The 66,925-nt window shown below is 33.7% G+C and overlaps 1 protein-coding gene and 1 long non-coding RNA gene across 4 annotated transcripts; both read left to right on the top strand.

Moving 5' to 3' along the window:
- The first annotated feature begins 9,069 nt into the window (after positions 1-9,069).
- Positions 9,070-18,294, top strand: LOC128552737 (uncharacterized). The gene is made up of 4 exons (XR_008369153.1): positions 9,070-9,319; positions 12,611-12,838; positions 15,784-15,915; positions 16,398-18,294. It is a non-coding gene; the product is annotated as an uncharacterized LOC128552737 (long non-coding RNA).
- A 10,609-nt stretch (positions 18,295-28,903) lies between these two features.
- Positions 28,904-49,354, top strand: LOC123548687 (neuroendocrine convertase 2-like). 3 transcript variants are annotated; one of them, XM_045336164.2, is made up of 13 exons: positions 28,907-29,240; positions 33,086-33,184; positions 34,204-34,308; positions 34,431-34,565; positions 36,483-36,577; positions 37,123-37,211; positions 38,205-38,395; positions 39,022-39,222; positions 39,568-39,668; positions 45,283-45,389; positions 46,673-46,841; positions 47,240-47,529; positions 47,973-49,354. In XM_045336164.2, the coding sequence occupies exons 1-13, from the start codon at positions 29,088-29,090 to the stop codon at positions 48,257-48,259; spliced, it is 2,022 nt and encodes a 673-aa protein (XP_045192099.2). In that variant the 5' UTR covers positions 28,907-29,087; the 3' UTR covers positions 48,260-49,354. The 3 variants fall into 3 exon arrangements, 2 of the variants coding, with proteins under 2 accessions (XP_045192100.2, XP_045192099.2); XR_006685941.2 differs by lacking the exons at positions 47,240-47,529; positions 47,973-49,354 and having other exon boundaries at positions 28,904-29,240; positions 45,283-46,052; positions 46,673-46,807; XM_045336165.2 differs by lacking the exons at positions 47,240-47,529; positions 47,973-49,354 and having other exon boundaries at positions 28,904-29,240; positions 45,737-46,816.
- Positions 49,355-66,925: the final 17,571 nt, after the last annotated feature.

Here is a 66,925-nt window from a genome sequence, read left to right as displayed (position 1 = left end):
GATCGGTAACAGATTAAGGAGATCGGACAGTGAAAAACTATACTAAATGGATATCTCTAACCATGAATAAGGAGACATACATATTTCAGTAAGGAAATCTGAGGTAAAAGAACAAACATATATTTTATTCCTTGAAATAAACATGGCGGCGAAATATTTTAGAAAAACTGTGCACGTGTTTTGTGCATTAGAATGTTTAACTACATTTTCTTGAAAAAGTAACGCTCGTGTGCACTATTTTGGCATTTCTTTGATTTGAAAATAAATATTTTATAGCAATTTAGGTTGCATACGATACCAAAATTTTGCACCAAAAATGTTCACTCATTTTCTTCCAAAGCACTGTGGAGATAGGGTTCGGCGTAGCTTTCATGCTCTCAAGTTTACCTACAGATATATCTTTTCAACTTTTGTCATATATATTTTATGTCTTTGCATTTCGAAAGCTGTTTCGAGGATTGTGATTTTTCACATGGATTTCTAATTTCAATTTGCGCAAATACCTTAACAGTATACTAAGTCGTGTAAGTTTCGGAATGAGACTATCCTAGAAAGTGTAACTTGTTATAGTTTAGTTTAAGGTCTGCGATAAACAAAAAGTGTACAAATGTATATACCATTTCTATAAAACATCTATTTTACTTCCGTATCAAATATACCAGAACCTGTAATATTTCTATATTCTCTCACAAGGCCATCTGAATTATATGCAAGATACCAAAAAGGGTATGGGTATTGTAGTATATGCCTGGGCAAGGGAAAATAAAGGATACATATAAAGAAGGGGGAGCTAAACTCCAAATACCGCCGCCTCCCAGGATCACAATAAACAGCGGTGCGGGAGTATTGGACGCAACACCAACACCAACACACACGCGCACATACACGTACACGTGCCAATATATTGTGGGTATTAAATCTCATTCATAGTTAAAAGAAAAGGGGCGTTAAGTTGTGGGGTTGTTAAATACCGGTATAAAAATTAAGACAATATATGTAACATAACATGTAATCAATTCCTGTACGAAGGAAGGGGTTTATTCAGAGATATCCGCAGATGTGTTCATATGACGGTGCACATGGAACCGTTAGTGATACACTAGTGTGTAATTCCATGAAAAGCGGCGTAATAATATAAGTTTGAGATAATTATAAAACCTGGCTCAGAATGGTAGGTTCAAGTCATTCAATACAAAAGTTCTGCCAAAACTTTTATGTAAATGGGGCATAATTTCAATCAAATAAAAGCTAAAGTTATGTAATTTACTCTTTGCGGCTACTTCATAAGGCAAAAGACATATATGAAGTTTGAAAGCATTTGGCTTGGTAATGTTTGGAAAACCTGCATGTATGCAAAATGTCAACCAAACATTCATAGCTAAAATAAGTTACAAGTGGGCATAATCTTGCCCAAATACCAGATATAACTAGAACATATATGTCAAATGCTAAATAATTCTATTTTGTAGTTATTGGAAGGAAAAAAAGATATTGTGAAATTATATTTTAAATGATCAAATTACTGTACCACAATAATTATTTCATAAACTAAAATGCCAAAACTCACGACGTCCAAATTTCACAGCAGCAATTTTATAATCTCAACCCCATATATCGTCCTGTTACTTAAATGCTAGATCTACATGTATCAATTGTTTACATAAAACTATATTATATAATAACACGTTATTGATGGTGTCTGGTCTGTAACTTTGTCGTTTATGGGGCACCAATGATCAGGGCATAACTCTAAAACTACTACAGGGAAGCAATCTGCACACAATGATAGAGAAAGAGCAGTGTAAATGGACCATAATCTACCTGTCTTAGTTTTTAAACTATATCCCTTTATTAAATGTCCATCTCGATTTCTTGTCCGGTCAATAAATGATTTGACATGATGATGTGTCAAATGTAAGAATCTTGTATCAATCCCTCTTATATTTTGCATTATCTCCCTTTACTGAATGCCTATTTGGACTTTCTGTCCGATCTGTTAATTTGTCATACATGGATTTAATTAAAAAAGTGATACCAATGATCAGCATGACATGTTGATGTGTAATGAGCATTAACCATATCTCTATCCTTACTCCTTTTTTGAATTACCTCCCTTAAAGGGAATTCCTATAGTTTTTTATGCGCATCTTTCTGCGCAGCCGACACTTTCTATGGAAAACTGAACTGAAGTCAACATTTGTCGAAACATGTTACAGACAATCTTAGACATGAGGTTTCTTGAATGAAATAACATTTTTTGATAAGTTTTATCAGTAATCAAATTTTGATACTGGTTTATGTAGTATTGACAAGTATCATGCCTGACAGATATCTTGCTATTTTTGTGGTTGTGTTTCACATCGCATTTTAGTACAAAGACAGTGTTGTTCATATAATGTAAGATAATTGACTAAGTACTGATAAGTCAATATCACCTTTCAGATTATTTAGTATCCAATTATAGAAAGAATTAAGAATTTTTAAAACTTTTTTTAACTTCTAGCGCACATACATGTAATCAATTTGGCCAGGTTCGCGCCACTTTCCGTCCTAACATGTGTTGTATTCTAGCGGTCTTAACATAAAATTTAGCCTGGTGATCCATACATTTTTAGCAATTTTTATGTTCACAATACAATTATCTATACACAAGAAAAACTGGAAAAAATTCTATGAAAGAGTTTTTTCAAAATTTGAAAATTATTCTTCACTATGGGTATTTTTCATTGAAAAAAAGTTCACAAAAGTAAATATGAAACAATTTTTTTTGTTTCATTTGTACCAATTACTGTAAGGATAGAGTATTACAAATATGACTATAATATCAAATAAGTATATAATAAAATTTGTAAAAAGAAAAAAACCTTATTGTGCTGTCTTGATGTATATTTTGGTTGGTATTTATAAAAAAGCAGAAAATTATGAAAATGTTGAAAAATTGCTGGCAGTTTCAGCAACAGTGGGTGTGTTCAAAACAATTTTCCACAAAAACGAGCCTGGTGACCTATTGTTTTTATTTGTTCATTGTTTTCAGCACAAAATTTCATATCATATATGTGAATTTAAAAGAATTCTATGAAAGGAAAAAAACTATAGGAATTCTCTTTAATTGAATATTATTGTCCAGGACATAACTCTAAAACTACTGTAGATAATGTATGTAAATTATACACAATGATAGAAGACATTTAGAAGAAGTACAATTTGCATGGACCGTAATTCACCTGTCTAATTGTTTGAACTATCTTGCTTTATTAAATGTCAACCCCGATTTCGTGTCCGGTCTCAGATGGAGATGGCCAGACATTTACCAGGATATTACATATCAGCATAGAGCTATAAAGTAAGTAGATCGGCAACTTGAACGGCATATAGAGCAAATCTCGCAAACATTACGTGGGAACTAAATGAGATCTCGTTTTAACGGTGTATGAAACAGACAGCAGGATAGAAATTTATGTCATGAAAACCTTTCTATCAGATCGTTTGTTTATAACAGTAATGCTGATATTTAATGTTATTAGTATTTTCTATACGGGGAAGGAATGAATTTATGATTGGAAGTCTGTCATATTTTAATAAGCGTCTGTTGATTTGATCACAAGTCATCAAATCAGCAAACGCTTCGATAAGATAACGCGGTGATACGAGCGTACGCGATGCCATTCGGTGTACTTTATACTTCTTTGATATCAATTACCACTTTCATTCAAATGAAGCAGTATTGAGCGCATGTACTTTTTCAAAATTTGTTATATTCTGCTATTTGTTAATCAATGTCAATGGCTTAATTTAATGCATTTTAGTTACATGTTATCATGTATGGTCAATAGTGATTAGATATATAATTTATTTTATCTAGTAGTTTTATACGATGACAATATGTAAATAAGATTGCACAATCAACCCTATTAATTTTGATTTCATTGTATGAATACGTTAAAAATCTAGTCTTAAGCGTAACACTATTATGCAGACACATATGTCGCAGTGTTATTTGTCTGTATATATCCTATATGAATTACCATCACGCATTTTTCCAAATTTTTCTATATATCATTCCTATAATTCCATTTCATATTCATTTTACATCCGTATAAATATCATTTTCTGATAACATTTAGTTTAACCATGGTGACGGTTGAATGAACTGACACAACTGCCAACATCCGTCACGCATGTGCACACCCAGAATAGATTTTGCAGTGGAAACTTGAAATCTTCGTTGTCTCTTGTAAAATTATTACTTTTCAGGTAAACCATTTGCATTTTGTGTTGAAATATGATCATTCCTCATTTGATCATTTCTTTGTAATTATTGAATTGTAATGAAATGAATGCGCAAAGGCATAATAGATTTTGAAGTGAAAATTTGAAATCTTCGTTGTCTCTTGTAAAATTGTTACATTTGCTGTCTGCGTGTGTCTTTCAAACCCCAGAAGAGAACACAAGGTTCCCCGTATCATTTTATACACAATGGTGCCAAAGGCAATATAAGGGATAGTCCCATATCTATGGAACGCCATAGCTGTATATACGGTGCTTCCGTCTGTATTCGCGGTGATTTTAACTGTGTATACGGTTGTTTCAGCTGTATTTGTGGTGCATTTAATTGTATATGCGGTGATTCCATCTGCATTTGTGGTCTTTTTAACTTTACAGCAGTTCCTTCTACTGTATATGCGGTGCATTCAATTGTATATGCGGTGTTTTCAACTGCATATGCTGTGTTTATAACTCTATATCGAAATTTCTGTATATGTGGTAATTATATATTTATATTCAGTGCTTTCAGCTTTATATGCGGTGCAAATGACATTATGTGTAAACTAAATTATGAGATCTGTTACACTGATCTGTCTTAGTGAATACCATAACCAACCGCGCGATTGCTAATCTAAAAATAGCCAGGTTTCCCAAAGAGAAATGTAGCCAGTTTAAACCTTGGTATTGAATGCATATAGTAAATTGTCTTATTAATCCTGAAAGGATCGTTCAATCAACTAGTTAACACAAGTTAAAGCATGGCAAAAGTTCCTTCTAGTGCACATCTATATAAATATATATTGATCATCTTGTAAAATTTTGGTTGCAATATCTGTTTTAAATATTGGTCATCAGTGTGTGGAACCCAAGGGTCGGACACAAGGACAAGACCATTCTACCTTATTGGTATTCCGTATCCCCCACCCCCTTTTAATCAGATAGTCGGTTGCGCAGTTGTTTGCAGGTTGGACTACAACGTCAGCGATCCGGGTTCGACTCCCGGATCAATCCGAGTTCGATTCCCGAACCCGGATTGATTCCCAGTTGCATCTGATATCCCGACTAGTGTTCAGTGCTTGGTGATTTACTTTAATTGATACGCTTTCCAACAGTATCGGTCTAGACTAGATGCTGGAGAGGTAAATACACCTGCAGTGGGCTCGGCTGGAAACAAGTTGTCGACTACCCACGTTAAACAAGAAACTTTACTTATTTTAAGCGCCCCTGAGGGGCGTTACATTTTGCACCAAGGGTGCTTTAGATACAAAAAGCTAAAATTCTGGAAAAGAACTATGTTGTTTTATACTGCCTAACAATGTCAAGTATGTATTTACGCTAACATAAATTGTTAAATCCAACAACAAAGTAAATCCGTTACCACTTTCAGTTGAGTAAATACAGTAATAAGGATACACTGGCTATACACGTTGACCCGGTCAGTAGTGAACCATTCGTTGCGTAAATTTGTTGCGCATAATTAGAGGGTCGCAGTGGGGTTTATTTTCACAAATTGACCATGCATTTGAAGGTAACGATAATATTCAGTTATTTACATGTAAATTTGCTGATATATGTCTACCTGTTTGTACACATGTTATGCTCTTCAAGAATAAAGGAAATAAAAGAATCAGTCAATCATCCTCAAGTTTAGTAATATGTAATCCACGGAGCGCGTTCAGTCAGAAAGTCGCCTCAATTAGGAAAGAATAATTCTAACGTCAGAGGTTTTTTCTAAGGTCACTGAGTTTGATTGCCAGCTTGTAACGACAACATCTTTCGAGGTCATTGCTCAGTCAAGTGTGACTTACCAACCCTAAGTGTTCCTTCTCAAGAGAAGGAACAATAACATGTTAAACCTACAACTATGAAGGTTTAAACAATACACAACTGATAAGCGCTTCCAGTCAGCTATATTGTCCATGTTATAGAATACGTACAGAAATCTAGATCTACTGGTAACTTACTATAAATCATCCTCTTTCTACGCAGGTATCTAGTATTGTAATTAAGTATAACTAAATGAAATCGTCTGCAAAACTTCATAAATTAATGACTTCCTATATCCATCGGGTAAAATTACTAGATCTAATGTATCTCCATCAATTATTTTTTCTAGCACATTCAACTTGTTTGGGTTTAAGAATACTGAATTGTGTGTTACTTTCTATATTAATGCAAAACAATGCATATATTTTTTTTACAGAAATGTCTAATATTTTGTAAATTCCATCTAGCAGCCGACAATAAAAGGGGATCTAAAATAAAAGGAAGCTCTGCGTGACGTTTACGTCGATATATACACTCAGCCAATCAGCGATTGCTATCTTTCACTAATTTTATACATGGTGCGTCATAGTTCTTGGGTTATAACAGTCGTTAATATGTAGTGGAAGAGTCTACATTATGAGATTGGAATAACACGAAAGTGAACGAATATTGCCGAAAACATCCAACATAGGATATTATTATATTATCTCTAAGGCCTAAAACTTCAAAGTCATGCAATGACAGTTCACAAACAATATCTATGCTTTTTCGCTTACAAATTTTGAATAATACTGTTCCAAACCATTTTTTTCCAAAATACACCTTATGTCCATTTTTGATATTTATCGGTGTACCGTTATGAAAAATACCCTTGTATGAAATCCTATGTCGGATGTTTTCGCCGATGCTTTTTAATTTTTTTCGTAATAAACTGGATCTCTTTATGAGTGTCTACTGATCGTATCTGTGTAATGATATAAAATAAATTTAAATTCTAGATATAAAACAAAAAGTATGGCTTATTTTCGCGAAAAAAACTCAGTCGGATGTTTTCGGAAATATTCGTTAACTTTCGTATAAATATTCTGATCTCATAATGTACTTTGCACATAATATTATTTGCACCGCACATAAAGTTGAAAGCACCGGATATAGATATAAAGGTACAGCATATACAGTTAAACTAACCGTATATACAGTTGAAAGCACCACATATACAATTGAATGCACCACATATACAGTAAAAAGAACTGCATATAATGTTAAAAAGACCACAAATACAGATGGAATGACCGCATATACTATTAAAAGCACCGCATACACAGTTAAAACAACAGTATACACAGTTAAAATCACCGCAAATACAGATTGAAGCACCGTCTATACAGTGTGAAGCACATCATATACATATATAAGCACTATACATACAAGTAGAGGCACTTCATATATTGATGTATGTACAGCATAAAGTGCTAAATCAACATCAGAAGACAGTCATGGCGTTCCATAACTCCGTATACAGTTAAATCCGCATATAGTTAAATGCACAGCATATAACGATAAAGGCCAAGCATATAAAGATGAAAGCACCACATAAACAGATGAAACGATGGCATACAAAGTTAAATATAGCGCACAATCAGATGAAAGCATTGCATATACATCTGAAAGGACCGCATATAAAGCTAAAAACACCGCACATACTGATGAAAGTACACATACACAGTGATAAGCACATCATATACATGTATAAGCACTGCACATACAAGTAGAAGCACGTCATATACAGATGTATGCACATTATAAAGTGCTAAATCAACATCATAAGACTGCTATGGCGTTCCATACATATCAAATCTGAACCCTTTTAGATACATAAACAAAGAGCATGATAAATACACATACTTCTTACTTAATAAATGCGTAATATAAATTCACTAACTATTTGCAGTCATTTAATTCTTACAAGATTGATCAGGAATTTGATGATGAAAAAAGGTTTGAAACAGGTTAGTTGAATTCCTTCTAGTTTTATTACTGTCCGTGAATTTTGTTTGTTGAACTCGTAACTCAATAGGTAGCTTTGTATCACTCATATAACGGATAGTTTATCATTCCTATCATTTATGGTTTGTTTACTTGATAGATGAATGACTGCAGCTTTAGTTCATATTTATTATAATTTAAAGAGTTTGCTTACTTAAGCTATCTTTATAAGAAAATCGTTTTTACAACTTTAAATTGATAACATTTCGAGTTGTAAATATTAAGTTAAATTGCCAAAAGTAGATTTACTTCCGTGTTTAAAATATGCTACATCAGAACTATAACATATTCTTATATCATACAAACTTTAATGTGAGTATTAAAGTTTTATCTTCTTTGTAACTGTACTGTTACGTTGCATCTCTCTCCACTATCTACTAATCATCTTAAAATAACTGATGAGTGTGCAGATGGTTTCTAATATCTCATTTGACGTCACTGCAAACTGAAATATTACGCTACATATTTATAAGCTTGACAATATCCTTTATAGTGTTTCACAACAAACATACATTATTACATATGACCTTTAAAGTTGCTTACAACGAAATGCACGTCCTTTTTCCGTGTAGGCTTAAAGATCCAATGGAAAAACACCAATGTCTGAAATGTAGTCCAGACCGGCAATTAGCACTTCTTAGAGCTTTTCAAGTCGTTTTATGTACTAAGATTCGGCTTAGTAGTTGTTGTGAAACCAGCCTACATAAAAACTTTAACCAATATTTTTATGTCAAAAATTATATTACTTTTCCTTTGGGGTTATCGGACGATGCATAAAACTTATGTTAAGATTGAAAGCATTTGTCTTTATAGTTTTGAAGAAAAGAATGAATCAAATAGTCGAGCTAAAATGTGTGCATCTATACCTTTTTCTCATAAGTTCACTTTAATCATTTGACCTTCGGTTGCAAAGTACATGATGAAAACGCAGTATTATTCTGTTTATCTAGTGCAAGAAACTGTCACTTCGAACTAGCTGTGAACAGAAGTCATATGTTATTTTGTCTAACGGTATAACAGCTGGTGAGTCACTGGTTTGTGTAATTATATCTTATCTTGTGAATACAAAGTGGATTTAACTAAACTTACAGAAACATATAATTTCAATATGGAGGAATATGAATATTCTAAGGATAAAATGACACAAGAAGAAAGTAAAGAAACAGATAGAACAAGTGTCAAACATGATGAACATTTAGGTGAAATGTCTAAAGCAGTAATATTAAAAAATGTACTTCTTGTAAGTGTAGCAATTATGTTACAATTCAGTGCTTTCTATTCATTTGCTAATTTACAAAGTTCAGTAAATAAAGCAGAAGGACTTGGCACAACAGGCCTTGCATTGTTGTATGCTGTGATGATGCTTACAAGTTTGTTCATAACACCAATCACAGTGCAAAGAATTTCAGCAAAGTAGATCATGATTTTTTTTAATGTGTACATATATAATTTACATGGCAATAGGATTCTATTCATCTTGGTACACGGTCATTCCAGCGTCTGTAATTATTGGCATTGGTAAGCATGTAAGAATGTTAAGATCAATAGAGGCAGAAAATTTGACCTCCAAAGAAAGTTTTATATTTCGATCTTCTCAAATCGTTCAGCACGGCTTTTATGTTGTGTTATTGATACTGTTTAGTTTCTCAACATGACCATTTCGGCCTGGGTGGTTCCAATACTCCCGCTTTTATAGCCTTGGGTATTGTTTAATCACCCCTTGGATATGGTGCCTGCTTTTTAATTTTGTCTTTTGACAGTTCCTGTGATACGCAGGCTCCATAACCTCAGATCCCCTTCCTAAATTCCAGTTTGTTTAGTTCTGCCCATTGTTTTCTCGTTTAGGGCAAACCCTTTACTTTATCTGGGGACCAAATGCCGCTTTTCATGGAATTACACGCCTCAACACGTGTATCATTGAAGGTTCCATGTTCACCGCCGTTTGAATACATCTTCGGATGTCTCTAAATTGCTTTTTGTACTTCGAGTTGAGTTCTGCTCAACCCGGGGCTAGAGGGCGTGGACGGTAGCATGCATTTTCACTACCGTCCATGAACAGGCTTAATCAAACCGAGCCTGCAACATTTACGTTTGTGTCTTGTTGAGCGGCCTGTGAAGTTCCTACTTTTCTCTATTTTATGCATATATTTCGTAATCGAAATACATTCTAAAATCTTTCGTTGAGAATAACATTAATTTACTTAACATTGCTGACGGTGATTAAGCTTGGATAATGTTTTGTAGAAATGAAGTTACTTGTGTGTTTTATATTGCATTTTGAAGCCTTTGACAGAAATATTGAGGTCTATATGATTGTTATCAAAGTAATATTATATATCAGTTACATGTTATGTTGAAGATGCTAAATCTGTGTATAAACATACATATTCCTTAGATGGATGTAGGGGTTGTTTTGTTTTGCTCGCCTGAATTAAATGTCTTTAGAATCGTTTGCCATCACAACCGTGGTTGGTAGATGTAAAGGTTCAACTCGTACTTGGACGTAATTTCATTTTATTTGTGGTCTTTTTGAGTCATTTTGTAAAAATAGGTGCGCTTAAGCTGGTGCTATGGTAAAGTTGTACGTTTCAGTAACTGCCATGAACAAAGTCATTCAAAATGGGTCTGCTATCAGTTTGTTTGATTGCGTGCTATTCAAGCCAACGGAATTTCATATATATATCCAGTCTATTCATTCCATTCCCCCTAGTAATGATAAATTATTTTCTCATGATGCTAGTTGATATTCTGATTGATCATGGGTAAATACAGTAACAGTCAATGTTAAGAGAAATGCCGTGGGTATTAAATTTCTATTATCAAAAGACCATACACACATTTTTATTAATTTTACATAGATGGTTAAGACGTCCTTCTAACTTACACTGGTAGACTTCTCCCTCTATGCATGCTTTACAAACTGACTTGTCGCACGTGAAATGTACATTGTGCTTTCACAACTAAATGGGAATGGATGAGTTTATTATGATATCTACTGCTATTACTGAAGCCCAGTACTGTACTTCTCTTTCTTAGAAGCCGCCCATTTTTGGCTTGCAATGTCAGCGTATGCTTACATCACTGACACAGTAATTCAAGATAGAGTAACATTATTCTTAGGCATTGTTTATGCGTTTATATTTTCTAGTAAGTATACGATAGTACTTGATTAATTGGGGCAAGGTCTTTACTGAAGTATCAGTGACTGTTGTTTCAATTCGATGGGATTCATTTATGAAATAAGTTGCGGTGTAGTAGTTTACATTTAAGTATAAAAAATAGATGGACATGCTTAATGTACGAGGAGGTCGAACTTTAAACACTACCATGCATTTCATACCTAAATGGAAATTACGCAACCGCGATAATATATATATATATATATATATATATATATATATATATATATATATATATATATATATATAATATTATTATTTGCTTTCTGCTTCTTTCGTGTTGTTTTACTTCATACAATTTTGCATACATACGTTTGAAGATGAAACACACACAAAGTTATCAACTAACATGACAGCCCGCCCGCTTAGCTCAGTAGGTAGAGCGTTGGTCTACGGACCGCGGGGTCGCGAGTTCGATCCTTGGGCGGGGCGTATGTTCTCCGTGAATATTTGATAAACGACATTGTGTCTGAAATCATTAGTCCTACACCTCTGATTCATGTGGGGAAGTTGGCAGTTACTTGCGGAGAACAGGCTTGTACTGGTCCAGGAACACTGGTTAGATTAACTGCCCGCCGTTACATGACTGAAATACTGTTGAAAAACGGCGTTAAACCCATAAAAAACAAACAAACTAACTAACATGACGTCGCAAAAAACAAACGGTCTAGCATCGTAGCACTAGCCACGCTGTCCGCGGGAAATATTCGGTAAACTGCAAAGCAAACGTCTTTATTTGAAAATGTATGATTAAATAAATTGTTTTGTTTTATTCACGGATCTAGAACACGCATTTCTTTTTGTGTGTGATACGTTTCTTTTTTTGAGCTAAGATCTAGACTGTTTTGTGTTTTGTGCTATATGCAATACGACACGTTATCGCTTCTACATATAGGTAATATATGGGGAAACCTATTTTCGTCGATTGTGTTTTGACATAAAGATTCAAATAATACCACGGAGGACTTGGAAACATTTTGTGGACCAAATTACTGTCCTCATAGAGATCTCAACATGTCTTTGATTCTACCGCCAACGCCAAAACAGGTGCTGTATTTATGTATTTGTGTAATGTTTTAGATTATGCTTAGTGATAAAACTTATTCTTATTCAGAATTTCATGTAGCCAAGCTTTGACGATGTAGACTTGAGCTGGTTTCATTCAGTGCGTCTTCTGATCTTACCTTTAATGATTTTTAAATCATTTATTGTATTATATACATATCATAAAACATCAGCAGTATAATTTATTCTTGTTTGCAGCATAGATACTCTCTAATTTCATGTATTATCTTAAATCAAAAAACGTACATGGTAATTGATGGTTTGATGTTGAATATTATTTATTGTAGGTTTACGTATTTACCGGATTCTGTTCAGGAGTAACAGTCGTTGCGATACTTTTGATGATCTCCTTTGTAACAAACATACGCTCTGGGATCAATACATCTTCTTCCATCTGTAAGCAATTCCGGAAAGTGGCTGTTCACTTGATTACCTCAAAGGAACAACAGCTTCTAGTTGTATCATCAGTATTTAGTGACCTGACAAATGGTTTTGTCGTGGGAGACTTTACCAGTGTATGTATGATATTTGCAAAGGTTTTGCAAGTTGTTGCATGTTGTGTACACGAGTTTCAAAGCGTTTTACAATCACAACAAAAATGATAACAGGTTGTTTATGATCTTTCCAAACAGTATTATCTTTGCTAAAACGAATTGCTCACTAAATATTACGTATATATCATAATTAAATCAATTTGTCTAATTACGTTTATTGATATGAACTCCGCATTTAAACTGGCTATTTTAACTTGATAATGCGCCACCTTGCATACGACTTTGATTATTTTTTAAAGAATAGCAATGAAATGATTAACTGGTATATACTTATTGGAAAACATAACTTATCAGTCTTATTCAGAAAACTTAAAACATCCTCGGTATCAAGAAACTAATAAATTTACCATGGACACTTTCCTACATTTTACGCTGTAAAGGTTCTTTTCAATATTCCATCATTCCATTTTGATAAGATAGTTTAGAATATGTACATTTTGTTTTGTTTGAGCAATTGACTAGCTTTGATTTTCCGTGAGCATTTCATTTGATAATTCGCCATATGATATATCTTTCTTAAGAAATGATATGTTTTGCAGTTCATGCAAAATGAACGACAGAGTAGGATCGGCAGATCAAACATGAATCGCGCTACATAAACTTCGAAAAAAATAATTCATTTCTTATATTGACATTATATTTCCTTTCGATCTCTACACAAGGTTATATTAAAAAATGCAGACATTTTGTTCCGTTTAACATTACAATCAGCTTCCCGGCCATTCTGCTCATCAGACGGAACAACTGCGACATCAGGAAAAGAGCATTCTCCCTGACTACACGCGGACGTCATCAAAACAGCGGTCCGTTATCACTAAGCAGCGTTGTCGTAACTTTGGCGCCTTTTCTTTTGCTGTTCATACAAAACGAACATCTTAATTTTCAATGGATATAATTGGGCGATTGTAACTGTTACCTGACACATTAACGCTGCTTACATTTTCAATGTTACCCAGGAAAACATCTACTGATCTCCGTTTTTGCAGGATGTAATAAATAAATTAAAACAAAGAGATGAATATTTTGAGAAGACTGAGACATGACGTATCAGATACAACTTAATTCGGTGAGAACGAATAAATATCACATGCCAGTGATGGTGATATGAGTAATGGAAAATGTTAAAATCAGTTTCGCCTCAGGTTATATTCCGTTACTTAGCTTTACAATATTTATATCATTTTCGCTTATATTTACATACGAAAACTGCACGTATCGTACTTGATTAATAGTAAAACAGACATTCATTTCTTAGCAACGTGACGCTCTTATGGATTTATACCTATCACAACAGCAGTCCCAAAATGCGAGGTTTCCACGTACAAGGACTTAGGGTCGTTATGTTTCCCAATCTGTTGGGATCATGGAGTCCATTAGTTGTATTTGTATAACAAAGATACGCTTAAACCTGTGTAAGGCGTGTGAGGGGTGATGAACATTTTATTTAGCAACAGGAACAAACTCAATTAGTTCAAGTTTTTTTTATTGTTTTGCTTGGTTGCTTGTTATGCTTCAAAGGGGTCTTCATTTCTGTTTTATCTTTAATGTTTCAATCAACCGAGTCTGATATTATTGTGTTTGCTTGCATTCTATGTTTCCAAAGGATCTTTTAACAGATTTTATTAACTATCAAACAGCAATCTTTAAGTGCCGTGTGGCCGCTTTAAAACGTCTCCCCTACTTGGATTCAGTGTTGTTATATTTTCTGATCCTTTGGAGTCGGTGCGAGGGGGCGTGAAAGTTGTTGCACATTTTATTACCTCACATGAACAGACACGATCAAACCAAAACTGCTATAATTCTGTTTGGTTGCATTCTATGCTTCCAAAGGGTCTTTTAACAGATTTTTTTTTCAATTCAGGCATATACCAGTTGCCCTTATGGGATACATAATGTTGGACTTGTAATGATAAGCTATGGAGTTAGTCAGTCTTTGCGTAGCGCGGTCTATGGGAAGCTTAATCAATACACAGGACATATTGCAATTTATACTTTCGGCTAGAATTGACCTACACATAATCGTAGAAAGTATGTAATGCTATGTATGTATGTATGTATGCATGAATGCATGTATGTACGTGCGTATGTATGTATGTATGCATGCATATATATATATATATATATATATATATATATATATATATATATATATATATATATATATATATATATATATGTACGTACGCACGTACGTAAGTATATCAACACAGCAAATCATCTACATAAACAACCATGAAAATGAATACTTTTAGGTAAATTCTCCCTCATTAAGACAGTAGATAAGTAATTTTACAAAGGAACAAAAACAATTAAAGAAAGAAGTATAATTCACGTTTCTGTGAAAAAATAAAACACGCATTACCAATGTTAACCAAAAATGGTGCAGTGCGAAAAGAAATACAGAGGTAAAGAAAAACATGTTTTGCACAACAGCTATTTCAACAAATACATTAATAAGAAATAAAGGCTAAGGGTAGATTCAGACATCAGACGTCATCGTTAAAAATGTCTCCCGGTACCTGGCTGTACATATAGAATATTTCCAAGTAATGTTGCACAGGATATAGCTATGGAAGGATTTTCAAACGGTGTTCCCGGAACACTAAAACGGAAATCTCCCAAAAACATATAAAAACCATCACTTCCTCGACAGTAAATATATTGGGGAAAACAAATATAAGGCCCCCTAATTTCCGTGTTTATATATATTGTCAGATTTTTGTGTCACTTATGAGATTAATTTGCCTAACATAAAATAAAATATAAATAGTATATGTTCCATATTATACGGTAGATTAAAGTTCATATAATGCTTTTATTGTTTAACTGCATGCTGCTATAAAACCCTGTGAGCTTTAATCATGAATATTAAGAATATCGTTAAAGTGATAGTATTTCTATTGAAGGATCAGCCATACAGCTGTCTTGTTATATAACCTTACTGCTATGGAATCCACTTCCAACTCAGTATGCAGTAGTGTTTGTACTAGCTGCCATGTCTGGCTTGGCGGGAGCAGCAAATGAACCGGTTATTTCAGGTAAGTACACCGTTTGTATTTAAAATAATCTTTTTGGGGAAAGTAATTTAGATGATATTCAAAATGCTTATATTTTCTTGTACTCACTGAATAGTAACCAGTTTAATCCTAAGTAATACTTAAACAACCAGCAACAAGGCGTGTATTTTGATAGCGTGAGGACTATTAAATCGGTTAATTATAGCGTCTTCGTAAATACGTATTCTACCGTATTTGCAGTAATACTCAGTACCAACTAGAGCTAGACTTCTAACTTTGGGTTTAAGGATCTAGAGAAACCACCTTTTGTTAAAATACATCTTCTATTTAAATTTGTGGGAGAAAATAGTGAATAGTTATTTGTTTCTTGTTTTTCTGTTACATTAAAGTTGGGTAGAAATTTATGTTCGAAACAAAGTACCTAACAACATCCATTGGTCAGTAGAATCCTTCGAATATTTGATAGGTATTTCTGTATGTATCTAAATTTACATATATTTCAGCCCTGCATAATCTTTATTTTGATAAGACAAGAGATATCGCATTGTCAAGTTACAGACTTCTAACCTCATTAGGATGGGCGCTATCGTTTGGATACAGTAGCTGGCTGTGTTCGCAATTCAAGATTTATATACTCATTGGTGTATTAGTGCTCTCCGTTTTAACTTTGATATCACTATATAAAACATAAAAGAGACCTTAAACAACATACAAAGGAAAAGGATAAGGTTGGAGAAAATTTGATTGCACTTACGACATAAGTGTGAAATACTTCTTTTTACAACAGTACCGTTTGTGCTATGTGTCGTATTATGCTTAAATTCAGTGTTATTATAAATAAACTCCGGTCCTAGCGTGTTGTACAGCTGATCTAAGAAAAGAATATACTCGATCGGGAATAATATCCAAGACATTTCTTGACTTTCTTAGAGAGACATCTTCATTTTTGGTAACTTTGCTCCATCTGATATCATGATACAGTTTACATGTTGTAGCCGCTACACAATTAAACTGTCAAATTATGAAATTTAAATGTGTTTTACTTATATTTCTAATTTGTCTGATTGTAATTTTGTAATGATATTTGCCATTGATGGATACTTGAAATATCGTCAGTGTATGCAGGCCGATTATCGTTTAAAACAATTCAAGTTTTTTTTCTAATTTACATAGTATGCTTTTATTTCTGTTTCATTCTGGGTTTGTCACCGTTTTAGAACAGTTAACTAACCCATATTCCTTGATTCTAGAGAACATTGGTACATATGTTTAGTTTGTAAATTTGTAGCGAATCAAGTGTTGTTTATAAACATTTTCCCAGCAATAAGAAACTGTGTAATTAGCTTTTTTATTATTTTATAAATGTGACAGCTGTGCATAAGAAATTTAACAGATTATGTTATAAGTTTGAGAAATAGTGTCAGCTGTTTCTTTTGTTGCTAATTAGAATATGCTTCTAAAATAACCTATATATTGCCTCAAAGTATAATGTTTGTTTTTGTTTTTAGGTCTGTCGATTTGCTCTTCACAATTTAATAATAATGCATATTTTAATCCTACTTTCGTTTATTGTTCAAGCCCCTTTCAGATATTATCAACAGTTGCACATTAAGGGCAAAACTTTTTTCAGCAGTATTGACTTAAAGACGTCAAAGTGAGAAGCAATTAAAATTATTCATTATATATATAATAGTTATAACGCCCTGTTAACATACTGCTTGGTTTTTGGTATACTGTCTGATTGCAAATTAACGCGCATCGCTGATTCAACTCGATACATAAGATCGTTATATAAAATAAATTAAAAAGTATTGATATTAAATCTTGTGAATAATAAAATAACAGTCATTGATTTAAGATTAATAACCTGGTGTGACCCAACACTTTCCAATGGGACACCTTTTGTTGTCATCCTAAGTACACATTAACTGAGTTCAGCTCTGCGTCTAGTTTTACCTCTAGTAATGACTTATCCTAACTTCTTAATAGAAGAGCGGATCTCTACTACAGGGATGACTGGTTACCAGCTTGCAATGGTTGTGCATAATGAAAATAGCAAAAGAGTTTTACTTATTGTCAGGGCCGACAGTGATTGAAAGGTTTCTTTATTATGAGTGTAATTACATTTATAATAAGTGTGACAGCCTACGCTTTCCTAAAGGTTTTCAGCTGAACTCGAGTATGTTAAATACATCATTGTCATGCAAGGTATTGATTGACTTATTGTCCGACGGTAAAGTTTATTTCATGAAACTTTGCTTTTAAGATCAACTTTCTGTTTACATGAGCTATTGAAAGACATGATATTTGGACATTGACATCTTTTGCTTTATCAATTTGTCGCTGGAACCTAAAGCATGATAGTGAAGATGCTTAAAGCTTAAACATGTCCTATATGAATAATCTCTATAAATAAAAATTTTATTATGAAAACTACATCTATCTTTTGTTATGTGTATAACATGTGACATCATAGAAACTGATATTTTATACATAAACTTTGATAATGTGGCAGTTGAGTTCAATAAGTCCAGGGGTGTTCAAAGATAAACTGTCACGGATCTATTGTAACGCAACTATTGAACTGACCTGTATTGTAAAATAAACAGTGTCGATTGAATTGAGGTCAACTGCCACATTATCAAAGTTTATTAGTACCTAATCATGTTTACAGAACAGAACAGAACAGAACAGAATTTATTGATTTAAGCATACAAACTCATCATCATAACATCAATATGACAGTCACAATAAATCATGTATAAATCATAAATATAGGTGCATGTAATAATTACAATCACATTCAAAATGATAATAAATAATACATATCGAGAGTGATTCTATACAGAACAAACATAAGTCAAGCGTTCTTACGTATTCAAAGTATCATTTCTGTGTTTAAAGCTTTTGATACAATATAGTGCCAGTTTTGTCAACAAACTTTTGTTTCCTGAGTTTAACAAAGATACCAATTTGTACATACTAGGTCGAGTTGTATAAAACCTCGGAATATACATATTTCTAATCTGAGTATACAATGGACATTCTAATATGAAGTTATACTCATCTTCCAAAGCATTTAAATTGCATAAAATACATATTCGTTGGTTCCTTTCTATATTTATATGGCGCCCAGTTTCAATATTTAAGTTATGAAAATTTAATCTTATTTTTGCAATAATATTTCTAAACTTTGGGATTTCTATAATATTTAGGTAATAAGCACGAGATATACCGGTACTGATATGTCTATAAAGAAACAATGAAGGACAAGCTTCCACTCCAACGTGCCATTCTGTTTGATATATATCTTTCAGTCGAGTATTAAACAAGGGTATAAAGACATTCATATTAACTGATTCTGGAAATAACCACACATCTGTAAACCCTGAGGTTTGCAAAATATTTCGTACCTTTGACGACCAATTTGTAACGTTATGGTCGGGAAGTATTTCCATTCTTTGTTTATCTACAATAGTTTTTATGATACAATTATTTTGTTTGCAACCATATAGTTTCAACCAGTATTTTATAATTCTAGTCAAACGATTAAACATATAGTGGAAATCTACCTAGTTCAGCATATAAAGACAATGTATTAGTTGATCTTTTTACATTTAACAGCCATTTGCAAAATTTTCTATGGATGCGTTCTATGTTGTCTGCTTTTAAAAATCCCCATATTTCACAACCATAGTTTAACACAGATAAAACATATGAATCAAACAAGTTAAACATTTTATTTACAGGTACTTCCATATTTCTAGTAACACTAAATAGAGAATTCATAGCGCGTAAACCTTTTCCGGCTAATGTTCTCGTGGCATGAATAAAAGACCCACCGCTTGAAAAAAACAACCCCTAAATAACTGAAAGTACTAACAATTTCTATTTCCCTACCAGCATAATACCATTTAAAGTTTTCCCTTAATCTGCCCCCTTTTCTGAAGACGACAATTTTTGTTTTCTCCACGTTCACATTTAAATTCCATTTCTTACAATAAGTTTCTAAATTGTCCAATGACTGTTGTAATCTTTCTCTAGTAAAAGAAAATAACACCGCGTCGTCTGCAAATAATAGTAAATAAATTGACAACTGATCTAATGTAATGCCGGCATCTAAGTTTTGTTGCAGATGTACTTCAATATCGTTTAAAAACAGCGAGAACAAAATCGGAGAGGTTATCTCCCCTTGTAATAAACCAAGATTACAATTGAAAAAGTCTGACAACGTATTCATGTGTCGTACACATAACTTGATATTTTCGTACATTGAGCGAATAACGGACAATAATTTTCCAACAATACCAGATTTTATCAGTTTATACCATAGACAGTTCCTGTCTATTAAATCATAAGCCTTCTTATAATCTATAAAACAGCATATTAAATAGGATTTATCTTTCAATTGCTTTTCAATAAGAGAATTCAATATGAAAATAGCGTCGACAGTACTGTAATTGGATCGAAATCCAAACTGAGTATCGGTAAGTATATCGTTTTCATCTACCCACTTCTTTAGCCTGTTATTTAATATAACAGTAAAAAGCTTAGAAAAACGGCTAATCAGAGTTATACCTCTATAATTGTTTGGATCACTGGAGTCACTTTTTTTGTATAATGGTATAACAACTCCTTTCGACCAGCTATGCGGAAATTTCCCTTGCTGTAAAATATAATTGAATAAAAGCCGAATCGGTTCACCGATTACTTCTATACTTCAATTGTTTACAGTGGCAACAGCTTTTTACATCGAGTGAAAATTAACGCTTGATGTTTTAGCTTACCTGAGCATAAAGTGTTCAATGTTATATGTTATTATCATTTACTTCCTTCCGTCATTTGTGCGGCGCCCGTCTTCCGTCCTTTTTTTTTAACATTTACTTCGAACGATTTCTCTTCTAAAAGAAATTAAGCGGAAATTAGGGACACTTGATCAGAGTGTTCCTTTGATAGTTATCTTTATTCACATGGTTCCATTAATTTAGGACATTAACACGCCAGATCTAGCAATTGAAAATCGCCAAACCACGTCTCCTCCTCAACAAGAATAAAAAATATTCATCAAAATGTTCCGTAACACTCATTACAAATATTTAAGGCATCCATTTGTCAATATGACCGCCAGTATGCAAATTTTATTTTGTTGGCGCCTGTCAAGTAAAATTGTAAAAGGTGTTGTATTTTATCAAACTGTTACCGCCAGATATGGAGGTCCCTTTCTCTAAACTCGTATGTATTGTTGGAACAAATAAAGGACTTCGTTTTTGAAACTTAACTGCCAGATTTTCGTATTTTGTTGGAATGTTGTGATGAATCGCTGCGGTAAGCGATCTAGACCATCATAGCCCTCTTGAAGTTCATTCAGTTCCCCTATTATTTCTTTTACTTTCACATGTAATAAAAGTTACTGCCCTGAATTATTGAATTATGTAACGTGTTATTGTATAACCATACACAATAATTGTTAGTAATATATGTCAGAGACAGAGTATGAAAAAAATCTTTTGAATGTAAAATGTTGAATATATAAGTTTGTCCATTAACGCTTTCACTCTCGCGGTCATTGTTACCTCGACCTTGGACCTACTGATTGTTTTGAATCCCTGATGTAATGGTCGCAGAAGTAACGTTATGGTAGCAAGAGCTTTATTTAAATGTTAAATATCCAAATATTTGCGGCTCGAACGTTGATGCTTGTGAAAACAAGCATCATGGTCAACTAATATATACGAACTCAATATTTTTAACCATAATTCAACTGATTTTAAAAAGGATACTTATTTTTACAGACAATATGTATTTCCATTTTATTGCAAAATGTATATCAAACACTAAGGGAAGTAAGTCAGGAAGCTAATTATCTGTGAATACGATATCAACTCAATTTTACCAGCCATTGCAGATATTGCTCTGGAAGGACGAATAGTTAGGCAAGACAGACGAGCATATCGAGCTGTCAGAATGAAACTACTAAGCAAGTACAGATAAAGAAGCATTTAGAACAGTTTCGCTCTCATCACTATATATATGTGTGTAATCGCTTGATTCAGTTTTTATTCTTATTTTCTATTTGTTGTTTTATGTTTAAAAATCTACCACCTTACTGAACATTTGTTGGCGATCATGCAACTTTCAGCGAGAATTGTACCATTATATAAGAGAAGAGGCATATTTTCATCGCAGTGGTATATTACATAGGTTCAGGCTTTTTGAAAATCTTCGATTTTTCATAAATACGAGGGGTGTTCGAAAAAGATATGCTTATTTTGATCTGGAACGTTTAAAATGTAAGTATTCACAAAATTGCCTTATTTCATGCCCTCAAAGTATTCAAATGACTACAAATATAATTTCAGTCGATGAATATACTTCCGAAAAGCGTCACGGTGCGCTGATTTTAGGTATACTAGAAAAAGATACTGGTATACGGCAGATCCAAGCGCCTGTCTGGACCGATATCTCGGTTTTAAATTTCGGAAAAAGAATGAAGTCACAAGGGGCAAGGTTTGGTGAATATGGAGGGCGTGGTTATACTGTTTCCTTCACGTTCTGCTAAAAAAAAATTGTAACAATGGCAGACGTATGGGCTGGGGCAGTATCAAGTCGGACATGTTTGAAACCTGTGACTGGGCGCATTTTCTTATAGATGTTTTTTTTTTTTTCAATTTTTTTCAATACCACATCTTTGCAGTATTTTCCAGTAACGCTTTCCCTTTTTCACTGGCACCTGTATTGCAACGCCTTCACCAGAGAAGAAGATTGCATACAAAACCTTATTTGCGTTTAGCAATAACTGCTCTTTTGCTGTTTTTGGTGGCTAAGATTTTGTTGCTAACCTTCCTAGCTAACAGGTTCAAAATAATGAACCCAAGTTTCATCGTCAGCGACTACATTTGCAAATTTCTTTTCAACATATTTTAGAAATATTTTTTGTTGGGTTATTTTAACTCTTTGCTTCTTTTAGTTTTTACTAATTTGTTTTAGCTCGATTGTGATGAAAGCTCCAAGCTTATTGGAACCACTCTCGCTTCCTAGAAAAGCCAGTACTGGTATCATATGAGAAGTCATGGTTGTGACCCCAGTGGGGCTCGAACCCACGACCCATGGATTGAGCGGCCGATACCTTATCCACTAGACCACCGCTGCCCTTGGCCATCACTCAACATTTCCAACTTTCAAATGTATAAAACTTATTTGTTCCCTTCTAGACGATGAGGGCATAATCCACAGTTCCCTCTGCCACATGTCTTAATTAAGCGATCTTTTTGTGACGCTGGTTGTCGTTTGCTCTTTATTTATTCTCTCATTTTCTCATTGGTAGAATATTGTTGTGTATTGACACGAATAGACTTATCATTTCCTTCTTAGTTCATGTTTTCTGAGTCTTTACGCCATTTTAATGCCATTTTCAATATGTGATGAAGTATAAATGCAAAGTATAAGATCCTTTTTAAATTCTAAAAGGCTTTTCAGGAATTAATTTTCTGCCTACAATTATCTTCTTACTGTATAGTGCCATCATTTTTTCATTCTTGGATACATATTAGTTAACTTATGGTGCACATATAATAAATATTGAGAGCTTCTAAATCATAGAAATGTTAACCTTTCATTCATCATTCATATATATGATATGTTGACATTTAAATCGAACCTTTTGACTCGAACGCGGCGGGATCAGCAAAATTTGATCGAGTGATCGGTTGTTCGAGCCATTGAATAAAATTCATTATACAGGGATTTTCCGGGACCCGACGACGAGTTAGAGAGAAGGGTTGTGTATGAATTATGATCCGAGTTCAAGTTAACGAACTTTGACATGTATATGATTTAGAAGTACTCAATAATTATTATATGTGCACCATTAGTTAATCTCGAAATCCCTGTCTCAGCTACATTGCATCATAAATTTGATTATTGACTTGCTGATGGATGCCAGTGGCCATTTCTTATGTGTATGGCATCAGATTTTGTTTGCTTTTACAGTAGTATGTACATATTATTTATGCTTCCACCCACAGTTCATTATTGCAGTTGTTTCCTTCTATGCTAAAGGCAGGGTTGGATTACTTAAGAAGTAAATTATAGCAAAACAGTGCTTTATCACTATTTATACACGATGGGCGGTTATACCGAGTGAAATTATTTCGGACGACGTGTAACCGCCCGAGTATATAAATAGTGATAAAGCACTGTTTTGCTATAATCTATTTCGATTCTAATATGTTCTTTATTGTAAACATTATATCAAATATGATGGAACTGTTTCTTTGCGCAAGTATGGCGCCAATAGTAGGTATTTGTTAAAACACGCCAGGACCGGAAACGGTAATACGTCTTGCGGCAGAATTCATTTCGAACGAAAATCATTGCGAATTATTTATATATGCGAATAACTAATTCAGTATATGTATAAATTAATCAAAACATTTGTGCAATGTGACATTTCGTTTAAAACATGTTTTTAAGTACTAAAATATTTTATGAAAGGACGGGATATGATAAGGACCAAAAATGGCCCCCACTAAATATGCATGTAAAACAATACCATTCCATTGGTAATTAACTATATTTTTCAAAATCCACCAAGATATAATGACCAGACGTCGGTAATGACCCAAAAATAATTGATTATTACATCTATCTAAGACTTACGCTGAAAAGATATTTGATCATTTAGAATGGGGGTATAGAAAACTATTTTGCAATACATCTTAGTTTATATTGCTGAACCCTATAAATTGTATGTCGGCACAATACTCAGTGATCCAACTTCTTGAAACGAATTTTTATTTTGTATTCTAAGACAGAATGATCGTGCAAAAACAAAGAAAACAAGGGAGATAACTCTTTCATGTAAGGACGACCGAAAACTCTTTTAAGAAATAAGATTTTTTTTTATTTTTATACATCTACATAGGCTTATTCTCTAACTATTTTGTTTGTTTCGTTTTATTTCGTATCAAGAAAATTTCTAAAACTAAAATCCAAAACTTTCATTTCATATGCGTTACCATAGCAACATAGAAACAGTTTTGCATTTTTTTTGGATTTGTAGTGATTTAGCGAGTTATTTCACATACTTGATGAAATATTAACTTTTAAAAAACATTCTTTTGCTTCTATATCTCCTTACATATTTAGTGTTGTTGTTTTCTTTCTTTTTTTTTTGTTTCGTGTACGGAATGTTCTCCTTGTGTGACGTTCGTATAAAACAAAACCTCCGTCGAATAAATCAGGAGGCAGGACTTTGTCTTACAAGTTTCCATTTTTCATATTTTCGGTGATTTTTTATTTAAATATGTAATGAAGTATTTTCATCAAGCAAGTTGAAAAAAAAAACGACAGTGTTCATTTTACTTGAATGAATAATATACAAACTGCATAATATTATTAAATCCTTACCACATAATTATTTAAAATAAGTACCCGCAGAAATGTCGCCGGAACCGAGTTAGATCGGTATTACAACTATGGAAGCATATGTATGTAGTTTATTCAATTTAATTTCTTGGATTAAATCAAAAACGTTTCCTTTGACACGAAACTATAATATCGATATGAGAAGCACAAAATATACATTAGCGATTGTAAGATCATTACGGAAGGATTGACATGAAAAACATGTGCAGTTTCCCGCCAAAGTTATATATGTAACGTAAAATGCTTCCGATTTCCTGCAAAAGATTTTGGATTATAGATCAAAGAAAACTATTTGATTTTACTCCATTATGTTATATTCCATTTACAATTGTTGCATTTATATTATATATTGCGTTTATATTAAAATCAGTTTACAAGACGATCTGGGATAACCCAAGTAGTAACATATGTATGCACGCATGAAGACATTTGATATTATTCTAATATCAAGAAGGTATAATTTGTTTTTAAACAAAATAACAATAGGTCATGGCTGCACAGTGAGAAGCAGATGGTCCGGCTTTTCTCTGGATTACCGCTTTTCCTTTCCTTGAATAGAAAGACGGATTCGAGACGAAACGGCTGCAGCGATAAAGAACCCGCATAGTTGCTCAGTACGCACGTGTTAGTCAAAGAAACATCTGCGCACGTGCCCATCTATAAGCTAATAAGTGATCTCTATAGTAAGCTTCCCATCATGCCGAGTGATATGTGCGCAGAGGTATTTTTACACTAATACGTGTGCAGATGTTTGATACTATTACGTGCACACGTAATACGTAACGTAATTCTTATTACGTGCGCAAGTAATAGATATTACGTGAGCACGAAGTAACTAATACGTGCGCACGTTTTAGTATGACAAAAACATCCATGCCCCCCTCTGTGATACCTTAACTACATGTATAGACATTCCTCGTTCTTTTTTTAAATCATTACTATTATTCTAGAAAAGAAAGAGAAAAAACACAACACCTGTATGTGTGCCTTCATTTCAAAAGCGTATTCATTAACAGTGCAGAGAGCCTAACAAGTCCGAGCCCGCTTCGACTACGGGGGGTGGGGGCTGGTATTGGGTTTGATCTCCGGCCCCGTCATACCAGAGAGGTGAGAAATATTACCAGTAGCTCCCTTGCTTAGATGCTTGTCATTAAAAGGGAAACTGGTTTCTCTGCTCCTACCCTGATGATGGATTCATCAGGAATGAAATGTTGAAATTGACTTATATAAGTTATATAACGCTATATATATACAAGTTTTAGGATTTGCTTCACAAGCTATTTAAGGACACCGCAGATTTGCGGATCGCAGGATCGCGAGTGCGATCCCCGGGCGAGGCTTTTCTTCTCCGTGACGATTTGATAGGGGATATAGTGACTATAATCATTCGTCCTCCATCTCATAATTAAGTGGGGAAGTTGACAACTACATGCGGAGATCAGGTTTTACTGGTACGAAATCCAGGAACTCTGGTTGAGTTAATTGTCAGTTACTGTTGAAAAAACAGCGTTAAAACGCAAAACAAAACAAATCACAATCAACCTATAATAAATTATTAAAAACAATATTAAGATGACGCGTCTTTCGGTGTTTTAGATATTCTTTAAACACGAATATAGCTTAGCTATTGTGTTTAAAAAAATGGTTATATAGGGATTTTATCTTTTAATCATAAAATAAAATATTTCACACCGGAAATGACATGTTTATATAACTTTATCACAGACATACAGTAATAGAATTATTGACTAATTATAGAAATAACGCGGTTAAATGGTTTAAAATATTTAAACTCGCGGCTAAAACTATAAAATCTAAATATGGTTTGCAACTCACCATCAAAGAATAGTACTTTCTGTAGTTTTTGACAGAAAAAAAAGTCTTACAGGATTTGTTGGGATTCGATCTCGCATACCACTAACACAAAGCATAAAATTTTCTTTCAACCGTCGAGCACAGAGACTTCTGTACAAAATACGTCATCATTTTTACATAAAAGAATTATCTACATGTGTCTACTAGTTGCGGTGTGCATGAGTTATCTTTCTTGTCTCTATAACATTTATGTAAACAATAAAATTTTCTTTTTAAACAACTTTAATTACACGTTATTATTTCTTTTAAAATGCCGCTTAAACAAAATCAACTTTCATATAATCCCGAAATACAGTTCATGTAGATCTAAAACACGTAACTGATCATTAAAATGTCTAGATCTACTTTCACTTTTGCATTAAACTTGGCTCTAAACATTTAATTTTCTTATAAAATAACTCTTAACTATCAGTTTCATGATTAGAAAAAACTCCCGCGTATCTGTTTGATGCTCGGTTGCTTAGAGATGAGATTGTTATTCTGTTTCCTTCAAAGAAAAATGGGGCTAAAAATTGCGAAAAAAGTGGAAATTTAATATGAGCCGGAGCGGGTGTCAAGCTGATTTTTTCTGAAAATGTATATTTTGATAACCTTATTTTCTCAGCAAAACTTCAGCTTGACACCAGGTCCGGCTCACAATGAAAATCGAGCATGTAGTTTGTAAATTGCGTGTAAAAACGGTAAAAGTCACGGACCTCGACTATTTTAAAGGCCTGAGTCTTACAAATAACTTGGTTTTGAATTTTTTAAAAGTCATAGTTTTAACGATTATGGTCTTCTTTTTTGTTTTAGACAGTTAAAATTTCACTTGGAGTTTTCATATTCTAATTATTTAGGGGGCCATTTCTCATATCTTATCATATCCCGTCCTTTGAAAGGGTTATTTCTTGATGCGTACATGGCGCTAAATATCACGTTGACGTGACGTCAACATAACATCGTTGTGATAATTAAAGCATTGTTAACCATATTAGAATTTTATTTTTTCTACCATGTAACTTTGGCACATAGTAGGAATTAGAGTACGGTTTGCGAATAATTTTAAAACCCTTTAATGGTAGTTTTGCTTCTGATCTCTTGAGTTCCTTTAATTTGTTCGTTTGTCTTCGCTGTCTGTCTATTTTACTTTATCCATGTATTTTCGTGTACATACTCGTATTAAGCATGCAAACTTCAATACGGGTACAAATTTGTGAGTTGCCTTCATGGTAAGTTGCTTTGCCTTTTGCATATTCATAATGTTTGTGCATGGTCTTCAGATATAAAAGATATTCAAATTTGCTGTTGATTATTAAATGTTTCATTTTTTGTGTCGAGTTCAACGAATCCACTATATGTTTCGCATTGGTTTTACTTTAGGAATAGCGCAATCTTACAACCATTAATGGTTAAGAGAAAAAGAATGATCATGCATGTGCAAAGTAAAAAAAGGGAAAATGTAGTTCCATGTTTCCAAACTGGTTTAATCCTTTACCATATGAAAGTTTATATTTATTTATCACATTATGTTTTAAGATAGAATGGTAAGATGACTCAAACTCTCATTTTATCAAGATAAATAATGTACAAAATACTCATCTGAAACGTGGGTGTAATTTATTATGTAAGTAAATACATTTTACTAAAACTATAGTTCCGTTCGATATGTTAACACGTTTAATATATTGAACCGTTAAGTATATGATATCTAATATATTAGAGTTTATAAACTGATACGTAAATACAGTGACGAAATACGGAAGTAAACTTTATAATTGCATTATTTGATACTTCATTCGTGCATAAAAACTTGATAGTAACTATTGTCATTAATGGTTAAACGTTTTTGACGACGAGTGACTAAATTTTATTTTATTACACACGCCAAACTTTAAATAAATTTTATTTCAAAAATGAAACTTCACGGAAATTCCTTTGCTGTGCTTTGCTGGATTTTCTTACCCGTTGTATTTGGGATTTCTGATAGGTTTGTATTCAAGATAAATTCAGATGTTCATGAAATGGAGGAAAATCTTCGAGTCTACAATTTTATAGATATGTTCAAGGTAAGTAAATTTAAACTCAAATATTATTAAGGGTATCGGGGTCATATGACTTTGAATAAAGGTTTTCGGGCGAACAAATATAAGTTGAATGCTTTTTATCACTTTTTTGTTCATATGTTTTCGTTGTTATACCAGTAATTAGCCCAAACAGAAATGGCGAAATATATTGAGGGTCAGTTTATGAGTAAATAGGTATAGAAAAGGTCTGTCAGTATAACCCTAACCATAACTTACATTAACGAAATGAAAATATACAAAACAAATATTCTTTCAAATGTCCAGATTGCGAAGTCAAAATTATTAAGTTTCACACACTTTTTAAAAATTTAACTTCCTTATTTGAATTTATAGATCAATGCCAGCATTTCCTATTATGTCACGCAGTGTTAGCTGTAAGTATCAAATTTCAAAACAGATATAAATGTGTTAATACCGATAGTATACCCCGATTTTGGTATACGGCATACTTATGTTTAAACCTCACCAAAATCATAATACTAAATAAGATAAGAAGGAGCGTCTCATTCTGAAGATGGGTCAGATGAAAACCTATTAGAAAACCTATTAGAAATTAACAAAATGCATTAAATTATTTGATACCTTTATCAATACACTCCTACAAATCCAGAATTTCCTTGTTGACATTATAGTCTAGTCCAGATTTCACTAATTGTTTGAGGTACAGGTATTTCCATATACTTTTTAGTTTAAATATAATTTGGGTACGCTGAGTTCTAAAATATATGTTGGCCATCTGACAACTAATTTATTATAGGTAAAAATGGCTGTGTGCTCACTTAAGAGCAAAACATACATATAAAAAAAAACACTCTAACTTGACTATTTTCGCCAAAATAAAATGATTATTAAACATTTCTCAGTGGTAATAAAGGCAAAGATATTGATGAATACAGTACTATAATTTTGTGTTTGGAATCAGTTTACATCTTTGAAGCTAAATTAGGGGCCTCCGTGGCCGAATGTTAAGGTCGCTGATTTCAAATCACTTGCCCCTCACAGATGTGGGTTCGGGCCTCACTCTAGGCGTTGGATTCTTCATGCGGAGAAGCCTTCCAGCTGGCTTACGGAAAGACGGTGGTTCTACCCACGTGCCCGCCTGTGATGAAATAATGCACGGAGAGGCACCTTGGGTCTTTCTCCACCATTAAAGCTTGAATGTCGCCATTTGGCCTGAATTGTGTCGGTGCGACGTTACACGCAACAAAACAAACAAATCAGAAGCTAAATCCATAAACTATTATCATATATTAAGTATTTCAAAATAATACAGATTTAAAAATTTGAACCATAGGTATGCTTTCACACCTAACTTTTCATAATTATGTTAATTTACTGCCTCGAGTTCATACAGCTGGTAATGCATTTGTCGCATTTACATATATATGCGCATAAGCGTACAGACATTTTTACATTTAAATCTAAGAGTCCTACATCCAGATGTACCTCTGAAAGCCATCAACTCCATACAAGCTTGAGGAATGGCATCACTGGTAATGAGAACTGGCTTAAGTGTGCCATCTACCACCTTCCACCCCTGACCGATAGGTGCAGGCAGGTCTGGATTGCGAACAGTTGCTTGGTTCTATACCAGAGCTTGATAATGAGATTTTCTAATGTGAGATGAGCAGGCATCACTGGTTGGGGGCTTATGTTCAAGACTTGTAGACTTGCCAAACATAACATTTCAAGCACTGTCAGTATTTTGACCATATATATTGCAAATAAAATGTTTACAGTTTTTCATTACTTCATCAGACAGTTGTCAATATCCAAGACCTTCTGTTAGTTTGCATCGGCTGTAAAGACTTTTAAAAGTAGATTTTTTAAGAGATTCCTCAGAAATATGATGTTGTGTCACAGCCAGGGAGTGCATGGTAGTAAATTTCTACGCAACTCTTCAGTTATTGATGATTTATATAATGAATGTACATGTGATCCTTTTATTCGCTGTTCCAGCCATCATCCATACTGTTGCATTTATTTCCCGCAGGTGGCATAGTCAGAGCAAAAAAAAACTTCGGTATCTCATACAACTGCAGTGTTACGATTTGATCGTTTACTGTAGTGAACAGCAAGTAGAATGATTCTTGTGTCGGCTTCCTCGTGTTTAGCCTATATTTCATCCAAATTAAGTACACTGGCATTGCTTCCAACGTTTCTTCCTCCTGAAAGCTACCGCCAACAGCCAACATCTTTACTGTAGGGATTGCGTGATCAGCTCTTCTGATAAAACTCTACTTATGTCAATTTTATTTGCAGCGTGTAATTATTTGTAGTACATGTGTATTTAGAACTGACATACAGCTTATTAGTCCACAACTTACCTGCTCTTTGGTGTTTCCAAGTGCACAAGTATGTATTTGTCATTGACGTTGTACATGCACTTGGTCAGAAGGTTTATGTGAGACCTCGGGTTGTAAGATAAAACAATCTAGTCAAAACTGTAGGGGTTCTCATCACCTTAACTGTGAGTTGAAAGCAACCATTCTTGGCTTTGATCAGGATCGACCTGGTTGGTGTTTGACCTCTTTACCACAAAGTTGCCATTTCTGAACTCTTGCAAGTCTTCCTGAGGCAGGTGATGTGCACTGGCCAGATAAACAGTTCCCCAAAGTGTCGTGATCATACCTATGAAATAAAGGCAGCATGCACGGAGATACATATAGATATAGATCAAAAAGACCAGCCGTTATAGTAAAAGTAGACCAAATATATATTATTGATTGATACATATCTTAAAAGCTAGTTTTAAAGAATGTAATGTATTTTCTTTTTCATAATCTTATAGACCTATACATTTATAATGTAGCCGACGATTGTATGAGTGAGTGTTTGTTTGTATATAAGTTTATTTATAGTCGCCACTGGTTACCCAGATGGGCGACTCCTCATGAAGACTGTTAGTAATCTTAGTGGGAGGATAGTAAAAATACAGAAGACGCCCAGAAGCCAGAAGTTTTCCCATGTTTTAAGCGTGCTAGGTGTAAAGACCCCTTACACGGGACCCTCATCCCAATGTTAGTAATTGTTAGTTTTTCAGTTCAAGACACCTATTTCGTAGTCAAACAATTTTACCACGTCCGCTCTGGCTATGGTTGAGTGCATGTAATGCATCATTTGTATAAATGGAATCAGGCGTGCAAAATGCTTTTTGTATCCTGTTTTGATATTAAGGTGCAAACTGAAAATATTGATTGAACATGAAAACTGAAAGCTTATCTGATTATGCACTTAACATTTATAATGCGGTTCAAAACTGTTACTACAAGAGCAATGAACTTGTATGTAATACTGTAAAGCGAACAAATCAGTAAAAAATACTTTTAATGAAATATTACGTACTATAAAATTATTGGAACCCTTTTAGTTTTAACATTCACGAGTGAACAGAAAAGAATTAAACATTAAATCTTATCCACACTGTTTTGCTACATTACCTACTAATTCCAGCGTAAAGCCATGCCACCACATAGATCTGCCCTTCGCTTACTCCTCAGGACTGATTACAGTCCCGAGCGTCACACCAGGATATATCAATCTTTCGCTTATTGTTCAGTTCTGCTCACCCCGGGTTAGAGTTAGCTTGCATTTCCACTAACGTTTATGATCAGGCTAAATCAAACAGAGCCTGCAATATTTTAATATAGGTCGTGTTGGGCGACTTGTGATTTTCCACGTTTTCTATTCTAGACATGTTTTTATCAGTCAGTAGTGTGTAGCTTTGTATATAAAATTATAAACAAAATAAATAACTGTCGAAATTTTGAAAGCTTCTGAAATAAATTGGGGGCATATCCATGTTAATTATTTGTTTTTTGTTCCAGATTACTCCCACTGTTTACAGTTTTAAGTATGTCGGATCCCTCAGTACATCAAAAATTGAACATGTTTTATCAGAAGTCAAACGAGTATACAGAGACAGAGTAAGAGCTTTAAATCTTCAAAAATAATCCAAAAATAATCGTGCATGATATCATAATCTATATGTGTAAAGATCTATAAAGCAATATTATACTACTTCAAATAGTTAAAAATATATTATTAAAAACGATAATGATAAAGAATAACATTAATGATACCCATAATGATTATGGTGGTGATTATGATGACGAAGAAAACAGTTTAAAAAATGAAGAATGATGATGAACCGTTCACAGCGTAAAATGATGAGGCATACTTCATTTGGTACACTGTAATGTAGAACAGATTTTGAAGTATATACTCAGGGAGCACAAAATCTGCAGGGAAATAAAATATGAAAACAAATAAAGCCATATATGATAAACTGAACATACGTCTATAATTGTAATATGAAAACAAAATATATTCATCATTTGGCTGATAGAAATGAAAGTCATGGTTTAAACTCACACTCGCAAAGTAACTGTGAAGAAGTATAATAAAATACGGCAGTTGAATCTTGCAAGAATCAAATGAATAATATAAGCAGTTTTATTAAAAATTGCAAATGTTAGACTCTAAGCCATTTTCAGAAGTTTAAAAATACAATTGCAAATGGCTACCAGCAAATATTTTATTCACAGGTCTTGCTTAAACTAAAAAAAAAGAGATCATTACCTAGTCTATTACCTTGTCTAACACTGGTTGTTTTAAAGTGTTTATCATTTAATAATAGGTCTTAATAATATGAGGAAATGATATAATCATGAAAAGACGTTCTTTCCAAACAAATGCCCGATACAAACGCGTAGATGTCTTTAATGAATTATAGGATTGGCAATATATAAAACAATTGAATTTACATTCAGGGGTTGACTGAATGTGAATGATAATCTTCAACATGACCCGTTATGTGTCACATTGATAAATATTTTGTTCGGATGAATGCGTTTACTTTAATTGTATTACCATTTGTACGAATAGCGTTTGTACTTGAATGTCAATGTGATTTAAATCAAAGTGTCCTTCCATTTCATTTCAGATAATCGAGATTGAACAAGCTAAAGAATGCATTAACTGTATTCCAGTGGACCGCATAGATGTAATGCCCGTTGCTTCGGAACACGAAAGCGGACTGTTTCCAGAGGTATCAAATAATAGTTTGAACTTAACTTGATAATAAACAAATTAATTCGCAAAATTGATATAATAAAGAAAAATTTAAACAATAAAAAATCATCAGTTTATTTTATTTTCGTTTTATTTCAGAACGAGGAGAATGAGACTTATTTTGGGATGAACGTCGAGAATGCCTGGTTTCATGGATACAATGGGACTGGTATAAATGTCGCCGTGTTAGATGTTGGCATAAATACAAACATAATAGACCTCAGACAAAATATAGTAAATAACATTTTTTACTGTCAGTTTAGCTTTGTTAAATAAATAAAAACGACCTTACATGCCTTTCTAACAGTATTTAATTACAAAAAATACAAACTAGTTTATTCATTTAATGAATATTGTTTACATGTGTACACTGATGAGCAGATAGGCGAAACTAGTTTGTATTTTTTTTTGTAATTAAATACTGTTAGAAAGACATGTGAAGTCGTTTTTATATATTATATATATAAGTAGTTTTATTGTGTTTGTTTTGGATTTAACGTCGTTTTTCAACAGTATTTCAGTTTTGTAACGGCGGGCAGTTAACCTTACCAGTGTTCCAGTACAAATCTGTTCTCCGTAAGTAAGTGCCAACTTCCCCAAATGAACCAGAGGTGGAAGACAAAGGATATTAGACACAATGTATTTTATCAAATCGCCATGGAGAACATCCGCCCTGCCCGGGGATCTGACTGACTTAACCGCGATCCGTAGATCTGCACGCTCCCCTTTGGACTAAGGGGCGGTCTGTTAAAGTAGAGAACTATGATTCACATAAATACATTATGTATATTAATTCTCGCCTCAAGTGTAAATACAATTTATAAGAAGATCCTTTGGAAGCAAAGAACCCAAGCAGGCAAAATAATTGAAATCCTGGTTTGATCGAGTCATTAGAGGAAATGAAATATGCAACAGCTCTCACGCTCCCTGGCTTAAGCGGAATTCTATTGTAGTATAGTGGACGCAACTTGACCCCGATGGTTGACCTTTGTATTATAATACATAATTAGATACAACCTATTATTGAAAAGGGGTGTACTTAAACGCTTCAGCTATTTACATTCATAAATTTAAAATTGACGGCTACACTAAGAACCCCCTATTTCTACAATGAAATAATCGATATGAATAATCTGCCTAAGGTCAACCATCGCGGTCAAGTTGCGACTACTATAAAATTGAATGGACTCCATGATCTCAAACGACCAGAAAATATTTAAAAAAAAGTGAGTCTAAGTATTGGGAAACTTTTTGCCGCTGCCACACGGTACATAATGTCCGCTGATGTAATTGTTGATAAAATCTAAATCTGTTAGGTCATTTCTTTCCGAATCCCTATGGATTGCAAAGAATAAACCCGCACGGTTAGGTCAGTCAGTGTGCACATGTAAGTAAATTTATCAAAGATACGAATCATTGCCGAGCCGTGAGTGGAACTTGTGACTTAGATAATTTGTCTATGACCCTTTGTCCTCAGCCTCTGATATATGTTGAAAAAAGTTGTCAGTTATTTGCGTTAGTATTATTTTAAAGATAAAATATGATATCAAATGTATGGTACGTTAAATAAATCCAAATCATGCCTTATAATCAGTATATAATATGTGGACCTCTTAAATCATAGGCTAATCACCATATCATAGAACATATTTTTGTTTATGTCTGTACGAAGTTAATCTAAAATCGACGTAGTAGAAACAAATTATTTGCGAAAATGTTATCAAAATTGTGATTTTTCTACAGACACCCGTTATGAAAACTTGTGTGAGGTTCAATTTTTGTTTTAAATTAGTCTAACAAAAACTCAAGCACACGATCCTTTCTTTTTTTTGTTGCCGAATTTTTAAGTATATGCTTTACTTTTCAAAAGTTAGGGTTAAATCAAATTATACATATATGTTGATCAGAACGTCCAAAACTAACTTTCCTCAAGAGATCAACACAATCTTTAAGTAGAAGGATGTTATCATAACTAATGTCTTTTATATCTGAATGGAAATAACTATGCAAAAAAAAAAAAATCAAGTAATGAGTCATTCCGAGAAAAATATGAGTTGTTCAGAACAGTCATGTTTTTTTCTTGTTTTTTTTTTTTTTTTTTTTCGTTGTCATTCAAATTTCTTTAAACATATATGCTCGGGTTTCTTTCAGAACAAGGCGTTGGCGTTCAACTTCATAGACAATACGACCAATGTGACGCCAGAATATTTCCATAGTTATTGGGCAGATTCATTGCGTTTTGTCGAGTAAGTAAATATTACGCTAATAATGTATCGATGGTATTATAACATATTTCTGATGTATATATCTTAACATTTATCGGTTTGAAGGTATACTGGACCATTGTTTGGATATCTAGAACACTGTGTGAAGGAAATAAACCCAAAATAATAAACGCCAAATATATTATGCCCCTTTGATATTTCTTATCTAACGGTCTAAGCGTACTTGTAGGTAAATTATTTTATCACATTTATAGATATATGTAGTTGTTTTTAGATATTTCAGATTTTGTGTTTAGAAAAATGGGGATTGTCACAGTATATGTTTTAAGAATTTCCGATTATATATAATTCACATGCTTCCTCCTAATAAAGCACCATAGTATTCACGTTTTATTTGATTTTCTGACTGTTTGGCATTGTGAAATAATCAGGAAATCCACCGTTATATTTCATTAATCTAACAAAAAGTGTGAAATAATATAGCTTTTTCACACTTTTTGTTGGATTAATGATATATATATATATATATATATATATATATATATATATATATATATATATTTCAGCCACGGAAACAGATGTGCAAGTGTTATAGCTGCTAAAAAAGGGAATGGTGTTTGCGGTGCCGGTATTGCATATGAAGCAAATGTTGTTCGTGAGTTTGGTTTATACATCAAACATAGACATTTATTACTGTTGCCAAATTTGTTTAATAATATGTAGAGTTCCATGAGTTTTCAATGGTTGACTGAAATACAAAGCTGAATATCTCATCATAAGCTCACTGTTTTCAGTAATTTTAGTGTGTAAGAAAACAAATAGATCTAATATTTTCAGTTAAAACTTGGGATCATGAAAAAAACATTCAATTTTATTCTAAAAGAATTCCGCTGCCTCTCATTAACAGAATCAATCAAACAGAGTGCGTTATTATTATTTTGCTTGTTTGCTTTCTATGCCTCTACAGGATCTTCTCTCAGATTTTAATAACTATTACAACATCGGTTTTAAGTTTCGTGCGGAGGCTGTAAAAGTATTCCCGTACTTGGACTCAGTGTTGTTATATTTTCTGGTTCTGGAGTATCAATGAGAACGTTCAATAATTTTATTATAATAGATTCCGCTTGGTCCGCTGCTAGGTCTAAAAGGATTTTATATTATGCATTCTAATAAACTAAATTATGTTGTCCATCTTTTACCAGGAAAGTGAATTTCGGTTATTTATAAAATTAATACTTGTTTTAGATTCTAGTCATTTTGCTGCAAACAGTTGAAAATATTTGCAAAAAGACGGGTCTCTGTGTCAGTTGTTTACGTTTTGCCGTCTAAAACTGTTTCAGCAGCTCCTCAGCGCAAGAATGACAGAAATAACATTTCAATGCAAAAACGTGCAATTATATTAATGATATATTTACACGTTAAATAAAATGAATAAAACATTTTGGTTATAAGAGGGTATCAATTTTGAATAATAAACCATTATTTTACTGATTATAAATTTTACACGTAATATAATGGAATAAACAATTAGGATAAATAATGATGATAATAATAATCATAATAAGCAGTTCAGTGTAAATGAAAATTTTCAAGTGTTCAAAATAACAATTCAAAGTGTATTATTTAAATATTTGTATTAAATTTTCAGCTTTGAAGGTATTTTCGGTGAAGCTTGAGTATCAGCAATTCAAGCTATTCACTACCTTTGATATCATCGCTGCAGCACTTGCCTATCGTTTACAGCATATTCACATCTACTCGAACAGCTGGGCGCCACCCGAAAAATTTGAACCTCTCGATCTGGCGACAAGAGAAGCTATTCTGAACGGAGTGACAAAGGTAGGTTTTGTCCGTGGAGATGAAATACGCTACAATTGTCCTTTATCCATTTATCTTAATGTTTCACGCAAAAAATTGATTTGGATAATGGAGCGCAAATTTCTTAGATATACAGAAATATTGTTTTACAGCAAAAAAATGAATCAAATCTAAGTACATCCTAAACTGTATATAAAGATACAGGTTACAATCATAATGTGGGGTGTCCATTTAATTTTGATCACAAAAAGTAAATTGAACTTACCTTTTTGTATATATAATTATTTAGCTTTAGAATAAGGCAAAATGTAGGGACACATCAGATTTCGTTATCCGTGTTTGTGATCGTACAGCATCTGAAGTAGCAGGCAGTGTGACAAACCTAACTAAACATATCATGTCATACAATATTAGTGCTTAGGGAAAAAATGACACTGAAGCAAAAACCCAATAAAAAGCTTTGGATATTATTGCATTCTAATGCACGAGTATGTTTGAGGTGACAAAGACGTTTTCTTCAAGCATCGTATAAGTAAAGGCAAAGTTACTTACCAATACGCTACATCTCAAAATCTCAAGTTTATGATAGCAATACATGAATCTATATATCAATCTGTATAACAATGTATCTTTAACAATTACTTCAGGGCAGAAACAAACTTGGAGCAATTTATGTTGTACCTGATGGGTCGGATGGTATTTCTGGCAGTGGTCTAGCCAATAGCATACACACTATCACTGTTAACAGTGTTGGTGTCAATGGCGTATTGCCACCAAAAGCACAAGTTAGTGCGAGTGTGTTAACTTCAGGTCTTGGAGAAGGAAACAAACTCAATAAAAATTACATGGTAAGGTTATCCAGTATACCTCTGTTTATAAAAGAAAATTTCACTTTGAAATTTGATCACTTGTACGATACATTCCGCCATAGTCGGGAATGCTTTTTCATCATGTTAACCAAAGGTTGTATATAATAAACGGTTACAAAAGCTAAAATACTGGCATAGTAATATTTCAATATTTTAAAAAAATCATATTAAAAACTTCTAGTATAAAGCAGAGAGTTTGAAGAAATTGATTATTGGCGTTTTGACTTTCTTACCAGTAGATATGTACACAGACTGACCATCTCTTTTGTTTTTTAACTAAACATCTGTTATAGACTAATATAGTTAAAATAAAATCTATTCCAGCTTACTTCTTCTTTCAACAACAGATGTATCAAGTCATTCAAAGGTGTATCAGCAGCTGTTGCAGAAATATCAGCAATTATTGCCCTTGCGTTACAAGCAAGGTAGTACACTATTTTATAAACTTACCTACCTCTCAAAGATTACGAAATATGCTGACTAATATACATTGAAAAGCAGTCTAAGCATGGACATCAGAAGGACTTAAGTGCTTTATAATATATAACATACTACATTTATATATTAAAGTATATTAAACATAAACACAAAAAATAAGTTCAAATGATTTCACAACAGTACATGCATTACCAAAATGTTCCGTATCCAAATGGTTAAGGTTGCTTATTTCGAAACATTCCCCTCATGTATGTGTGATTGTATATACCCGCAAGGTGTATATCTAAACTGAGGAAGCTATCAAGCTGGCTTTCTTAAGGTCGGTGGTTTTACCAAGGTGCTCGAACTTGTCTGAAATAATGCGCGGATAAGCAGATATAGGCGGATATTTAACGATCAGTTAGAGCCAGGAAGTTGCGATTTGACGACCATTTAGGCCTGGGTGGTTCCACCACCCGAGCTTTTAAAGCTTTTGGTATTGTTTAATCACTCCATGGATATGGTGCCTGCTTTTTAATTTTGTCTTTTGGCAGTTTCTGTGATATGCAGGCTCCATAATCACAGATCGCGTCTCTAAATTCCAGTTTGTTTAGTTCTGCCCATTGTTTTCTCGTTAAGGGCAAAGTTTTTTATATGGGGACCATACGCCGCTTTTCATGGAATTGCACTCTGTGCATCATTGAAGGTTACATGTGCACCGCCGTATAAATACATCTGCGGATGTCTCTAAATTATATTCTGATACTAATAACATGTGTAAATATTGAGTTCTGTTCAACCCGGGGCTAGAGGGCGTGGACGGTAGCTTACATTTCCGCTACCGTCCATGAAGAGGTTCAGTCAAACCGAGTCTGCAACATATTTGTTCATGTCGTGTTGAGTGACCTGTGGTTTTCCATTTTTTTTATTTTATTATCACAGCAGCGTAGTTTGTGCCGTGTGGCGGCCGTAAAATGTCTCCCCGTACCTTCAATCAGAGCTGTTATATTTCGATCTCTTCAGATCGTTCAGCACGACATTTATGTTGTGTTAGTGAACTGTTTAATTGTTCAGCTTGACCATTTAGGCTTTAGCATTCACCTGGAGGGGATTACTTTTATTTACACTGTCCCGTGTCTTTGGAACATGTTGGGGGTTAGAGTGAGGTTGGGTGCGCACTATAAACCGGTTTAAACTCCCCAGTGGTGTTTTGCCACTGACCGTTCCATGGCGGTACCCCACTGTGTTCCTTTGTTTCTTCGTTTTGTCCTAATGTGTTGGCTTTGTGTGTGAGTGTGTGTGTGTTTGTGGTGCACGCGTCTGCGTGATATGGGTTTCGTTTTGGGTACGTGGCATTCCCTGTTTGATATTTGTCTTTGCTTTTTTGGGAGGTTCCAATACGCAAGCTTTGAAAGCTTTTGGTATTTTTTAATCACTCCATGGATATTGTGCCTGCTTTTTAATTTTGTCTTTTGGCAGTTTCTGTGATATGCATGCTCCATAACCACATATACCCTCTCTAAATTTCTGTTTGTTTAGTTCTGCCCATTGTTTTCTCGTTTAGGGCAAAGGTAATTTTTTATATGGGGACCATACGCCGCTTTTCATGGAATTGCACTCTGTGCATCATTGAAAGTTCCATGTGCACCGCTGTATGAATACATCTGCGGATGTCTCTAAATTATATTCTGGTACTTATAGCATGTGTAAATGTTGAGTTCTGTTAAACCCAAGGCTAGAGGGCGTGGACGGTAGCTTGCATTTCCACTACCGTCCATGGAGAGGCTCAATCGAAACGAGCCTGCAACATTTTCGTTCATGTCGTGTTGGGCGACTTGTGGTTTTCCATTTGTTTATTTTATTATCACAGCAGCGTTGTTCGTGCCGTGTGGCGGCCGTAAAAAGTCTCACCGTACCTTCTATCAATGCTGTTATAGTTTGATCTCTTCAGATCGTTCAGCACGACATTTATGTTGTGTTAGTGTACTGTTTAATTGTTCAGCTTGACTATTTAGGCTTGGGTGGTTCCAATACCCCAGCTTTTAAAGCTTTTGGTATTGCTTAATCACTCCATGGATATGGTGCCTGCTTTTTAATTTTGTCTTTTGGCAGTTTCTGTGATATGCAGGCTCCATAACCAAAGATCGCCTCTCTAAATTCCAGTTTGTTTAGTTCTGCCCATTGTTTTCTCGTTTAGGGCAAAGCCATGTTCCTATATGGGGATCATACGCCGCTTTTCATGGAATTGCACTATGTACATCATTGAAGTTTCCATGTGCACCGCCGTATGAATACATCTGCGGATGTCTCTTAATTATATTCTGATACTTATAACATGTGTAAATGTTGAGTTTTCCTCAACCCGGGGCTAGCGTGGACAGTAGCTTGCATTTCCACTACCGTCCATGAAGAGGCTCAATCAAACCGAGCCTGCAACATTATTTTGTTTTTGTCGTTTTGGGCGACCTGTGGTTTTCCATGTTTATATTTTACTGGGTTATGTGCACATGACGTACAATCCAACAACAACGAAACGTATAATTTAGAAATTTGACTCGTCATAAAACTTATAGCTATGTTACTCAAAATACGCAGCTAGAGGTTTTTCATGTATTTAACAGAACTTCAGATTATTTGGATACCATTTTAATCGTTTATATACTTTAAAGTTCGATACCCTGGGATCTCAGGCTGAAGTAATTTAATAATTCAAAACAAAACTATTGATTTACTTTTCTTCTTATATAAAAAAACTATCAATACAAAATTCTATGATAGATTGTATTGCCGAAGCCTTTTATTTTGATTGAATCTATTCCATATTGCATCTTATTGTCCAGTTAATTAGATTCACTACCTATCGTAGTCAAGTTGGGGATTTTAAAGTAAGTGAACTTAATACGTTTTTAAAAAATAAAACTCTTTCAACAAGGTTACAATTACATTTGTATCATAAACCTATTACATAGCTTATTTTGATTGCCCTCGTAGTTTAGATGGCTTTTTAAAATCTAATTAAAATATACAGACATGTTTGCGACAAGGATTTTAATGATGATATTATTGACAAATTTTGCAAGATTCTTTGTCATGAGAATATCTATTTTTATTTGGTAATATTACAGAAAGTTTAAGATCTGTAATGGAACAAATGGTTGAACCCATGATGTACACTGGGACTGATCTCTTTTGATCTGTCTTCTTGTGTATTTCTTGGGTTTAAGCGGTGTTTCTCTTACTGCTTCGGCTTCTATAAGAACGGAAATTATGCTTGCTTATGCCGTAACCCTATAGCATTTTAAGAACGACGTGAAGAATGAGAAGGTGGAAGGTGATTACAAAAGTTCAACAGACTAAATAATATAAATAAACAACAAGGACAAAGATAGATAGGGTAGAGGAGCACTGCCCTGGACCGGTCAGTACAGCAAAACCAAGTAGTTGGAGACGGATAAATGTGCCAAATAGATTACTTGTAATCCAATGCCTTTTTCACTATTAACAACACAGAAGACAAGATATAAAAGGAGCTCATACTAGGAGGACATAAAAATATGCCATCATAAAGTTCACCCCAAATCCCGTAAGAGACAATTAAAAATTGAAAGAAAGCACAACTACCAACTGTAAAACGGCTGAATAACAAGCGCGTGTCCCGTAATAGTCGGATTACTCACGTAATAAAATGATTAGAAATTTGCTTATTACATTTAGTAATACAGTATACAGATTGGCATAACCCAGAATCGTACTAAGTTTGTTAGGTACATCCCCACCAAAGTCACTTAGTCAAAGAAGTGTCTTTAATATTATGTAACGTAACACAACACGAGTCTGTACATTTTTGATGTTTATTTACACAGTAGAATATTTCGTACATAACTTTCATAATTTATTTTGTAACTTCTTAAGTCTGATCTTAACAAGTGTCATATCTAAAGCCTAATTTAATCTTAATATCACGAGACCCATTTCCTAGGTCTCAGTCCGGACAACCGGCCTAAGCCTGGTTTGTCTTAGACCCTTTCTGACTATCCGAAATATCTAAAACAGCAATATATAGCAATTCTCTAACATCAGTTATATGCACCGTCCTACAATTTGACGTATAAAACGTGTGGGTTTGATATAATAAACAATTACATAAATGCATCATATATCAAGTTGACAGGACGTACTCATTATGTATCCGCTAATGTACTTCTGACCTTATTTGACAAGTTAAACAAATAAAATAATCTTTGATTATTTTACAATTACTACTCTTTTTAAAATTAAAACCCTCTCTTTTATTTTTAGTGTTTGTAAAGATAATATTATCAATTAATGTACGAAGAAATGTAAACCTAAATGATGCAATAATATTTGCATTGTTAGATTTATCTAACCGGAGCCCTGGAACATAAATAGTATCAACCATTTAAGGATGTAGGAGCAAATTTTTTCTAACGTAAAGAATTTTTTCATACTCTGTGAGCTTGAAGAACAGTAGTTTCCAAGACAAACAAGAGAAGAAAAAACATAGGTCACCGAACTCGTATTCATTTTATAGGGCATTTTCTTCACCCACTGCTTAAGCATTTCTGAAATTTTGTAAAATTAGAAAAATGGTGATACTTTATGAAACATATAATATCCCACTTAATGTTATAGGGATTTCAGGTGTTACAGGTTAATATGAATACAAGGTGATGCCAGTATTATATAAGCATAAATGTCACTAACAATTCTCTTTCATTTTCACATATTGACATAATTACCCCACCCACTTTATTGTCAATGGAAAAAACGTATTTAGATCTACAAAAATATTTCTGACGTTTAGATTTTCAAAACAGTTTGCAGCTTTAATGACCCAGAAAAATGCTTCAAAATGGAAAGAAAAAAAGTTGGGGTCACCGTGCATCTAAGAGATTTATTAAGAAAAAAACTGTCAAAAATTGGTGAATTTTGATATTTTTTGTTCTTTTTGTTTTAATATATGTTTTCTAGATAATATAATGTGCTATCTTGAAAACTTTTATTTCAATTATAGCTCATTATTATATGTATCATTCAGTAAAATTTCAAAACCATACCTAATCTACTTGAATAGATATTTGACATTACCTACCCCTACCCAATTGTAAATCTTACGTCAATTTTAGGCAAATACCAGCCAAAAATAAGGGTGAAAAAAAATTTCACAAAAAGTAGAATTTATTTGCTTAAATGGTACATTATTAGCCATATTTCAATCATCTATCATTAATTTTTGGCAAAACTTTTGTTAGAAAGCACTATTCGGGGAAACATTTTTCAAAATGGCGGATATCCTGAAAGAAACGCTCGTACATCCTTAAGTAAATGGACTGCACTAATATCTGAAATAAATGTTCTGCAAAATAAAGAACTAAATAACAATATTACATGGTATACATTTTACGAAGCTGCTAGAAGAAACGAAATTACATTGGAGCGCTAGCAATGCTGTTTTAATTTAAACCAGATGGTTCGTCATTTATTAGATTATTTAAAAATATTATATAAAACAGGGTTTCCAAAACCGCGAAGTACATGATAATATAGCTAAAAATGTCGTCATGTACAAAAAGAAAACGATTTTGTAAATCTTTCTTTCAGGCCAGGTTTATCGCAGAGAGACATTCAACACTTACTTGTTGAGTCATCGGAGCAACAAAAACTAGCTAAAACTGTTGAATTTAAACGAAATGCAGCGGGAAAGTTGTGTAAGTCAATTCAATTTGGATAATTATCATAGTTTTGTCAAACAGAAAATTAACTTTTTTTCAGTTTATTAATATCCGTTATCATAGATTAATTGTCGTGTTGTGTATGGTTACTTTGGTATTTATGTTTTATGTAACATGTTTTCGCCTGAATAATACGAAGAGAAAACTACAAAGATGCCTAGTAGACGAAACTGACAATCGACAGTTATGTTGTTTTCTAAATATTATTAAGCGCTCACAGACCGCTTATCAATTTGATCTTAGAATCTATAAACAGCTATTTAAAGTCATTCTAATAATTGCATAAATAATGAAATCCCTAGGTCTGTGACCACTTTTTGTAGGACTCGTATCAATTGCTTTTGGAGTTTACAGGCGGTTCTTTTAAGGATGTAGTAAACAAAAGATACTGCCATAAGAACAATTTAACATACATGCTACCGATATCGACTGTTCTGCCCGTATAGTAAAGAGGACTTTGCCACCGACACCACTGCAGCAGAATTTAAAAACAAAGACAAATATCAAACAGGGAATGCCACTTACCAAAATCGCAGCCTCCCCAAAACGAAACCTACAGCACGCAGACGCGCACACCACAAACACACACACACACATACACACACACACAAAGCCAACACAGGAGGACAAAACGAGCAAGTATTATAATTAATATGATATAATTGTAATTTATTGGAGATTTTCACCTTTGTTGATATTAAATAAGGTGTTTTACAGAGAAATTATGTGCAATTAATTAAAGCAAATTAACAATATCACAATATTTGACCATTCGTAAAACCATGAATACATATCATCATGTGTATCTGTAAATCGCTGCGGAGAGCTTCTGGCAATTCTGAGCTAGGGCCATAGATATTTATATAATCATTGTTAGGGTGACCAGTTATGGTAAGCAAAAATCCTCTTTAAACAGACATATAATATGACAAGAATATGACATGCGTGTGTTGCTCTGTAATTGTAACCAGGACTTTGAAAATTATTCTGACCCGGTTTTGTGGTGAATGTTTATGTCAAACTTGTTCTCAAAATCTCACGATTAATAGTCGACTTATAGTCTGGCCAAATACAGAGTTAGAGACCCTTGGTCCCTTGGTCATATAGGCGACATTTTAAATAGGAGAATGAAAAGTTATGCCATATAAACGATTTTGAGAGTTATGGTTTATTTTATGAATTTTATTTAAAGTTTACGATTTTAATGAAAGTCAGAATTTTGATCAATTCAGTTTCAGATACACTGTGTTTACTTTCAGTTAACTTCTTCCTTGGGTTTGGGCTAATTGACGCTGAGAAAATGGTAACACTTTCAAAAAAATGGCCTCTCGTTGGAAACATTTACAGCAATACTTTAAGCTATACAAAGACATCGCGCACGTTCAGGCCAGAGATGAGAGGGAAACATCAACGTAAATATTCGAACACGTACGAATGAATATTGTTATTTGTCATTAAAATACTGTTTCTACAAAATGTCAAAAATTCTAAAATGTTAAACTTATTAACCTAGAAATAGGACTCTTTTTTTGTTATACGCAATTATATATAATATCGTTTTCAAACTAATATGACTTATTGAAATATTAATTTTTGATATTTACTATTATAATAGTTGAAATAGATATTAATACCTTCATGCATTGTATTGTTAAAATGCTGTCGTATCAAGATGAATGAATAAGATAAAGAAACATTCAAGGTAAAACGAATAAAAAATAGACTAAACACCGTCATGTAGGCCTACACAAGTTATTGGAAAACGTAATTTGTATTAAGTAAACAAGTTGAAGTAAATAACGAATGTTGTACGTTATATTTTTCAGACACAGAACTATGTATGAAATAGTGTTTAAGATGGAAGAATATAGATGCAATCTGCATGTTAATACAATAGAACATGTTGTCTTATACATTAGTCATGCTATTGTAACTCAAAGAAACATGATACTGGAAATAATTTCTCCGAGCAATACCGTCTCTATCGTTGTGGATAATGGAGATGTTACTAAATTCAATCAAGATAACGCAGATAGGAACTTGACAAGTGTACACTTTTGGGGAGAAATCCCCTTTGGTTATTGGAAGGTTAGGATGCAACTGGCACAAGCAATAGGTATGTATTTTTGCTTCGAAGTTGTTTTATATCTCACAAAGTTTCCACTTTTACATGAATGAAATACAGCTGATTAAGCCTTAAAAAGTATGACTCCAATATTTAATTACAGTTGAGTTATCTGATTGATCTTCTGTTTTATCATCGGAAACATTGACAGATTCAAAAAAGAGGGACAGTATCGGAATGGCAGGTGTAACAACTGTATGCTACAGCAAGTTTCAGGAACAGCATTTACAAGGCTTTTAAACCTTCCGTTAGATGCTGCAGATATTTTACTTTTGTAAAAGATTGTTATCTTTTTAGAGTATCTATTTTGCTAATATACTGATGATAAAGATAAGGACAGGTATGTGTAGAACATGAGATATTACAAATAAAGAACAGGAAAGTAACACAATTAGGAAAAGGACACTTTAATAACTTACAATTTCTCGTTGCAGATGAAGGCCATCTCCAAACGGCGTCCTTAATCGTGTATGGAACTTTCAACGAAAGTAAAAGAACCCAGAATTGTGTATCATCCACACAGGAGACTAGGACTGTTAAGAAAATTAGATACACTGATAGAAAAACGAAATCACACGGGTCAAAATCAGAGAACAAATCAGCAAAGAATACTGCAGATCGTTTTATTTTACATTATACATTAGCTTGGCTTTTAATATTTTGGACGACATTTCACTTTTTAAATAATATTGCAAATGTTATGCAGGTGCGTTATATTTAGTGTAAGTTTTATTCTTAGTCAGTTCTTTTATTACTTTTTACATCTACCATGTACACATATTTCTTATTTAGGCTGTATATTTATGTTCGCTTTTAAATAGTCGGTGTTATTGTTTAGTACTTTTATGTTGTTCAGACGTCCTGTAAACCAATGCAATTTTCGAGCAGTACAGTTACGAAATTAATGATTTAGATTGATGTGCAATTAAATACTCACGCAAGAGTATGCTGTCGACGTTTCTTGTTGCTATTAAGATACAAACATACATTCTGTTAAATTCATAATAGGGTATTAAGTAAATCTGCGTTATTATCAGTCAATAAATTTATATTTTTAAGACGTTATTGACATGAAAAATATTTTGTTTGCTCGTATTCAAAATCGTAGAAAACCTTTATCGATAATTACTATATTCGAACAAAACACGCACAGTCTGCATGTATAAAATAAAACTAATGCCTTGTGTGAATGATCTAGTCATTTACATGGTTTTAGTAGTTATGTTACAAAAAATATTTGGTTTTTGCAGGTTCATGATGAATGATATTATATAAATACTTTGTATATAGTTATCCAGCAATGAGAGCAATCCATTTTGCTATAGTCTGTGATATGAGTATCATAAAACGGGTACATATACTTTTCGTTTTGTGATCTGCACATGCTTTATACTTTTAAATAATCATAATTTGTCTTTGAAATGTATCCTTTTATGGTTTATTTATTATACAATATTTGTGATTTCTATTGTTTATATGCTATAATGATTTTATATTCAAAATGTTTCCCGATTTTTACATTTTTGCTTCAAAATGTGATGATGAATTATGATACCTCAAATTTAAAGCGCTTGATATATGTTATTGTAACAAATGTAAGATGCGGCCTAATTTCACTTTATATGTGTATAAACAGTGTATTTCTTTAAAATAGGGTAGGTTTTTTTGCAGGGTGTTTAAAGTATACAAGTACAATTCTTTTTTCTTAAACAATATTTAACATGTCATCTGTATATTGATTCCTGGAGGAGCATTTAGAAATTTGAAATATGTATGAAAATATATATGCGTTCCATGAATAAATATATGAAATTCATGAGCTCTTGATTTTAATAATATTTTGCAAGGCCCTCACGATTTACGTAACACTAACAAATAATTACTTTACTCATTGCTTCATCAATTGTTGATGTTGCGATTAAAATGATATAGCGTGTATGAATTGTACAACATGTTCTTCGATTAATGCTTATAATTACAAAAAAACACACAAATAGCTTGCATTGTTATTATAGTCTTTGGATTTGCATGTATAATTATATAATAATTATATGCAAATTCAAAGTTATTTTAACCGTCCATGGGAATGTGTGTATTCAGACGATGAGTGATATTTGCTGTTAATACAGAACACTAAAACAAAGTTTGCTTCCTTTTAAAAAAAATGGTATTGTACGAAGTCCGATATGTATAAAACCACTGTAATCGTGCTATTTAACCTTTACCCTGCTAAATTTATATAATGAACTTTTCCAGCTTTCAATTTGGACAGTACCATTAACTGTTAAAAGGGGTGCTTACCAAAAAGATACTGACTGAATGGCGAACAGCGCAGACCATGATCAGACTGCACGTATGTGTAGGCTGATCTTGGTCTGCACTGGTCGCAAAGGCAAAATCACTTGCCGCCAGCAGGCTAAGGGATAATGTATTGTTCTTAGAACACAGACTTTAAAAAGAAACGGAATGTTCAACGACGACTGAGAGAATCAAGATGATATTTCCGTGTCATGTGATAACCTAACGATACTTCTTGTAATGGCAACTAAAGTCGGGAACATCTTAACATAAATTAAACCTATGTGGCCAGTAATTTTTTTTTTATTTTTATTTTGCCTTTTTACATCCATAGACCGGCCATTTATCTTCATGGTCATGATAAAGCCCGAGAACAAACACTGGCTCAAGTCTTGGCCACACGATGACGGCAAATGTTGAATTAGCAGTAAATGTTATTTCTGTGGAAGCGTGAATTTTCCAATATCATTATTACGTTAAAGTAATCTACAGGTGTCAATAGAATATATGAAAGTCAATAAAAGCTATGGGAATCATAAAATGCAACCAAGCAAACTAAGATCAGAGTCTGCTTATGAGAGTTAATGAAATGTGCAACATCTCCCGAGCCCACTCGAATATACTTTCCACTTAAATGCTATTAAATAAATGCTATTGTTTCTCGAAAGTCAGATATTAATTTAGATATTTATACACGTTTGTATATTTCAAATATATGGCGGAAACACTGTATACATCCACATCAAATGTGTTACTGAAATATCTCTTCTTTTATCAAGAGTGTTTCCGGAACAGTCACAGACGCATAGAGAACTTTTTAAAATTCTTATGACAACTGAACATACAAAAATGTATATGGTACTTCTTCTAAAGATAACGAACCAGAATTGCCCGTAGGTTAACCGAAAACACATGATATTTTCAGAAAACCTCGTTAAATAACCTAGATAAGACTTCTAAAGCCAACAATCAGTACAACTTACGAAGCCATTGCTAACTACATAATGTACATTAATACAAAACTACAAGGAGATCTCTTTGCAGCATAAAAAGCGATAATGCAAAGTTATAGGAGACATTGTTTAACTTTATTTACTCATGAGAGGTAATGTAATGTGCAACACCCCTCGTACCTTCTAACAATGACTTAAACGGACCTTAATACGAGAGTTATGTACTTCATATGGCTGCACCACACACCGTACCCATTTTAGATGTCTTTAGTCAAATAAACACAATGCAATGCAAAATCAGCTAAACAAGAGACCCAACATTGTAGTTTGACCTACGTTTCTATGACTTTTATTATTTTTATTATTTCGTGGTGAAAATGCTACAAAATGCAAATTAAATGGAAAAAGTGGAAAACCCCAGAACGTACTGTCGTGCAGGAGGGACACAGACATTGCGACACGACAAACAAATGGAACCAGCACGAAAAACCGACACAAATACGTCAAGAATCTGTCCAGATGGCGGCCTTTATTTGTCGTATAAAATCTGTATAGCTATCGTATGTCTTACCCCGACAACACGACTGGCCGACAGATACTTTCTCTATAAACTTCACACCAACACGACAGGACGACATATATGTACTTTCTCTACCTATTTTCACGCCAACACGACAGGTAGATACTTCATATAGATATTTTCACGCCAACACGACAGGACGACAGATAAGTTCTTCTTGTATATATCTTCACGCCAACACGACAGGACAACAAATAGATACCTTCTGTATATATCTTTACACCAACACGACATGGCGATAGGTGGAAACTGTCTGTTTTTTATCTTCACAACAACACGACAGGACGACATATATAGTGCGTTGCGTTCGGAACATTTTATATCAGCCAACACGAAACCTAGTCAAAAGATCTGTCGAGTTGGCGACCTTTATTTTGTCGTCCTGTCGACTTGTGAAAATACATACCGAAAGTGTCTTTATGTTATTTCAGTGATCTACTGAATTAATGGAGTGGGTTGTCGTTCTTTCATTTTATTTCAGCCCCATAGTGTGAAATTCGAAATCACGAATTTACGATGCTGAACATCGAAATCACGACTGTCAAAACCTGAAAGTTCGTTTAATATCACGAAACTACAATGACGTTGACGCGATGCAATTTCGTGTTTTCATCACCGTACTTTCTTGTTTTTGTTTTCAATGACGTGGTTTCGATCTAATTTTGGTGCTTTTGACTTTCGTCTTCCACAAAAAGTCAATACACGTAGTTACATTTTAAACAACCAGTATAATTTCTTTCGTTTCATTCAAAATGAGCAACAAATTAGAGAAAGTTTAACGATGAAATTTGAAACTACTATAGTGAATACAATAATGAAATTTGAAGTACGTTTATTATTACAATGGTGAAAGTCAAACTAAATTGAGAGGACGGACGTCAAAACCCCGATGGTAAAAACACGAAAACCCAAACCACGACAATGGAAATTAAATTGGAAGCCACAATGATGAAATCGAAAGTACGATGGTGAAAACACAGAAGTTTGTCGCTTGTCATCGTGGTTTTCTGATTTCTTGTTTTCGTCACAGCACAACAGTTTCATATTTTTGGCTTACACCATTCGACAGCATAGCTTCTTATTCCAGTCACCGAGTCTTTGTCTTTCATCTGCGGAACATGCTCTTCTATAAACGAAACACAGTGCAGGGTATTAGATCGATATTTTTATAACCCCTGTATAATGCTGCATTACTAATATTACCAGAAATTGTAAAATTATGCGAAACCTGGCAAAGTTGACTGGTGATTAAGAAGTCAATTGAAGAGTATTTGAAATGATGTCTTAAATGAAGTATATAAAAAAATTTGAAATCTAACTGGACATGCTTTAACATATACAGTGCAGAAACATATCCTAACATCAACCTCGAAACAGAATTTTCACATTTTTAATAATGATAAACAGGTCATGGAGCTATATGTTAAAACACACCTGCTTAATATAAATCTCATAAAACACCTTTCACTTTGGCTCGCACTAAGTAGATGTGTGAGACATGCCCCTATAATCAGTCATTAAAGAGTAGGCAGAGAAAGCAATTCCAAAACGCCTTCTTCCCTGACGTTATATTTAACACCTTACAGAAAGAGAAATCACATGATATATCGTTTCACTCTATTAAGCTGCATTCAAGTTTATTTATTGAACAGCTTTATCGTTTATACAGCTATTAATGCGTACAATTATTATTTCAGTAAGTGCAGGCTAAACAAAATACTTCCTTATGTTTAAGATGTTTCAACCTTTTGTTGGAGAGTCAGTTAATTTGGATTTACACATGCTTTTGTTGAATTTAAGATAACAAGATTGACATTTTATTGAGCTCAGTGCAACATTTTTGGGACTTGTATAAGGTATATTACAGGCCTTATGTACAGTTTTGAAATAAGCATCAAAGTGTACTTATAATGAATTCTTTTCTGTTACCTTTTCTGTTCCGTCCTGAGTAACAAAAAGTGTAAAAGGTGAGTGTTTTGACACCTATATATATTTACCTATATTACATTGTTTCCAACTTTCAAAGTATACAAACAAGATTATCATTTAGCATTTTAGACGAAAGCGACATTTGAAAATAGATATTTAACGGACATAAAAATGCAGAACGGATGTCTGTTTTGGCAGATGCCCGTTTTGAAGATACCATAAAGTTAACGAAAACGGCGAAAACAGATGTTGATCGTTTTGTAAATAGATAAAAGGGGTTTGTTTGCTTGGTAAATGATATCAAAATCCTGACTGCCCGTATAAACGAAATCAACTTCAGTTGTTTTCTCATGACTTCAAGTATTGATTTTATAGCGATTAACTGTCTAATAAAATGTCTTTCTTTTATAATGAGACATTTGTTTCATGACAACATATCTGTGTATCCCTGTAAATGAGCATCGTATACATATATCATTTTATATAAAGCTGTGCAGGCATGCCTGGGGATATGAGAGAAATTGATATGTTTCCTGAATACTGTCCCACCAACATTAAATTGCACCTATTGGGTGTACGCACGAATTGGGTGTACAATATACTGCCTTTAATAGCGTACATTCAATGCGTGTGTACACTCAGTGTGGGAGAATTAATGCTAACCAATATTTTGCAGACGCATATACTTTTATTTCGTAATCACATCATATACTAATTATTTAGGAAAACGAAACAGTTGAGCAGATAGATATTAACACGTTTAGTAATTATAATTGATACAGATGTGTACAGTTTATGTTTTTATATTAAGTAAATTGTTCCTAAATGATCAGTCATATGCATCGTTTAATACTTAGGATCATGTTTTGTGTTTGGTTACTCCTCCTTATTGATTCGTTATTTAGGAAAATTAAACTTTACAGACCTTTACTATCAAGGACATATTTTCCAAATTGTTCAGAACAAGCTGGAGATGATTTCGAGTTGGAGAGGTTGCTGGGTTTCGAAATATACATTTGCCTTTATAAAATTACTTTGACAAATCAAAGCCTGTCTTGAAAAGAACATATAACTTGTTTTAAGTTGTTTTTAGCTCGAATATATGGAAAGCTATCGTACTTGATCCGGCGCCGGCTTACTTCCGCGTTCACACCTTGGTTAAAGTTTTGATGTACTTTCATTTTATCTGTAATTTTTTGGATTTTCTTCAGACTTAAAATAGTTATTTTTCATCATCACCTACATCATATGACACAAGGCCAAAACTTGTGCACCAATAGTTCACGAATTATCATGCCATTTAACTAAGAATCTTAATTAGGTTAAAGGCTTTGCAAACTTCCACTGTACCTGTTATTATTATTAACTGGATTTGATTCCATCATCACTCATGTCATTTAACCAAAGGTCTATAACTCTGACACCAAATTTACAAGAATAATGTCCCCTTTTTATTTTGGAATTTTAGGTTATTTTGAATAATAGAAATTCACAAACAAACACAGTCAGGTTATTTTCGATGCATTTTGATAAAGGGATTTGATTCAGATGTAATAATTGATCAAAATCATCACCCACATCATATGACACAGGGACGACATATTTTTTTAGAAAGAAAACTATTTCTTTTGATATATCATTGCGCCATAGTGTTAGGCTGCATTTTTTAAGCTCTGATTTGATTTGATTTTGTTGTCGTAAATAGTGGGAGTGGAGACGTGATTTTTTGGAGTGTGGTTTTGTGAATGTGTGCTGGATGTGTTGGTTTCATTGTTTTTGGATTGCTCCATGTGTTGATCCAGAATCAGCATCAGAAAAAATCACATAAAATAAATTGGGATATATTTATTGTTGATAAATACTTTGTGAACATTCGCTCACCATTGTTATATTCAAAAATGGATTTTAAAATGTATGACAGTAATTTTCTACACACAATTGAACAATCAACAAAATGTTGACCTAATCCTATTGTGTTATCAAGATTAAAAGATTTGGGAATCTTGAATCAGTAAAGAGGAACAAGAGCTGGTCGCCTGAAGGCACAAGTCTTGAACAATAGCAAAAGCGGATACCGTAAACCAGTGGTTTTTCGAGGTGTAAACTTTAGCAATCTTGTATATCCTAAGAGAAATGGCAATAAATTGAGTAGACAAAATGAACAGCTAAGATGTCTGACGCTGAATTGTCGCTCTGCAGTAAACAAATATGTTCTTATTGGTCAATTATTACGTGAGGAAAAGATAGATTTTGCCCTTCTTACAGAGACTTGGTATTCCGACGACAAATAAAATCAATATGAAACGTCTGATCTCAATCAAAATGGTATAAACTGAGTGTTACGAACAGGCAAAATAGAGTGGGTGGTGGTGTTGTTGCACTGACATGTAGATCTGCTGTAAACATGCGCAAACTATCAGCTGGAAATTCTCAAAGTTTTGAATATGGTGTTTGGCAGTTGATTTTCAAGAACATTACTATGCATGTAGTTGGGATATACAGACCTCCATCTTTGTCCACTAGTTCCCAATTTGTCACTTTTTTTTTTTTTTGGATTTAACGTCGCACCGACACATGACAGGTCATATGGCGACTTTTCCCAACTTGTCACAAACTTCTTTCAATATATGGAGGGAGTACTACCACAGTATTCAAATGTAATGGTCATGGGTGACTTTAATCTTCACATCCACGATGACACAAATGCAGTAACAGAATTCAACAAATCCTTGTACGCCATGGGTTTGCAACAGCATGTACATTTCAGTACAAACACTGGTGGTAACATTCATGATCTAGTCCTGACGGAAGTGGTGGATGGTGTTGAAGTGATTTCTGGTGAACAAGGTCCATAAATTTCCGATCACTGTGCAGTCAAAATTGTGACAAATGTAAAAAAAAGGGAAAATATAACCAGTGAGGTGGTGTGTTATAGAAATTTCAAAGACATGAATACGAACACATTTTCAAGTGATCTGAGGGAAATGGCCATCGAAAGTGACAATGTCGACTCTTTTGTTGATTAATTTGAGAAGCAGTTGAACAGATTATGAACTCACACGCACCAATTATAGAGAAAACAATCATCCTTCGCGCTCCAAAACCCTGGTTCACAGAAAAGCTCCTTCATCTTAAAAGAGCGGCACGCAAATCTGAACGTTTGTTGAAGAAACATAGACAATCACATCTGTATGAAGCCTTCAAAACAGCACGTAAATAATACGAAAAAGCTCAAACGTGAGAAAATATCATCTCTCAGTGAAAAAGTTCTAAACGCAAAAGGTGACTCGAAAAAGCTTTATAAAGTTGTATCTGAGACAACTGGCACAAAGTCTGAGAACCCTATGCCAACTGGACATGACAGTACACTGGCAGAGAAATTTGCAGATCATCTCATGAACAAAATCGAAAAAATTCGTGAATCGTTGAAACCTTTCGATAATTTTCAACCATGTGAAAAAGATATTCCTTGTTTTGATAGTCTTAAAGATCTGAGTGAGGAAGAAGTTAGAAAACTTATAAACCAACTACAGACGAAATCATGTGAACTTGATATTCTGCCAACAAAAGTGCTAAAATCGTACTTAGGTGAATTATTGCCTGTTATCACTAAATTGGTAAATTTGTCGTTGCGTGACGGCGTTTTTCCAACAAAATGGAAACAGGCAATTGTAAGACCTTTGTTGAAGAAAGTGGGACTCGAACTTGAATGTGCAAACTACAGGCCTGTTAGCAACCTCTCGTTTTTGTCAAAATTAATTAAAAAAGCAGCTCTGTTCAGACTCAACGATCATGTAAATGAACACAATCTTTTACCCAAAAACCAATCTGCTTACAGGAAAAACCATTCTTGTGAATCAGCATTGTTACGTCTAGTAAATGATTTACTGGATGCTATGGAAAAGCAAGAAGTTAGGGCGCTAATTGCCATCAATCTCAGTGCCGCCTTTAATACTGTAGATCATGACATTCTCGTTTATTTGTGGAAAAAGCAGTATGGCGTTTGTGGAACAGCTTTGAGCTGGGTTGATTCCTATCTTCGACCCAGAAGTTGCCGTGCAAGTGTCAATTCAACCATGTCCTTTCCACGCCAGTTATGTTGTAGCGTTCCATAAGGGAGTTGCTTAGGACCTTGGCTCTATTTAACATATGCTGGGACACTGTTTGATGTTATTCCACCATCGATTTTAATTTACGGTTTTGCGGATGACCACACTGCTAATAAATTCTTTAAACCATCATCTTCAACAGTGGAATCCCAGGCAATACAAGAACTAGAACAATGTGCTATAACAGTCAACAACTGGATGAATGAAAATAAGCTCAAAATGAACACTTCCAAAACCGAGTTTATCATGTTTGGTAGTAGGTAACAGCTCTCTAAGTGTGCAACTGACAAAATATGCATTGTAGGTGATGAAGTGAAATCAGTGAGCTTTATTCGATATCTAGGTGCATACCTGGACGAAAATTTGAATCTAAAAGAGAATGTAAAACGAAAGTGTAGAGCAGCGATGCTCAGCTACCTCAGAATAAAATGTATTCGGAAATATCTAACCAAAGAAGCTGCTGAAACTCTTGTGCTGTCATTGGTTATGTCCCATTTAGATTATTGTAATGTCATTTTGTATAGTATTGCTCAAAGCGAGGTAAACAAAATGCAACGAATTCAAAACATGTGTACAAAACTTGTCCTAAATCGAAAAAAATATGACGGTTCGAAACAAGCGCTCTATGATCTTCACTGGCTACCCATCATAGCAAAAATAACATTCAAGATGCTCACTTACGTGTATAATTGTTCAGTCGGAAATTCTCCGGAATATCTTTCAGAACTTCTCAAAAATCAAACTCAGACAAGGAACATGCGTTCTTCAAATTCCGTTACTGGGTGCTTCGTTGTTCCTTTCAACAAGCGCAAAACGTTCAGTGACAAACGTTTTAGTACTGTTGGACCTAAACTCTGGAACGAATTGCCTCTCGAAATAAGGAACTCAGAAATAGATGTTTTCAAAAAGAGGTTGAAAACTCATTATTTGAGATATTACTCTGCACTCTTTTAGAGCCTGTGACTGTGATTTTGAAGATACTGTGTTAACATAAACTGGATAATTTTTACTGTTAAATACATTCGAATATGTGCAATTTTATCACTGTTCAATACAAAAGTACAGTTGTTTGTAATAACTTATGGACATGTCACTATAATTAACTTTTTACTTACTTACTAACAAAACAGCTATCTTATTATATTTTAATATTTTGATATTTTATTAATCTTATCGTCTTAAGTTTTAAGATACCTGATCTTTTGTTTAATACTTATTTAATAGTTTATTCCCAATGATATTTATGCTCATTTATTTCTTACATCTTTTAAAATGTTCTAATTTTAAGACGTAATTTTTTATGTGTTTGTAAAACGCCATTGAATATGTTTTACGTAAAAATAGGCGTTTAATCAAACTAAACAGTTTCAAGTTTTATGATTTAAATATAATTTCTAGTTTTATGTTTGCACTTGATAGATACATGCATTCGATTACTTTAACAATCTGAACCACAAGGCTTGTTTTAAACAAGGTTAATTTATTTCCAATCTATCTTGATTGTGCAACCAAGATAGTCAAGGAAGGTAATACTAATTTCACAAACTTGATTTTTTAATGAATTTTGACTATCAGTAGAGATATAATTTGCAATGCAAATATTTGATAAATATAATACATTAGTTCTAATATTCACATTATTCTCTAGACTAACTATTTTTATTAAATTCATAATGTGCTAAAGTAACTGTATCTTGCTTGGACAACTAGGATAGGAGATTCAAGTTTTAGAAATATCTCGAGTAAAACTCTAATATGTATCAAGCACTGAAGTGAAGAAAAACATGTATAAATGATCAGTTGTTAAAGTTTTGAAAATACCTATTACTTTGCCAAAATCTGATTACTAACTTTAAACATAACTTGGGACCGACTGTAACGTAATACAGTTATTATTGATTATCAGCTTTGATTATTCTGACGTTAACAAGTGTCTGGCATAATGATCAAATATTCTTCAATGGATAAAAGTTTTTGCAAGCATAATATAAGGTTTCAAATTCTTTAAATCTGACAAAAGACATAGATATGACTATAATTATGACATGGTCTTCCCACCACGGACAATAACATAACACGCAATAGGTGAGAATTAAAATAACAATTTATTGATAAAAATAGCTATGTATTTTCTAAAGTGCTTTATTGTCAACGTATTGTTACTTGTTTTTATTTTCAATTAACAATTTCATTATCATACCAAACACTGCTGAAAAAATAAAAGCAAAAATGAGTGCATTGATGACAAACGGTAACACAGCGATTATAAATTTCGATTAACGCTTATGTGATTGTAATATATGTCGCCGAAACTACGAATTTATTTGTTTTAAGACAAGTAGAGATATCAGTGGATTAGAAAAGGATCTTTGAGTATTTAACTTCAGGTGTAAGTTAAAGGTATATTGTAGTATTCAGATATTATAGTTTCAACAATTAAACGCATTTCAGGTGACAATTATTATTATGTTTTATATTTACAGTGGATGTTTCAGTTTAAAAATATATGAGTAGATAGAGGTAATATATAACATCTAGAATGACATTAAGTTACAGACAACGCGTCTGAAACAAGAGACAGCGTCATTATGGCGGATTAATATCTTACTACTAATGGGAATCTTCTTCAGTAGAATTATGTCTTAACTTGTTATCATGCTTCTATAATTAGTCTGATCAATATCTAGAATATATTTTACTTTTTAACTAATGCTAACGGCAGTTCATTCCACAGTTTTGGACCAATAGTACAAAACCTTCTGTCATTAAAATGTTTTGTACTTATTGTATGGAACAACATAACGACACTAAGAATATTCTGACGATCTCAAACTTTGTCTACTAAGACCATACTCTGTAAGCAGTTCTGTTATACATAGGTGCTCTGCCAATGCGACGCTCCTCATCGTCGGCTATACCATACAGTATGACATTGCAGTAATCCAGATGTGAAAAAACTAAAGACAAAACTAAATTTTCAGCGTCTGCTTTGGTTAAATATTTTCGGATGTTCTTTATTCGTAGGTAATTCAACATGGCTGTACGACATTTGCGATTTACACGTTTGATATCGTCACCATCAATGTTAATCGAATTTGTAAAACATTTGTTCAATTGAGGTCTGCCACGAAACAAGTAATAAATTTAGTTTTTGAAGTGTTCATTTTCAGTTTGTTTCTATTCATCCAGTCATTGGTTGTAACTGCGCACCGTTCGAGGTCTCCGACCGCTTGTGATTCTACGGAAGAAAATGTGGTACGAAAGTTTTATTTGCTATATGGTCATAGACTGATATCAAAAATAGTTCCAGCATAGGTGAGATAGAGCCACGGACAAAGGCAACTGTCTTTAGGTACATTGCATTCAAGCTGGCAGTTTGATGAATATGCATTATTGATATTAACCTTACAAGTACGAGGCCTTTAGTAGGAATCTGCTTTTAGGACATCTAGCAGAATGTCGTGGTCGACGGTGTCAAATGCCACATTTAAGTCAACTGCAATAAAGGCCGTCACTTCCTGTTTCTCCATACTACTTAGAAGATCATTAATCAACCGAAGCAGCGCAGATTCACAGGAGTGATATTTCCTATATGCAGACTAGTTCTTAGGCAAACTACTGTTTTGATTTACATGTTTGTTTAATCTATAAAGAACAGCTTTCTCAATTAGTTTTGACAGAAATGATATGTTACTCACAGGACGATAGTTGGAAAGCTCTAGTTCAAGACCCGCTTTTTAGCAAAGGTCTAACACTAGCTTTTTTGGACCTCACAGGAAAAGCACCTTGTTGCAATGAGAGATTCACCAATTTAGTCATACTATGGAGACGTTTGTGTACATGTAATTTCAGAATACGTTTTGACAAAATATCTAGCTCTGAAGACATAGTATTCATTTCATTGATGACTTTTTTCATCTCATCTTGAGCCAATTCAGTAAATTCGTTTACATTTTGTACATCCCTTACTTGAGGTTCAAAGTTTTGGTATTCACTTAGGAATTGACGTACTTTTGAGATTTTTGCGATGAAAAAGTCAGGAAAGTTTTCGGCCAATGAATTATTAGAGGCTCATTGAGACAGTGGCTTTTCAGATTTGGTATCAGTTAGTTCTAATCCATACAGAGTCTTAGAATCACCTTTAGCGTTCTTTATCTGTTCCTTTCGTGTGTTTTTCTTTTGCCGTTTGATTTCAAACCTTGTATTCGTTCCTTATTGCTTTATACGACTCAAACTGTTCTGTTTTACCGTAACGACTCCATTTACGCTCCGACTTTCTAACTTGTTGTTTTAGATGTTGCAAATTCCATTGAACCATTGTTTGGGTGCTCTCTGAATTATAGTTTTCTCTTTTAGAGGAGCGTACTTCTTCATAACATCCTTTGTTTCGGATTCAAACTCATTTACAAACTTGTTGATATGTTGTGAATCAACGTTTATTGCACTTAGATCACTGAAAAATTCTGATTCATTCAAATTTTTAAAGTGTCTAAATGATACGCTCCTACTATTAATAGTCTCTATTTTAACATCTAGGAGATCCTTAACATCACACTGATCAGATAAAAATGGTACAGGCTCACATTTCTCTACATGAACACCATCAAGTGACTCAGTTATGACTAGATCCAAGCTATGCCCTCCTGTATGATTACTGAAATCAACGTGTTATTCCAGGCCCATTGCTACAAGTGATCGCAACACCACCACCGTTTTTATTTTTTCTATTAGTAACAATTTATATCCAAGTTTCAATCAAAGATCGAAATCTATTTTCTCACCCCTAAGGTATTGGCCCACAAAATCATCACGGTTCACAACAGATCTACAATTCAGAGTAATGTAGGATACATGTTCGCTTATATGTTTGTACTGATTGCATTTCTTCGGGAATATCAAGATTTTAAAGTTCATCCCATTTTATTTAGGAATTACTTTCCTTTAACATCTCGTTTACATCTGTGCATTTTCTCTTTACAGGCTATATACAAGTTAAAGTTTATAATCCTACAAGCCGCATGGTCTAGTTTCACTAATATTCTATTGTTCGAAACCGTATATCCAATATCCAATAATGATCTCTAGTGTAGGATTTCTTAACATGTGAACGACAGCTAATGTCTGTTGTAAATTCATGAAGAAAATTATCAAAAATTTCACTGGATGCAAGCCACTCAATCACTGAAGATACAGCAACATAGAAGCACAGAAAGATGCAATGTACATTCATATCCAATAAAACAAAGAAGGACTGGACAATATAGGCTGCAGAAAATTGACCACCATATAAGATGAGATGTTATGATCGTAGTCGTTATTCCGGCTGTCCATCCGGCATCTAAAGGTACTAGGCTTACGACATTTAAACCCTCTTCAGTCCAGATATGCCAATATATCTTTGCATACCACTTTACCACATAATTTAATGACAAGCTCACTGCCCTAATTCAAAAGACTTTTGCCAGGGAGAATGCTACATTTCTCGCTTGCAGTTTCGATAAAGCTTTTTTTTACTAGCTGCATTATTAAACATTATACAATGTGGATCTGTGACGAAGTTCGTACAGCCGTTTCCTTTTTATTGAACAACATTTATGTCAGGTTTGGAAATGCAGTTTCTAGACAAGTAATTGGTATTCCCATGGGAACAAATTGTGCACCCCTTTTATATTGTTATGACAGAGACTTTATGTTGAGCCTTTCTCCAGATACGCAAGCAGACATTATTACTAAATTTGATAATACATCACGCTATTTGGATGACATTCTTAATATGGATAACCCGGATACTATTTATCCCCGGGAGCTCCAGTTAAATAAAACTAACAATTCGGATACTGATGCTTCATATTCAGATTTGCATCTCTCTATTTATGACAATATTGTACATACCAAAATGTATGACAAGAGGGATGATTTTAATTTTAGTATTTTAAATTTCCCCCGTTTGGATGGGGATGCGCCTCAGGCTACATCTTATGGAATTTATATTTCTCAGTTAATTTGGTTTTCCAGAGCGTGTAGTCATGTTGAGGATTTCAATGAACGTAATCAATATATTATAAATAAACTTCTTCAACAAGGCTACTGGTATTACAAACTGCTTAAATATTTTGCTAAATTTTACTGTCGTAATTTGAATTTGGTTTTAAAATTCAGTAGTAATTTAAAGACACTTCTGCGAGAAGGTAATTCAAAACCCGATTTTTATGGGGATGTGGTTTACAAACTTTGTAAGATTTTGGGTAATGGTAAATAGGTAGTGCCTACTTAAAATTTGTATTTTTAGTTCCACTGATTACACAATGGACTCATCTGTGGATGTCTCTAAATTACATTCTGGTACTTATAAGATGTGTAATTGTTGAGTTCTGCTCAACCCGGGGCTAGAGGGCGTGGACGGTAGCTTGCACGTCCATGAACAGGCTCAATCAAACCGAGCCTGCAACATTTTCGTTTATGTCGTGTTGGGCGACCTGTGGTTTTCCACGTTTTAACAAGCAGGTGCCGAAGGTTTGGTAGATTTGGACTTTTGCTTCGTTCACAAAATACACAATCCTTTCAAAGCTGGGAACCAATCCTTTGGTGTAAGAGACTTGGATTTGGCAATGAATGTCTTTACCTGGTTTCACATGTATCTTGCTAGGAAAGAATATTTCCAGTTCATACAAAAAATGAACCTGGAACGCATGAACTATAAACGGGTTGAACACTTAACATGCGGTTTGTCTCGAAACAGTTGGGTCGTAAACTCTTTTGATAAAACGTTTAAAGGAAAAAGTGTAACTATTCTTGCTCAGATAGATGTTGCAAATGCCGACAACCAATTACCAGATAAACAATAAATATCGGTCCAGTAACTCGAAGCGAGTTACCGAAAGTGTCTCCTCTGCAAGTCCAAATGTGTTCTCCATCAAAACTGTTGGTGAAGTTGAAAGATTCAAATTTCTACCAAAGATTGTGGAATGTGCCCTGACATTAGTTTATGGAAATGCTGACACTGAAGAAGTTTATCTCAGAAAAAGAAAACTGTCACAAAAAAAAATTTAAGTATTGACACGAAAAATGTAATTGACATTAGACTGACAAAAGATGGTGTTGAAGTTTCTGGGGGAAAAGCGAGTGAAGTGCCAATCACAAACGATTTGCTTGGACATTGTAAAATTGCACACAGTGAGTATAAATGTTACCTAGAGGAAAAGGGACAGAAAGAGAGATTAGATAAAATGGGAAAGGATCAGAAGGAAGAAAAGGAAGACTGGCAGAGGAAAGAAAAAAAGGAAGACAAGAAATGGTGAAAAATCTCAATCACCAGAACAAGGAAACTGATTCGGATCTAAGGAAGTTGAACAACAGTTAAAGAAAATTAATGCAACTACAGAAGAAGCTTATCACAGACATTGGCTATAAATGAGAAAGACATAACAGCATTTTATGTTGCCAACCAGTTGCATGAAGTTGTTACTAATAAAAAGAAAAATGCTCATAAATAACTGAATGAACTAATGGAAAAGAAAATAAACTTAGAGAAATTCTTGAAAAGTATGCAAAGAAGACGAGGCAGTTCTGAAATTATTTGTTAAACATCTGTACAAGTTGAAAATCGTCATTATAAATATTTGAAATATGCTCTTTTTTGGTTTGTATTTACTCAAAAATAACAGTTGTCAGATATATCAAAAATGAATGTATGTGATAGTTTCATTTCTATAGAAGCCAGTTGAAGTTTTTTTCTTGTCTAAACAAATGTATTTTCAGTTATAGACTTTAGAAATATCACAACACTCATTTATGGTTTGTATAACTTTGACAACTGTTCTTTTTCGGCGACTTTAGAACTACTTTGAGTGCTATGATGAGTTTTCAACTCATATATATCTTTAAGACACCAAGTACTTTCAGTACGTTTGTATTAAAGATATCCGAATCCCATCTTTCACAAAAATATTTTGTCTTCAGATATATACTTCATATGTAGAATCCTCATGAAATGTATTTTACGTTTCAGATTATATATGGGCCGTTCCATGAGTAAACCTGTATTAGTGACATGATATGATTAATGCATAATAAGTAGTTAAAAAGACTGGAAAATCATTGTTATTCTTATGTTCATGTAGAAACTAGAAACAAGCATATTGTGATTCAGTTATGTAAGGCAAAGCAAATTCTACCTTATTTTACAAATAAATGAAGTTTGTGTTGTCATGGCAACGGAAATTCCAAAGCACCTATGAATCATGAAAATGCAGAGGTGTATAGATAAAAGGCCCGTGATGAAACCAAAAAAGTACGATTAAGTTATTTTTCAGTAAGATCAACTGTTCCTAAATATTCAGAAGTATGATGATTAATAAGTGACACGCATAATTTGTTGCATTAATGACTTGAAAAATACAAGCCATGCATGACAACGTCATACAGCTTTCATGACGTTCTTAACGTCGCGTCTCAAAAGCCTTCGGGGACTCACTTAAAAGCCTTGTAACTCTTTAAATAGTGAAGATAACTGCATCATATTTTCAGACATGAAAGGTTAAATAATGTTCGTCATGAATATTTTGTCATCTCAATTTTGATTTTTTGTCACTAGTACAGGTTTTCTCATGGAACGACTTTTATGTTGAGCTAATTCATCATTAATTTTCATGAAGTAGGGGAGACCGGGGCACTATGGGACATGGGCACCATGGGACATCAGAAGTAACATTTTTCTGGATAATAAACTAATCTATCCGAATTGCTAAAAATCTTGCCTTTCTCAAGCTGTTTTTTATACGGAGTTTGAAGGTGGAAGGATTTAAAATAAAACTTCAGTTGAGTTTTTTTCATTTTTTCACTTCTCTGAGTAAAAAAACTAAATTCCAAATATTGTCCCGTAAATGTCTGCAGTGAATTTTTTGAAACTATTTCTATATCACTATCTATAAAGCGAACATTGATCGATAATTTCACAAAATGTTTAATCCCAGTGAAGTAGATGACCTTCATATTTTTTTTTGAAAATTTAAGGGTGGTGGGGTTTGGGCACGATGGGACACATGCAATTGGGGCACCATGGGACAGTGTTAAATACAGCTGGAAGAAACCCACAAGCTATTACACTGGTTAATAAATGCATAAAAATGTAGAAAACTTGACCTAAAAGTTTTCTTGAAATGTCAACCTATGAAAAATATGGCTTCAGTGTTCATTATACCAGACAGCAAAGAAACTGATGAGATGGAATATGATGACATTGTAATGAAATTGCCCCAGCCAAGCAATAAAGCAGGCACTGCAAAGCTGAAAAATAGCTGAGGTTTGATCTCGACCTAACTCACTATTTCTGAGTAAAGGCATATTTTTATACTGTTGACATGCCATTACTGGATAAATCAGTTATCAGAAGTCAGTTTATACTTTAAGTTGAGAAGTTAATAAACATAATTATATATACTGTTGTATTGTTTTATAACTAAGGCATAAATGTTGTTTCAGGTTAAAGGTAGGTATGTCATTGTAAGTAAATGGCATTT

Source organism: Mercenaria mercenaria, unplaced genomic scaffold (genome assembly GCF_021730395.1).
Source record: "Mercenaria mercenaria strain notata unplaced genomic scaffold, MADL_Memer_1 contig_3100, whole genome shotgun sequence".
NCBI lineage: Eukaryota > Metazoa > Mollusca > Bivalvia > Venerida > Veneridae > Mercenaria > Mercenaria mercenaria.
The sequence above is the reverse complement of the archived record's forward strand: the minus strand, read 5'-3'. Positions and strand labels throughout refer to the sequence as shown.

What these genes read in the sequence shown, in the direction of transcription:
- LOC123548687 (XM_045336164.2), top strand. Translation starts at nt 29,088, where the DNA reads ATGAAACTTCACGGAAATTCCTTTGCTGTGCTTTGCTGGATTTTCTTA. An exon ending in AAATGCAGCGGGAAAGTTGT is followed by an intron (nt 45,390 to 46,672) that starts GTAAGTCAATTC and finishes GTTTACTTTCAG; the next exon opens with TTAACTTCTTCCTTGGGTTT. An exon ending in CAACGTAAATATTCGAACAC is followed by an intron (nt 46,842 to 47,239) that starts GTACGAATGAAT and finishes TATATTTTTCAG; the next exon opens with ACACAGAACTATGTATGAAA.